Here is a 72,089-nt window from a genome sequence, read left to right on the forward strand (position 1 = left end):
TCAGTGAGATCTGAGCAGTTTCCCTTCCAACGGATAAACATTTTTTCAAGGGAATCATCTCTCTGAGGACATTCTTCCTTAAATTATTAAAATATCACCTAATTTTTTTGTACCTCAGACACATCACAGCATTTGCACAATAAGCCTTCTCTAATTTGAGTGTGTCACGTCCATGCAGGCACCAGCACAGTCATCCCGTCTGGACTGCTGCATAATGATCATCTGCTGGAGAACTCTCTTTAGTAAGTCCAGCATCCACGGCTGTGCTGAAGCATTGCCTGCAGAGAAGTATAAAATCTTGCTTTAAAGACTTTCATATAAATGATCTATCACAGTCCCTAGCAAGGAATTCCAGTAACTGAGCATTAAAAACATGTGCCCTATTTTTAAAAAATGCTTCTTATGTAATGTTTGGCTGCATTGGGTAGAGACTGTGATCAAGGCACAAACAAATGAGCTTTACACCACTACATGGTGTTCTGACTTTTCCCTACAGAAGTTTCCTCATACGAATATCAATTTTTCACTGAATCTCCTGTATCAGCATTCCTAGAATTGGCTTAGCTTTACATTTCTCTCCCAACCCCTTGCTATAAATAGCTAAGTCTCATATATCATTTAAAGAGAGTAAAACATTACTCCTTGCATTCATTTATTTGATTTTACAGCCTTGCTTGTATGTTAATCAAACGCATAAAGTGCTGAGGTGCATAGGTGCCAAGCAAAAGTCAATATTTTACCATGAACCTCATTTATCTACATTAGCCTGAAACAAGGCAGATCTGTAAATTTGGACGTTATTGAATTTAATGACAAAGATCAATTACAACATCTGTGACAGGACAGGGATTTGTCAGATGAGGTGGGGAAAGCATCACTTCTTCCTAAGGGAGCTTATAAATGCTGGCTAGGTGAGACTGTCCATCTCTTCCAGTGGACTGATGCATGTGAATGCTTAAATAACATTAGTCGTATTTGAAATACAGACCCACAGTTCAAAACAGAGCTAAGTTTAGTGATCTCTGAGGGACTGTTCAGCAGGATTGGCTGGAATACAAGAAAAAAGAACTAGAAAGTCATCCAAGTGCCTTCATGGCAGAGATGCACAATTTGGCTGCAAAACTGAAAGCAATTCAGAACTCAGGCTGCTTGTTTCTGTGTCCAGTACACAAATACAAACCAAGCTGTTTAATGAGCACTGTGGTATTGCGGATTGTTAATTACAAAACTCCCAGAAGCACAAGCACTGCTTTTCTGAAGGAAGCTTGGGAAAACATGAAGAATAACCTTCCCTGATGGAAACTACCACATTTCACTGAACTCAACAGCTACAGATGTGTAATACTTCCTACCCATCCTTCAGCCCTATGCCCTTTCTCCAGCATTGGGTAGGATGCATTAGTCTGTCCAAGTTGGTAATACACCATTCCCCTGGTACAATGACAGTGTTTACCAGCAGCCACATACAGTTTGGCTTGACTGGAACACAGATTAGACTTCAAGAAGGAAAAACTTTTTTACCTCAGCAATTTTCCAGACTTCCACACAAGGGTTGCTGGGTACCATCACAGCTTTTGAACTTACCAGGAACTGAAGAAGTTCAAGGCATCTCAAGATTGACCACGTATTTCAGTGTGTTTTTCCAAATCCTGGAAGCCAAGGCTCAACCGCAATCTTAATGCATGTTTTTAATTAGCAGATAGGCAGAGAAGAGTTACTATGGATCAAGTCTTTAAATACACAAATCCTGTAACCCTGATGGAACTTCATTAGACTGCTTTCACAAGGAAGATTATATTCCACATTTTCACTGGTAAATCTTAAGTAACCCACTCAAAAAAAAAAAAAAAATCAAGTTCTCTTCTTAAGAAAAAGTTCTTCCAGGTTGAACAAAACAATTTTTTGAAAGGTTCTAAAATGTGCCCCTACAACACAAATCACTTTGCCTTCCTTTATTTACATTTACCTCATTAAACAGCTCAAGCCACCCAACAACCAGCTCAGGTAGAGATGGCCTAGAGTAGCAAGCAGCTCAGATGTTGATTCTTCTACATGAAGAAATTCCAGTCAAAGTTTTTAAAAGAGTACTTACTGCTGCTTCTCACCAACTGCTCATACATGAGGGCCTTAGATTCAGCCCCTCACCCAACATTTCTGCTTGCAAAGATAGTGGTACATGTATTATTTAACACTGATTTATTGGCATGATAATAAGAGTGAGCGCTTCTTTTAGTTACACTTGTCCTTTTGGAGGTATTCAGTACACACAAACAGCAAGCTCAGATCCTGAATCCAAGCACACCTTGGCTTAAGCTCATACTGATCTTACCCCTATTGTATCTAGTGAGATGAAACTGAACAAAAAGTACTTGGCCAGCTTTGAAATGCAGTGGGACCTTCTGGACATCCAGGTTAGCCCCACCAAGAGAGCAGCCGTCTGCAGTCATGAGTGAAGACAAGAGAAACAGTAGTGGGAGGGATGTCAGCAAAGCCAAGGATTCAAAGCACAGCCAGATGACCATGCAGAGAGGTTCTCCATTCTGAACAGGGAAGCAAAAAAAGAGTCAGGTATGATTAAGAGTTACTACTGTTTCTAAGAGCAGGAATTAACAACCCATGTGGTTAACTACTAACAGCACACTGACAAAGCTTAGACCGTTCCATACACAGCGAGCCAGCAAATTGGTATGTATTAGCTGAGACGTATAGCTGTCATGGTCTACCTGATTGCATACTGTGAAGTTAAACACAAGGAGGTTACCTTCTCACCTGGGACAGAATGAGTTCAGAAACAGTCAGCTGTGATGTCTCAATGTCAAGTTATAACAGACCAAGACAGGCAAAGTCAACCACCTGCAAGTCCTGTGAACAAACTCTCAAGATCACTTCACACCTCACCTTCAAGTAGCTGTATATTCTTCTCACCTTATCCCAGCTCCAGCAGTGAACAGTCATCCTGGTGTAGAATTTCCTACTCATTCTTTTCATTGCAGACTTAAGGAAAAACAGGGCAATTATGCCCACAGAATATCAACACCAACAGTACATAAGGTAGAAAACCCCTGTTAGTTTTCTTCGCTATGAGCGAGCCATGCCTTGCCCATCTTTGATGTATCAGAGGATCTTAGGCATCTAAGATCTGCTGGCTCCTGTGAATACTTCTGTATGGGGAGTATCATGGACTGGCTGTAGATGGTAGGACAGTGCAAACAAGAACTAAGAGTGAGGAGCCTCCATATGCACTGTAGATCAAAAAATAAAAGGACACCACCACCAGAAGCTGCACTGTCGCATTGTTCTCTGTTCCTTTTACCCACTGATATGTTTCATTCACAATGTGCCCAGTTAGCAGATCTAATATGGAATCTGTTTAAACTAATTCAGGTTATTTTTCCCAAAAGAGTTTGGGGAACACTTAGCAGGCAACCTGAAGAAGTAAAATGCTTTAACAGGAGTGATGAACATGTACAGTTGAGCAGAAGACACAAACCCATGGAGCTAGCATAGCTGGACCTAGAAAACTATGCTTGGACAATGCCTGTTGTTAACATTCCTCAATAAAGTCCGGAGAATAAGTGCCTTGCTTATGCTATAAATCAATTGAAACTTTTTCCTTAAGCAGCTGCATGCTAGTTTCTTTTTATTCATGTATACAGGAAGAAGGCAGATCAGTTTTAGATGAAACAGAATTAAACTGATGTTAATAACTTTGAGGAAGCCAGACTTGGGCGTTTGAAGTGTTTAAGAAAAGCCATGCTTGGAGACATACTCAGACAGGGTAGATCTCTAATCTGGTTGTGCAACTTAAGAGGATTTTACATAATCAAATAGAAATGTCTTCCAAAAATACTTACATAGTGACCTACAAAATATAATTTTGCTGTGAAGTTGATTTTAAATTCTAAATGCAGATGGAAAGTTAAGCACTGGGATAGCACACAAAAAAAGGTTAGTTTGCTTGTATCCCAGACCTTGGAGTGGGGGAGAGTGGGGGGACAGACATGTATCTGTGTGTGTGTGGCATGTAGGAGACTGATGTTTCTTGGGATTATTTGTATAAAGGTTTCTAACATTCTGCATGGGTCTAGCGCTATGATTTATCTGTTTCATTACTGGGTTTGATCCTGCAAGCATAGTTCACTGCCTGCCAGTTAATTACATATCATTAATATATTCATTAACTGTTTCATTCCGATTAGGGTTGAAATTGAACGAAGCAGTTTTTTCAGCAGAGGTAAAACCAGAGCCAGTCTCAACTTACGACATGAACAGTTGTTTTTTTAATAAGCTAAACCCTGGTACTTTACCACCATCTGCTGGCCATAAAGTGTCATTCCCTTAAAAGGTGTAAATTCAGTCTCAACATGGAGAAAACAATCCTCTCCATAAAAATTCGGAGATCTTAAAGGCAGCAAGGATTAGTAAGACCTCCATGGAACTCAAGTTCCAAAAAGTCATCTGAGGTGCAGATAGAAATTACATGATCTCCTATATCATGTAATCCAATCATGATATCATGATCCCCTATATCATTACAAATAATCTGTTCTGTCATTGTTGAAGCTTGCACTGAATCATAGTCAGGTGCTGTCAGATAACACTGTCATGACAAAGGCTTCAGATTTGCTGGTTAGTGAAATAAAATTCACAGCGTAGACCCCAATTTCCTCTCTACCACTCCAAAGAAAAGATCATGCAAGGTCAATAAGACAGGCACTTTCTCACAACCAGACCAGTGGTCATCTCTTTCACTTGCCCAGAGGATCTTAAAACCATTTCCCAAATTTCAAAAAAACTTCACTACTAAAAAATTAAATTATATTCTCCCTTCTTCCTGTCCTCTGCTGTAACCTAATGCCCTTATTGCTTTCCCCATCCTCAATATTCCTCCTTTCCTCGCTTTTACCTTATATCACACCTAACCACCAGCACTGCGAGCTGGAGAAATGACTGGATCCTTCCCACCTAAATTAAATTAAACATGCACTGTCTAGAAAGAACAGAAGGAAACTCTGGTTTTAATTTAGGCACTTCCCTCAGGTTGTTAAGTTGGGTGAGAAGCGTTCAGTACTCTCTTCTTGCCTTGGTGCTCAACATAAAGGCAGCTACAGAGGAACTTCTGCAGCCCACAGTGAGACCTGTTCAGCACGGATGGAATCACTGCTGCTATACAGGTTTCTCCTGAGCACATACAGACTGGGATTCTCCAAACATTTCATACCTAGATACAGGTGAGCGCATTTTCATGGCATCATTTCTGGCTCAAAGCTACCTGCCAGCAAATTGCAAGTTTCTCCTTTTGCACTTTGAAGGAATTAGGGCTTCTGAAAGAACAGGTCATCCAAATTTTATTTTTTTAGCTTGAGCAAAACAATGTATTTTTTGCCCCGTGTCTTGGAAACAACTGAAACATTCTGGCTAAAACTTTTATATATAAGAAAAAATAAACTAATGGGAGCACTTAGTGAAAAGAACTTTAGTCCTAACAGTTAAAGTTTGGAAAAGTTGAGAAGCAGCCAAGGAAAGGGTATAATAATGGAAAATTATAATGCAAATTAAAATCTTTTAATATAAAACAGTGCCACCAATTGCACCTGTGTTCACTGTCCCCAGATTTTGATTGCTTTACACAGTTATTTGAACATACACAAAAGAGCATAGCTAGTCTGCAGCTAACTTGGGCACTATGGCTCTTTTTTCCAGTCTCCAAGTAAATATGCAAACTCTGCAAATTTGTCTGGTAATCTTTTCCTGGTCCCTATTTCTGTAAACAAAATGCTCACTGGCTTCAAAAGGGTGAACTTGGTCAACAGCACTGAGAAAAGCAGCAACACAACAAATACAGGCTACTGCCCAGCAGAAAGACAATTAAAACCTCTTTCTGAAATGACCTTAGATTCATTGACCCTGTACCACTCGACATCGCATTCCTGTACGCTCCATTTAGCCTTCTTCCTCCTCTATCTCACACGGTAGCTCCTTCAGCACCATTACATAACTGTATTCTGCCTATCACACATTTCCACTACCCCAAGTGTCCTCAGCCCTATTACCTAAGTTTTTCTTGAGTAGCCTCTTCCAAGCTCTCAAGAAGCAGAGCTCTGAGATTCTTCAGCTACACAGTGGAATCAATTCTTGAAGCATCCAAGGCCTGTTAGGGGTCAAGTCAGGGGAATAGGACAAGAGTCCATTCTTTGATGTGATCTGATCTCACATGGCCAGCAACAAGAGCTTTACCACCTTCCCAAAATGGGAGAGACACCCACCTCTGGGTAGATCTGTCTAATACTTTCCCGGCTGCTGACAGCTAGAACTGGCCTGCAGGGCTGACTGCTTCCCTGCAGTGAATCTGGGGGAAATGGACCAAGAAATTACAAGAATGATCAAAGAATATGGAATAACTTCTGCACAATACATGACTACATAGGCTAGAACTCCTCAAGTTGGAAAACATGCAAATGACACAGGTTCATGAAATCCTTAATGGCATGGAGACTAGGCAGACACCAGAAATATGCACAAAACAAGAGGAAAAGGTGTTCATAAAAAAAGGAAAGGAGAATTAAAAAAAAAAAAAAAAAAAAAAAGCCTACCACATTAATCTTTGACAAGCTATTGCTCCTTTTACAACTGTGACTAGTTTGAAAAAAGCCTGCCTCAAAGTACAAGAAAATTATTATTTATTCAGGAGAAAAGTTACTTTCCAGAGTTCTTTCTCATTCAGCATCCACACTTTGCTACACCTTGTTCAGACACATGTAGATGCTGCTGGGTTTCGCATTCACACAGGATCCCAGTACATATTTTGGCACCTCACCCACCAATGTATGAGTGAAGTTTTGTGTTGATGTGGACTCAACACGCCTGAAGTTTCTTCCTTTTACTCATACTCTTGCCTCACGCAGGAACAGAAACCTTCTTCTCAGTGGTTCTCTACACTTAATTGTTTTCTGTGTTGTGCCACTACCTGTTACTATTGAATGGGAAACACTTTCCCTTACTGCACACAGGGAACATGCCTGCTCTGTATGACCTTTTTTTACCTAAATGGCATTAAGCCACAGATCTTAGTAGGGGCTCAAGTGGAGATCAGTGTCACAAGCAACTTCTAGGGCAAGATCATAGACAGGCTGAGATTAGTTTTTGGCAGGGGGAGCAGTAAGGGCTCTGCTGCCATCATTGCACAGCAGGCTCAACAAGTTTTAGGTAAATACTAAATAATTAGGTTTAAATTTTAAAAAAAAAGAAATCACGCCTAAGCAAGAGGGCTTGAGAGCCCTGCTGAGATCAGGCCTGCAAGATGGGGTTGCCCTGAGCAGAGATCTTAGACATGGTGTAATCTCAGAAGTCTGTAGCAAGCTGGCAAGTGTGAGTTGAGCTCTTGCCTAATTAGCAGATTTCTCGTTGTGCCTCAGTGGTTGCACCGCAGAGCTTGGCCACTCTCCACTAATTTGCAACATCTCAAGCTTAAAAACACTTTCTTTCTTTCCAGTTCATCGGGGCCAGCTGGAAAAGCACCTGCCAAGAGGAGAACTCACTTGCAAAGGTTCACATCACCAATGAGGCCTGGGACTCAGCCGTTCTGCACTACTGCCTCAACACTTCTCACACCTGGGCTTCTTACTGGATTCAAGAGGTGAATCAGACAGAAATAAATATTCCATTACGCCTGTACAAATAACCGTGGGCTAGCATCAGGATTTTTAATAGGTCTTACTCTCATAATTCCCTCACATAAACACACTGCAAGGCACAGTTTGGTTACTCCATCTGGTAGCAGGCACTGGGGTCTTAATTTTGTATTTTCTAAGTTTTTAGCATTTGGAAAGCCAGAGCCACCCTTTGCTAAAACTTTTTACTACTGCAAAGTGGGCAACAAAAGCAACTCTGGGAGCTTCCCCAGTGATAAACCTCTGCCATAAGCCACAGGTGCAGTGCCCAGGGCCTGGGATGGCTGAGGACAGGAGAAGCTGTCCACCAAAGGTGAGCTTGGCTGCAGGAATGACCCTGACATTTCCTACAGAGATGGGTCTAATCACAGGTTTCAGAGCCCAGAGCAGCACACTGGCACAGCAAAAAGGGAGAGGTTTCATAGAGATTTGTAACAGAAATATTAAAACAGGTATGATTAAGATTGAAGAATTAATTAAAATACTTGTGTAAACACCAGAAGAGACAGTAGACCAAGATCTGAATGAACAGCTTCTGTAGAAGTGAAGAACATTCTTCCCAGTCAAACTGAGAAATTATTTATTTCCAACTCAGACAGCCTGTGCTCTTACACCCAGGAGACCACAAGCAATGAAACACAGGAGCTTCCCTCTGCCAAAAGAGCATGGGTGCAGTTCAAAAATTATTGCACTAACTTGCAAGAGAATTGCCCTGTAAACAGAGATTGAAACCCAGTCCGTGTGTCCTGAGATGTCATTTCTCATCCCTCCCAAGCTTATACTCTGCTTACTCAGTATTTTATTTCCTGTCAAGAGAAGATAGATAACAATTGAATATTTGAAATTTGTTTTTTATTTAAACATAATAATCACAGAAATTCTAGATAATATTTTCCTATACAAAAAGTTCATTGCCAGCCAGCAGTGACCAATAGCAACAAGGCATATTATTGATCATACTAGTACAGTATTGCAAATTCAAAGAATGAACTTTACAGAGGAAATCCATTACAGAGGAAAATATAAGAGATGACGTGCAGGATCCAGGGTTATATCTAGTATCTCATATCATATTCTTCTCTTCAGTCTTGTGCATATCTCATTTGTATAACCTGAAATACCTACAGCCTTTTGCACTTATGCTGTAGGTGTAGCCTCCCCAGAACACTAAGGAATTTAAAACAAAGATGTTAAGCTTTGGGGTGTAGGAGAAAGGTGGAGAAATACCACAGCAGTTCATGCTGATGAATTCGTCCATTCTTGGCTCTGCCTTGGATGAATTTTCAGTGGCCACTCGTGTCCAAGCCAACAGTAAGGTAACATTCGCAGCTAAATCACCTCAGAGCTAAATAAGGAGCTGAGACTGTTGCCTAAGCTGGTACTAAACCTGCTTTCCATGCTCAGAGACGAAAGACAACCTGTGCAATCTGAAAAGGCAGAATGCAACACCTGATACTGACAGAGAAGCCTGTAGCCATCAGCTGACTGTAATCATTTTATCTGTATTTGTCTGCTTGATTTCATGCCATATCTAGACTGCATTAACACAGATCTATCGTAATGAAACCTAGCTAAAATAGAAGAGGGAAAGACTCTTTGATACCTTTGTTGAGAACACTCCTATTTTTACCTGCCCAAAGCCCCTGGGGTGAGGAAACACAGACTCATTGTACTCACAAACTCACTGTACTCACAAACATAAGTTTGAAGTCAAGGAAAGTTGTGCTCTGAGCACCAAGTGCAGTCTGAAAGAAGGTACTCCAAAATCATTGAATCATAGAATTGTTTTGGTTGACTTTTAAAGATCATCTAGTCCAACCCCTCTGTCGTTAAGGGGTTCTACTAGAACCACCTTGCATTAAACCAGATTTCTCAAAGCCTCATCCAACCTGGCCTGGAGCACTTCCAGGGATGGGCCAGACACAGCCTCTCTGGACATAAAAGAAAAGATTTTCTTCCTAATATCTAATCTAAATCTGCTCTCTGTCAGTTTAAAGCCATTCTCCCTTGTCCTGTCACTACATGCCTTTGTCAAAACTCTCTCTCCAGCTCTCACGTAGCCTCTTTAGGTACTGCAAGGCTGCTAAAAGGTCTCCTCAGAGCCTTTTCTTGTCCAGACTGAAGAACCCCAGCCCTCTCAGCACAGAAATGGCTCTGAGGATCATGTTACACAGCAAATACACACGACGTGCGCATTTCTTCAGTGTAAGCCTCCAGAACGTGAACTGTATCTGTGATAGAATTTGAGCCTCTTGACAATACCGAGTCATACACAGTTACAGCAGTCATCTCTCAGTGTACCTAGTGTATGTCACCGTGCCTAATCACGTAGCTTTTCTGATTAACTTTTCCATTTTTTTTCCTCTCTATTTTAGAATGCAGATTTTACTTGTTCCTTGATTTTGTAATGAGTAGTAATGGTTTAATTTACTCATCAAATTAGTAACAATAGTTTACTCATTAAATTGTAGTGCATGTTATATTCTTATGTATATGTTATTATAATCACTGTTCTGTTACGGGTAAGAGACTGTAAGTTGTAGAATGGTTCATTAATCTGTCAGCATTGTAAGCTGATAAGCATGTAGTTTGCAGTTCTTAAGCTAGAAAGACAAACTATTGTGCCTTGTTAAGTAAATATTTTTGTATCTCATTTTTCTAAAAAGCTTATTGTCTCACAACAGGCATAAAGTAACAAAAGGAAGGACAAGGATCGAAGGGTCAGAAACCGAGACGATACAGAGTATCCAAGATGGACATCTGGAGATGCCTGCATACTGGGCCTCAAGGTCTAAGGACTGATTGGAACTATGGAGGAAAGCACCTGGCAACTAAGACGAGCAAGGCAGGAGAAGCCAACCAGAACCAAATCTGCAAGCTCGGATCCAATAAGGAGACAAGAAGTAACAATGGGAGGGAAACTAATAAGAGAATAAAAATTACTGGTTTTGCCTACTGCGCTTGCAGGCTGTGAGTGGAGCAGGGGTCTCCCCGGCCGCCCACCATGCTATTTTGCTTATTTGCATTTTATATAAATCTTTAATAAATTTTATTACTATATTTCAGCTCAGTTTCATTTTACTTATAACAACTGCTTTGGCCAGGTTTATCTGGATTTGAACACTGTGGATCCAGCCACATAGCAAGGCCGACTTTAATTGCCGAGTACCAAGCACCCTCTTTCCTCAGAGAAAACCCTGCCACGCTTTATCTAGCCCGGAGGCAGCGGAGGGGCCGGTGGCACCCGGAGCTGTGTGAAGTGATGTCGCCTTTTCCCGACCATCACGTTCATTACTGCCGTGACGCGAACTACATCTCCCGTCGCGCCCCGCTCCACCCCGCCCAGCACCGCCAGTGTGATGTCACGCGTTGCCCCGTGGGAGTTGTAGTCTGTGGCGGCGGCGCCGCGGAAGTGACTCGGCAGCGCCGGGCGAGCGGGGGCGTGTTGACTTCCCGGGTCCGACGTTCATGGACTCTCGGGAGCGGCGAGGAGGCATCTGAGGGGTTCCCCGGCCGCCGCCATGTTCGGCTGCCTGGTGGCGGGCAGGCTGGTGAGCGCTGCTCGGGCCCGGGCGGGGCCCTCAACCCGCTCGGGGCTGGGGTGGGGCTGCCGCAGGGCCCTTGCCGTGTGCCGGCCCCAGGCTCGGGGACCGCGCCGCCCTTGTGCCGCCCGCCCGGCGCCTCGGCCGGCCCCTGCCCCGCGTCCCCTGAGGCAGCTGCGGTGTAGAACCTCCTGGCCAGGAGGCGGTTGCCGTGCCCTCCGCTAATGTTGTCTCCTGAGAGACAAGCTGGGAGCTTAAAAGAAGAGTTTTAAGTCTAGATTGTGCCTTGGCTGCAAGGATGTGGCATCTCGGGTAAAGATGAGGGTATCTTTTGCTCTGGCATTCAGCCATCCTTCTACTGCCTTTCTCAAGGTCTATTGTATTTCCTATGTGAACAGGTTTCCATGATCCTGGGGTTGTGCCAGCCAGGTGGTCAACAGCCACTGCTTATTGACTTGGCAACCTCTTCTGCACCCTACTTTCCTCCTACGCACGTGGGGAGCGAAGGTATTCTGATCCTGTAGTCCCGGGTGGGATATGTGTTCAGTGCAGGTAGAACAAGACTGTTGTGTCTTTCTAGTAATATTTTTTGCAGTTGTTCTTCTGCTGTGTTTGACTTTTATCTGGCTCTTTTGCTCTTTAGGTTAGTACGTTCCTCACTTTTCTGTTTTGTGCCACTTTTAGGTGTATTTCTGTAAAAGGAAGTTCACAGTGACAGCCAAGGATGAAAAACACATGAATACTAATAAAGGTTTTGTTCTCTTTAGGTACAAGCAGCTCCCCAACAAGTGGCTGAAGACAAATTTGTGTTTGATTTACCGGACTATGAAAATATCAACCATGTAGTGGTCTTCATGCTGGGAACTATACCATTTCCAGAAGGAATGGGAGGATCTGTCTATTTTTGTTATCCAGACCAGAGTGGGATGGCAGTGTGGCAGCTGCTGGGGTTTGTCACTAATGAGAAGCCAAGTGCCATCTTCAAAATTTCTGGTCTGAAATCTGGTAAGACTGGTAGAACATAGCAGTTGGTGAAACAGATGTGTTCCTGCATGCATAAGGGGTAAATGTGTGAAGGTGGGTTTGAACAGAAAGCTACTTGAAAAGGCAGCCTGCTCTGTGTTTTCAGATAGTTCTGAGCAGATGTACTGGAAGCAACCTGTCAGCTTCATGAAAGTCTGTGTGTATGTTCCCAGTGAAATTTCTCACTTGTCTTCTGCTTTACGTGGTGTTGATCTGGAAATTCCTCTGAGCAGGTTTGACATGTGTTTTTGTGCTTCTGCATAAACAACCTGAGGAGAAATGATCCTGTAACTTCCCTAGCGTGTTTTTCAGGCATTTGTCTAGACATACCTGCAGCATTTTCTTTCAGCTTCCACTGCTAAGTGGTTGTGTTCTTTGTAGCTCAGACAGGTTTTGCAGGGAGTAGAGCCCGACAGTGATTTCAGACAGCTGGTGTTTCCCAATCAGGCGCAATTGCAGTATATAATTATCCAATAGAAGGTGTCATCATTGGAAAGCAGCTTTGCAAATGTTTCAGTATTTTTGGTACAGACTTGAGTCAGAGGGTGCTGGTACTACCTGAAGAAGGTGTGTGTATATTTTCCTGAATTTATGGTGGGTGGGGTTGCTATGTACATTATAAAAATGACATCATCTTCCAACGGCACATCTTTGTCATATTAAAGGGACAGATTGTCAGGCAGTTTAAAGTGATAAAGCAGTACACATCTTCTGTAGGCTTGAGTGTAGTCTACAGTTTTAACTTGAATCTCTGTTTAATGAAGTGTTGAGGTTCCTGTGATAAAATGTATTCGTTCATAAGGTAGTACACCTTCTTTTGAATCAGTCCTGGACGTGGCAGTGTGGTATCAGAGCAGGGCTCTCAAGCTGCAGAGCAAAATGAATTCTGATCATATACATTCCTCAGAAATCTGGGCTTTCTTCAGAAGAGAGAGCAGCCATAGGAAGGGTTTGGGGGGATGTGGTTTCCTATATTCCAAAGTCATGTAGTTAGTGAAACAGCATAGCATATCACTGGTGCTTTTGCCATATGTTTCTCACGCTTGAAAGACTGTCACTCTCAGACAGCTTTGGAGGAAGATGCATTTTAGATGCTTTTTGTATGATTAGCTTTCATTTCCAGGCAAGGGCTGCTCTCACAGAAGAACTCTGTGATGTAGTTGGATGAATTTGCAGGGCCTTAAGGCAGTGCTGTGCTTGATCTCTGAGAGAGCTCTGCCATTCCTGTTGTTGTCTACAGCTCATCTCTGTCTGTGGGGTCAGTATAAGCTACATGGCCTAAGTGTCCATGGCCATAAACAGTTTTGTGATGGAGAAGACTACAAGACTGTAGAAAGGGAGGGATATCCCAGAGAGGGATAAGAGAGAGCTGGAATCATTGAGAGATACTATTATCACTTGAAATCTGCATTTTGTTGAGAGTAACGAAGCTGCGTCCCTGTTTGCCAGCTCTCTCTGAAGCAGTGATTATAGCAGAGTTTCTTCTTGTGGGATGAGTTTTGTTTGTTTGCACATAAAGAAGGGGTTTAGCTCTTGATTAGCTTTTCTTTCTCCTGCTAGTAAGGGACCAGAGAGTGCTACTGGAACATCACCTGTGTTAAGAGGGTACTTGTCTGTTGTGTTTGCACAAACTCAGGTGGAGTATTACTGTCTGTTTACTTATAGCATTGTGGTCCTACAGACCTTTCTTCTGCATTTTCCTTTACAGGTGCTGACAGAGGAGTACATGATTCAAGTGACTTTAAGTGTCTGTCCTTGTTTGCAGATTTAAGTGACTCTTAAGTGTCTGTCCTTGCTTGCAGAGGCCTTGGCTGAAGCTGGGATTGAAAGTATGGGTTGAGAAAGGTCAGAAGTGAGGGAGGGCAGGGGTCTGGGATGATGCCTGTGTGAGTGGCAGGCACTTTGGGGGTGGTTTCCTGCCCGGTCCATTGTTTTCTTTGTGGCACTTGCAGAGTCAAAGGTCTTTCTGTTCCACAGCTGTTTCTTTGACCTTTGCTTTCTTGGTGATTTTGAGGAGCTCAGATGAGACCTGGGGCTGCCCAGCCTGCCCTGAGTCAGAGAGATCTTGAAGTAGTTTTCTCTACTTCTTCAGAGCACGAACAGGTTCACAAGACCCTGGGTTTGAATGAGTGAATCAAACAATTGTGCAGCAGTGATGCGTGTTTCCTGTTTATCTGCAATTGCTAAAATATGAATGAAAGGTTTGGTTCCTATAGAGAAAGGTTCTGCTGTCTTTCAGATCATATTTCCTCTTGAATCCATTTACTTCACAGGGAGCTTTCAAGTTATGTTTTTACAATTTTTAGAACTTTCCTTATGGTCTGTTGTGGTTTTTAAATGTATCAGTCACACTGTTCCATCTGTTGTGCTTGTGTGTGTACTTGTGCCTGTGCGGTATTCCTCTGTGTTTCTGAGGTAGGGAGATTTCTCTGACAGGAGCTGAGGAGTACCTTTTACAGGAGGAACACGGTGATTTAAGTTCTCAGTCTTTACATGTGTGCCAAATCTAACCTGTGCTGTCCGTGGTGCTTTCAGGGAAGGGAAGTCAACATCCCTTTGGTGCCATGAACCTCCCACAGACGCCAACAGTGGCCCAGATTGGAATCTCAGTGGAACTGCTGGAGAACCTGGCTCAGCAGACTCCTGTTGCAAATGCTGCTGTGTCATCAGTAGATTCATTCACAGAGGTAGCTTGAACATTCAGTTTTCAGAAATTCTTTGTACTAGGAAAGCCTTAAGAATTGAGACTAAAGTAGGGAGGAGAAGCTGCTGTGGGTGGCTGTAGGATTGAAACCAACCTAATCACTGTCAAATCATTTTTCTGGAAGCTTTGATATTTTCAAATTACTTTTTCTTACACTGAAAAACTGTCTCCTGTAAAGGATTGGGATTTGCATCCTCAGTGTCATCAGGACAATAGATTTATTTGTGTGTCACTCTGCTGTAAAATTATTTATGATACTTCCTAACAGGAGCAGCTGTGACTAAATACATGTAAGAGACAGTTGATTGTTGATCAGAATCAGAAAATATTGTGGTCCAGAAGGACCATCAAGTCCAGTTCTTCAGTGAATGGCTCATACAGGGGATTGAACTCACAACCTTGGTGTTATTACCACCAAGTCTTAACCAACTGAGCTAACTCAGGGTCATTTGTAGGTGCTGAAACTCCAGTGCATAGACTTGCAGGGGTGGTCAAAAATTTCTAAAAGTCAAGGCAGAGCTGGGCATAGACACAAATAGATATCCAAGTGTACCACTGACCCTTGAGAAATCCTTCTGATGTAGCTCTGCAGAACTACAGAATCACGCCCTCCCCCGCAGAAGGATTTTTCTTTTTTCCAGTTCTTTCCCTGTGGATCAGCCCTTGGGCTACATCATGTGCCATTTTTTTACCCAGCCTGTTAGTTTGAACCTCTGGAAATCCACAATCAGCTCTGGCAGTTGGTTGACTGTCTAACAGCAGTTCAAGGCAAGCTAGACCTGCATGGTGGGTCTTGATTTCCCTAACACTGAAATTCCCTATCAGCTCTGGCATTATCTTTTAACATATCAGCAGTTGGTGAGGCTTTTCTTCAGGTCTATTTTTTCTTTCTCACTTTCCTTCCAGGTTGCTGAGGTAGACTGGTAATTGAACAGTAATCCTGATACCGTAGCTGATGTTCTTCTGCAGTTTCTACACATTATAGCTCCAAATAGGTGATGTCTCTTGGAGAAAGTTACCATGACTAGGAGTTGACCAGCAGCTATTTTTGTATAGTACAGTTAATTGAGCTTTTCTGGAGTTGTTAGAGGCATATGGCACCTAAATATTTCTGATTCTCCAATTTGTATTAGAGCAGTAGTTAAGTTATGAAGTAATAATGTGGCCACTTCAGGTCATTTGCAAGGACCCTCATAGATTTTTCTGAAAACAGTATTTAAAGAAAGAAACCCTGTTGGATGAAATAGAGCAGGGAGACGGCACATGGAGATGCTGAAAATGATTTATGGATGCTGGATGTATCTGAGGGCAAGACTGAGAATTAAAATGTTTTGATCAATTCAAAATTAATGTCCTTGGATCTACTTTATCTACTCTCCCATTGTGTTTTAGATGACCATGCTAATTTTATTTCATATAGGAATTGTAGATGTTAAATATTTTCACAAAAGTTCAAAATGAAAAAAAGAACTTCCTTAAAATGTCTTTTTTTTTTTTTTTTTATTTCAGTTCACTCAGAAGATGTTGGATAACTTCTATAACTTTGCTTCCTCGTTTGCTGTTACTCAGGCACAGATGACCCCAAATCCTTCTGAAGCTTTCATTCCGGCAAATGTAGTTCTGAAATGGTAATGGCAATGATCTCTAGTAGGCATTATTAAAACATCTGATTTCTGAGTACTGAACTACTGTTCAATACTGTTGAACACTGTTCAATACTATTATTCAAACTATTGAACACTGCTCTTCAGTGAGATGAAGCAAAAATGTTTAAAAAGTGTTTGTTCTTGGTTATCTCTAGCCTTTATAAGAGGTCCTGTCCACTGTTTTTATATTTAATTGTCAGCTTTTTTATTAGAGAAGTGCTATGCAACCTACGAATTTTTTTTGCTTCTAGAAATGTTGCCCTGGATATACGTGGATTTGCACTCAGTTACTGATAATGCAAATGCTCTGGAGTTGTGGGAAGATGGAACACACTGATACTTGTCAATTTGTGCTTACTTGTTATATTTAGTCTCTTCCTAGACACAGTTCCAGCATAGTTGCATTATTTAAGAATATGTGAGAGATGGAGAAATCATGTTCCTTAGTTGACCTGGTTCTGTCACCAAGATCCTTGAGTGTAAATACAAGTCTGTCTGAGAGAGTTGTTTTCCGAGGACTGGTTTAAGAAATAACTGTCTGGGAATATCCTGTGTAGTCTAGGGATAAATAGTGAACTGCAGGCAGTCCTTTAAGATGTCTGAAAATTTCCTTCCTATCAGTTTGGCTCTGTTTATCCTCTACAGCATTTTAGGCTATATGAACACAGTTTTACCATAAGTACAGATCTCATAAATAAATTAATATAAGCCATATATTTTCTTTGGGAGTGTAACTTGATGCAGATCTCTTGTGTTTATAAAGTAACTACGCACTCCATGAGCATAGATGGATAAGGTCTCTGAGAGTAGTCAGTCTGGATCAGGCTGAAATGGTTTAAACCCTTTAGAGTCCCTTTTCTCGTTTGAGCTGGGCTAGGAACTATGAGGTGTAGGAAAAGTTTTGTTTTCTTTGTTTCATTGGCAGTACCTTTTGATTCCTTACATCTTGGGTTTGTGGGGATTAAAAGGGGTTTTTAAATTTTTGTGTGTCAGAGCCTATAGGCTTCTTAATTGTTTTTCTTTTAGGAAGGCACAGAAATTGTACACTTTGCCTCTTTCTTCACTGTGGGTCAGCAGTGAATTCTGATGTTTTTTTCTAGGTATGAGAACTTCCAGAGACGTCTGACACAGAATCCTCTCTTTTGGAAAACATAAGCGCAAATTCTGTCATTTGAAGTTCTTTCTGAACAGTATTACCTGAAAGATGCATCAAGTAACTTCACTGAAGATTTCTGGGGGGGGGGGGGGGAACCAAACAACAATTAGTCTGAAAAGACAAACCTGGAACTTTTATATTACTCTTGAACAGTATTTAAAATTAAAATCAATGAAAATTACTTGTCTACACATTGGTTTATTTAATTGAAGTACTTGGCTGCAACAAATCATTGTTCCATGTGCATGCATAGAAGTATTTTTTGAAACTGCATATGAAGTGCAAAAAAATTACAAGATAAAAAATGGCAGCACTGTGTCATACTTGTGTGGTATTTTGAGGTGTTGTAAACAAAACAAATGCAGTTTTTCCTTCTTTACCTCATTCGGAGGTAAAGGGTGATCAGGCAACTGAGAATATGCTGATGGTTTTCTGCTGGTACTTGCAACGTAAATTCTTTCACTTTGTGGACAGCCAATTTTCCTGTCCCCAGCTCATATCAATGGTACAACAGTATTTCCCTCTTTCTTGGCAGTAGGACACTATTGAGTTTGATCTCGGAGTACCTGTCTTTAACTTTTCCTGTATGGAAGTTTTAATGAAGAGGAATCTTCAGGAACCTTGACTGTTCTAGAAGAATTATTCCCAGTAATAAGACAGAGTAAAATCTTGTTTCTCTTTGAAACAGATGTGGGGTGTCTGATAATGCTGCTAGGAATGGTTATTGAACCCAAGGGCTATCACATTTGCTCATAAATTCACAGGATTTTGGGGTGGTTGGAGTAATTCTCAGGAGTGCAGTTTCTGCCACTGAGATGTCTACAGCCAGATGTGCCCAGGTATCTCACAGCTGAGCTCCAGCTTGCCCTTCGGCTCACTAGACCTAGATTAGCTTGATCAGAAATACTATTTTGAAGAATGTGTCCTGTTTTTGTAAGGTACTTACTGTAACTAAGGACTAAGGCCCATTCCCAGACCACTGGCTTGAAGGTAAAAGTTTATATTGGCTTCAGTGAGTGGGAACTGAAGCCTTTAAGAGTCCAGTCAGCCTTAGGTTGGCAATTGCCCAGAGAATGGAAATGTGCCCCTTTAATGCTTTTGAGGCTGCTCAAGGACACTTGCCGTGTTCACGCCTCAGCTTAAAATGGACTCTTCCCTTGCATAATAGCTGTGGAGCTCAGCCGGGGGACTCAAGGAAAGAAGGGCATGAGCTCAACCTGGGGGCCAGAAGAGGAGGAAAACAGAAGACTGATGAAACCCAGGAAAGATGTGTTAAGAACAACCTTTGGCAAGTAAAACTAATTCTATCCCAGGTAATTGACTGAACAAAGCTCAGGGTTGTTTCCCAAAAGCCATGTCACAGGCCCAAGCCCTGAAGAACTTGGTCTCCTGCTCAACTAAAGGCTTTCTTAAAGTCACATTTGTAGTCCATATGTCTGTGGAGCAGCAGCAATGAGGGAAGTTAGCAGAGGCCCAAGCTGAATTCCCTAATCGTAGTGGGTCATTAGGATCATTCTGTGTGACCTATCGAATTCTGCTGTAGGACACTCCTCACTGCAGTTTTCTACAGCCTTCATTACCTGACACAGGTTGGTGAAGAATGAGCCATTTAACCTACAGGTACATAGACCTAAGGGCCCTGTTTGGCTGCAGGCTGTCCCTCTGAGCTGTAGCAACAAGCTACTTCTGTTCTGACCAAAACTGCACTCTGGTAATGGCATGATGCCAATGGGATTGTTGTTTGGGCTTCATGAAGCCATGTGGGTGGGATGACTAAGTCCAGCATGACCTCTCTGACTGTTCTTGCCTCCGCTCCAGTCATCAAGACTGTGAAAGAAAGTACATAATTATATGGGGTTTGAATATTTCAGCAGTGTGTATCAAGAACTTCTCCCAGTACCCGCTGTAGCCACTGTGGTTTGGGCTATTCAGAAATTCATGAAGGGAAAGACTCCACCCCCCTTCCATATCAGAAAAGTGCCTTTCAAAACTGCATGCAGTTTATCTAAGGAAATTTAATGTAAGAAAACCCCAGGCTCTTGTAACAGCACATTTTTGTCATTCCTAGTTCTGCCTGATCAATTTGGCATTTGACTTCAGCCTGCTAAACATCTTTCTGTGTGGATTCAGCATCCTCATGAGGTAAGGTCAGAGACAAGCAGAGGAAAGGAGCAGCACCAGAAAGCCTGAAGAGGAATGGGCTCATGGACACTCCTGTGAGAACCCAGGGAAGGATCTGGGTAGAAAAAGAAGTTCATTTCTTGCCTTTTAGCCATGGAATTAGAGCTCCCCAATACAATCAGTGGTGAAACACAAGCATGAAACACACCAAACAAAACACACACTCCTACATATACTAAGAAGGACAAATTCGATTCATATTTGCCTGAAATTCTTTGGCTTAAAATTAAAAGCCTCAAGAAGAACACTATTTAAAATTACATTGTGGTAACGTTCTTTATTCGGTCACCACCAGATGGAGTAACACACCAGGAAACAGGACCTTAACCTCTTAGGCAGAGAGACTCAACCACTTAGTAACAATCAGGAACCTGTTTTCTACTTCCACCTGTGGTACAAACCTTCTTGCTGCCTCTGTGCAAAGACTGCCTAGAAGTCAGGACTGTAGCCCAAGCCTACTATTTATTCAATTTCTAAGTTTCTGAAAGTTGGTAGAATAAGATAAGTGTGCAATAACTGAAGGGATCAGCATCTTTCAAATTTTCTTGTGCTTTTCATGCAGAGTTCATAAAGAACAGATGACTGTAACACTTGCAGCCTCCTGAAACAGTTTCCTGACTGTATTGCACAGCCTGACTTTACCTCTCTCTCACCTGTCTTCAGATGGGAAACACAGTCTATTACAGAATTTGTCAAAGAACAGAACTACAGGTGGCTTGCAGACAACAGGGAAGAACACATATTCTTCTGGGCTATTTTTGGTAGGTTTCTCCAATATTAGGGTTAAACCACTCTTCTTTTGCTGAAGAATTTTGGCACTGGAGCGCTCTCAAGGTATGTTCCACAAAAGCATATATTAAAAAGTGAAAAGGTTTTGGAAAATATTAAACTCTTCTTTACATTCTTTTGCAATGATTTTAACTAATAGTTCTGTATCTTCCAGAAGACACAGAATAATTTTACTTTTTCTCCTTTTTTACAGTCTAGAACCTAGGCAACTCTAGAAAGAAAACAGCGCAGTGAAATAAATACACAACTTTTATGTTCACTTGAGCTTTATGGTCTGCATGTTGACAAAGGGGTTTTTTCCCCCTTGTTGTGTATTTTATCGATATTATTAATCCTAAAAGGAGATGAGGCTGACTGTTGTAAGGGATAATTTTTTTCTCACCACGGCCTGTTACAGCTCTACTTTTACAACTTACTTGATTAACACTTTTAATCTGATTTCAGCTCCATTCAGGTTTCTCAGGGCAAAGCTGCTGGAACATTAGTCTGCATTTTAAGAAAGCAGTCTTCAGCACATTCATAAGTTAATACAGAAGTTAGAGCTGACCCTAGCTGTGATAGGCCTCTCACCAGTCAAGCACCACCCTTCCTTTCCTTCCTCTCAAACAGAGCAGCTCATTGTCAGAATGTACCACTGACATACCGAAATAACAGCCATGGCTAAAAATCCCTACTGCCTCTGCATCCCATTTCACTCACAACCCCAGACATGGGATAAAACACAGAAGACTCAGTCTAATGGCACACTACCATAAAGCATTTGCAAAGGCTAAATGGTACCAGCCTTCAACCCAAGTGTTCTTAGTATAGCTTAGGTCACCTATCAAAGCTCTTTCCTTGAGGCTGCAGGAAGTCTGAACACTCCCACTGCTTCTCTGGAGTGCTCTCCCAACCCCAGCCCCACAATGTCTCAGACTCTGCCAACCCCATGTACTTTCCACAGAATGAACTATGAGGTACGTGGGCTTTTGCTGTTGCATGAACACCAGTTCATACTGTGCCAGCAGTTCTGGAGCTGCAGTAGAACATTTTCTCAAAGTTCCAGTCTCACCTGTACACCTCTTCAGCTAATCTGTGTTCCAACTCTGCAGGAATTTTGGTTTCCTGCCTTTAGCACTCAAGCTTCTACTTGGTTTTGCCCAACTCTGTGGTTTTACACTTGGCTTTCTGATCACGTTCCGTTAGGCCAGACAGTCATGGGCACAAGGAGGAGCACGCTGGACCCTTGGTTTGTGCAAGAAAAATAAGGTCCAGAACCTAGCTCAACTAAACACTAGTTTTGGACAGACCTGTGGTACTACTGCAAGTCCCCAGTAGTAAGGACAAGGATTTAAAAGAGGGGAAAGAAAAAAAAAAAAGGGAAAACAATTATATAATACAGACTAAAAACTTGTAAACTACTTGCCAGTTCTGGGCTTCGTTTTTTGCAGGTTCCCAAAGACACAAATCAAAACTGGTTCAGTCATATTACTTCAAAATGAACAGGTAGTTAATCTAGACAGAGCATTTACAAACTTCCCAAATTGTAACCAACAGGAAAAAACAATGTCCTGAAAGATAAAAGTCAGATATGCAGTTGACAAGTCAGCAGCAGACAGGACTACTTAACTTAATCTACTGATCAGAAAAGGACACAGTGATAGTGTACTTGTATTTACATAATAACTTCATACTTCTTCTCAAGTAACATGTTATGGTGAAGGATAAGAAGGGCACGGTAGGGAAAAAAGTATGTAAATAGTTCAGCCTCAGTAAATGTTATTAACCTTCTTCCTCATTCAGGCACACACGGCTACTGCGCAATGCCCTGGACCACTTCCAGAACACAAACATGAGCATTCCAACTATGTGCTGACAAGACACACACAAGTGTTTTGAACACAGATGATCACTGCTAATAATGTCTGCCATCTTACCCACTTTTCCCCTTACATTTTTATACATTGTACATAATTCAAGCCTACAAGAAACAGTATTGATTTTAGAATTCATTATTCCTAAGGCAAGTAAAGCATTGATGAGGTTATGTGGGAATAATGACAGAGGCATTTAAAATATATTTCTGAGAACTAACTTTCAGATAACTGCAGTAACTAGACTAGACAGACAGAATTCAAACAGCAGAGCAACGTGATCCACAAAAGAAAAAAAAAAAGTCAGTAAGGTCTTTTCCCCTAATCAGTAACAGAAATGGTGAAAAGCTTATCCTAATTTGAGATTATTAAAACGTAAATCAATTTCAATGTGCAACTAAGTTAAGGAATGAGTTCAAAATATTTTTAGAAATTATTTAACATTTATTTATACTATATTCTTAAGTGTAGCATTTCCTTTGTGAGGTCTCTGCATAATAGCTTCATTAGGTTTTCATTTTAAAAAGGCACAAATACAGCTGCAAGCATAAATATACAAAATTTTGAGCAAACTGTCATACATTTGTGTGATAGCTGTACACAAAGAAATTTCATAGGCCATAAGAGAAAACTCCTTGTGGGAAATAATTAAAATGGACAATTCAGAAAACTTTACAAAAATACTTCTTTTTATTAAAGGCAGCAATTTCAAGCAGAACAATACACAGAATGTAAACATCACTAAGTTCAGCTCCAGCCTGCTGAACCTTCGAGAAAGTCTACACTAAATGCATCTACTGTACTAGCAAGTTAACAGACTATATTATAATTTGAAAATATATTTTCTACTATGAATTAAGAAAAAGTAAGTTATCGTAACCTGTCCCAGCGCCAGATACTGGCATCATCACACACAGCTATAAGGATACTACTGTCCCTGCTAAAACTGGTCTGTCGAATGGCAGCACCACATTTGGGATGAGTAAGAGTCGTGCACCTATGAATAAAAGAAAATTATTTAGCTGCAATGTTAAATCTGCACTTGCTACAATATCATGGGGCACTATTTCACCAATCCCTTATTTATGTGACCTAGGAGGAATTGAAGGGCAGCACAGTTATGGCCTGCATGGTGTATTTTGTATTCCAGATGTGGACTTGGGAAAGTGGTATTTTAACTGTTCACCCACTGTTGTTATTTATCCACCCAATTTTCACTCAAGAAAAGATTGAAAGCTAATTGAATCACATTATTAGGACTTCATAATCAATGTTATTTCCCAGCAGTTGAAAGCTAATTGAATCACATTATTAGGACTTCATAATCAATGTTATTTCCCAGCAGTTAGGAATAAAATATTTTAATTGCGTGATTAAAGACTGCAGCATTTTCAGGAAATTCATACATTAATGTATACATGCACATATTTACATGAATTATATATAAATAGGTATGAACAATATATTATATAGGGTATATAAAAATATAGGGTTTTTTATATATAGCATATATACTTTTATACACAGTGGGGTTTGGGAGTGGGTTTGTTTTGGAGGTTTTTTTGTTTCTGGGTTGTTTTTTTTTTTTGCATTTGTATGTTTACACACATACGTATCTATCTATATGCATCTATCTACATGTATACGTACTTGTAGATATATTTAAAATACATGCTGTAAAATTGCCAGGCTACGCAGGTGAGGAACTGGAAAGCCACAGTTTGCTCCACACTGTACTCATTACTCTTTCTGTCCTGTCCACACTCTTGTTACTCTGGTCCTCTCAGCTATCTCAACCCTTGTGATGTGCTACACCCACCCAGCACATCTTCTCTTAATTGCTTTGCAAGATTTCCACCCAATTAGTTTGTAAGCCCTGTGAGAAATAAATTGCCTTTTACTGTATCTACACATGGTACCCAACACAGTCTGAATGGGGCCTCTCGGCACTTCTCTAATGTAAATTAGAAATCAGTGAAGTATGATAAAAGTTAACCTTCAGGGGCTCATGTTTATTTATCTACTAGATATAATGTAACATAACTAGTATTAAACTAGTATTGAAGAATTTCTATAGTTATCAGTAAAGGAAAAAGTAAAGTCATACAACTCCCCGTCTTAACAAAAATAAAGTACTCACTTGGCTTTATGAGGATCCTCTATTTCTAAATCCCAAACATAAAGTTTGCCAACCTGATTGCCCAGAGCAAGCATCTTTAAAAGAAAGCAGAGGATAAAGAAGTTTTAAAATACTCTCTCAAAGAACAAAGTCAGAATTTTATAAAGGCTCTACAGCTGATATTGTGCATGAATGTTTAAGCATGAATGACTTAATGAGTTTGCTGGAGGGGTTAGAAAGGCTATAAAATCTGCCTCCTTTCTTACATTTTATGAATCCCTGCAGATAGGGGAAGAACGTATCAGTAACCATACCTTTGGTGGAAAATAAGTATTTATTTGGTGGAATTTTCTTCTATCAGGCAGAACCCAGAATGAAAAAATCTGGGACTCCTCCACCTTCATAGAAAGGCCCTTATAGCAAACCATTCTGTTCCTTAACATCACATGAACCAAGACTTTTCCTATGCCCATAAACATGGAATCAATGAAAAACTACGCACCTTCAAACACAGAAAAGTCAAAGCTGACACATACCTTTTGCCAGAAATCCATTGAAAACCTCATGTACCATATGTCACACTGGCTGTAATCAAACCTTCCAAGAATGGTCACATTTGACTCACTGGGCTTGATTTTATCTATATCATCTTCCATCTTGCCAGGCTTCCAGCAAACAATGGCATTTTCACAAGACTGGAGTAAAACAAAAAAAAAAGTCACCTATATTTACAATTTATACTGTACAATCAGTCTAACCGCAACTCTAAGCAAACACTTCATCTCAGAGCTTCCCCAATGACCTTACAAAAAGTACAACCAAAAATCTCACTCTGTCCTTAGATCACAGCCACATCACTGTCCTTCACTAGAAACCTGATGCCCTCACAGCTTTGCCAGGTACCAGGACTGTTGGAGCCCTCCCTCACCCACTTCAGAGCAAGTCAACCAGATGTGCTTAAACACAATTTCATAGGCAGATTAAACTCTTCTTGATTTAAGGACTGTTTACTCAAACCCTTTGACTAACAGGACCGTGAACTCACCAACTGCTGGCATCAAGGCAGTTGGACTGCCTGGTTTAACATCTGCAAGCCAGTGTAAATAGTGGATGCAACACATTAGTCAAAGTTACTCCGTTATGGTAATCCTCATCTCACCCTTTACAGCAGGATCCCTAAAGAGCATCTGTAGATTTTTTTTCTATGTGTTCCATAGAGATTATGGTTAGCTAGTAAACCTGTACCTTTAGCAGAGGTACAACTGTAGTAATGATTTTACTTTTTAAGTGTAAGCTGCTTATCCACACATCCTGACAGTTGACAAAATTCACAATACACTCCACAAAATCATCTGACACAGGACAGTAATTTAACCTGACTCAAATGCTAGTAGAACGTCTATTGTTTAGGATCCTCAAAACAAGCAAATAAATGTAATGTAGCTGAAAAACCTGCAACATTACCTTGGAGAGAATTAGATCTCCCAGCCACCGTACACAGTCAACATAGTTTCTATGTATGTCTCTTGTAGAAAAGTCAGGAAAGTGAATTTTCTGGGAAATGAAAGGCCTATAGAGAAAATTGCCAAGTGAGGTTGAGAAAAACAAAAGCAAAAGTCTAAGTTTTAATAGCTGGTTTTAACATATCACGATGTTAAAAGAATAAGCCCATCTTTTCTAACAGTTTTCTAACAAAGCAGATTTCATATGCTGATTTTTTCTTTTTAATACGAGGAATAGTCCCTGTTCTCATCCTCATTGCTAATCAAATAACTAGTTTCCCATGTACAAGACTGTGCAGAGACAGTGCTGAGCAAAACCACTCCTTCAGATGCTGAATATATAGCTCCTGTCACCAAATACTTCAAGAATTAAGGCTCAGTTTTCTTGATGCTGCTTCTGCAACATCTAAATTGTTAAATAGAAATGCACACTATTAAAAAAAAAAAAATCATCATTTTAAAAAAAGCACGCTAAAAAAAGCATCATTTAACATTTGGTAACATTACCAAAAAAAGCGAGAGTATTTTCACAGCTAGTCTCATTGCTGAACATGTTCACTGTGTTTTAGACTCTTCAATTCTCTCAATGGTTTAACTGGAAGTTAAGATTAAAAAGTTGAGGAACTTCATAATGGAGGATTTATCTATCATGTATCTAATTGCTATGTTTATTTAATAATTTACTCATGTCTGAGGTCAAATCAGAGAATGATGAAAATTAAGGTTATTACTACGTAAAATTTTGTCCCCACCCCAAAGTCAAATAACATACAATAATTAACTACTGAATATAAAACTATTTGCCACATTTAATTACACAGATTTGATTCCCTTCTAGAAATTTTAAAATGAGATGATGAAAAAGGCACTGACAACTTGAAACACATGAATTACAAGCTTAAAGATAGTAATTCTAGACGTTTTCTAGTCAAGTAAATAAGAAATAATTAAAGTATTTTAAAATAAAAGTCTCAGAACTTTGAATCTGAATTTAATAAAATTCCACTGAAGCAAACATCAATAAGACACATACTCTAGAGAGATTCAGTACCCAGCACAATATCTAGGTCACACACTATTCCCAAGAACTCCCAATTTAGAAAGGAATTAACCACTGATAGGAGTATTTATGTTTTGCCAAGACAGTCAAGAAGATGAAGACTACGTACCTGTTGGTTTTATTAGGGTTGTACTCATAAGATTCTTTGATAGCATTAATCATTCTCTTGGAATTAATTCTCCAGAGTTTTAGAGAGTGATCCATCCCACAGGACATGATTTTTTCACCAAGAAGATCATAATCCTATGTATATAAAATAATTTTGAGCACCCCCAGCCTAGGCTGTATTATATAAAGTCAGATTTTATTCCATCATTTCCATCAAAACAGCATTTTCTGTGTAGAGAATGCAGTAAAACTCCATATCTCAAATAGAAAAATACTAAGAATGTAATCCAGCTCACTGCAAAGCAGTACAGCTTCTTAATATTTGTATTTATTCTCTCTCAAGAAAGAGAGGCATAATCAACAGCAGTGACAGACAATGAATCTACAGCTAGTTCTCATCTCTCAGGAAATTCCCTAGAAGCAACTCTGGCAGAATTCCAGGGCTACAACATAGGTGAATAATAAATACAGTGTAAGGTTTCCTAGAGATGCACTCCTCACCCTCAGGTCACACCACAGGAATGGAAACAGTTCTTAAGAGCAGTGTATTAAAGTTAACTAATCTAGCTGATATTTGCTAGGTATCAGATGGCTGTTCACAGCCACTGAAAAATAGTTCAACTCAAATAACTTCTTTCCTTCACAACCATGTCTTTCAAGGTTTATTTGCTTATGCTGCTTTGACTCGGTAAGACCTCAAGAACTTCAAAAGTGGGACCATCATGAAAAGTTTTTACTCTTTCTAGACCCACTGAGTTCTCTTTTTTTCACTTCAAGGCTGCACTGTGAGAAAACTAGCTACTTAAGCACATAGAAAGTGAACACCTGTCCTGTCTGCAAGAGGTGTCCAGATCAATCAAAATACTTTAGATTTACACTTGTCTATCTCCTTAAAAAAGTATCTATGCACTTCCAATGGGATTTTTTTAAGTAGTGAAAATATCAAAACAGTGCACAAGAGGATAAAAAGTTGCTTACTACCCTTTGTAAATCTAAATCACTGCCCCACAGTCCACTTACTGCACTTAACACCTCATCCCTGTGCCCTTCTACTCCTCCAAATATTGCAACCAGCGTGTCTGTCTGGATGTTCCACAGTCTCAATGCATGATCTATAAAGAACAAATAAAATTACATGCTGCTTTTTATATGTGCATTTGAATAATATATTTCAGCGTAACCACTTTCAATAACAGGTGTTCATGTAAACATCAGAAAAGCACTTAATTTCTCTTCACTTGTTAGAAGCAACAGAATTGTATAAACTAAAATTACCATTATAACTCAACTACTGTTATTGGTAATTTAGTAATTGAGAAAGTGTGCCAACCCCCTCCCCTAGGTACAGCTTCTAGCAAAAATACACTTGGACCTTTAGACCATCCAAAAAACAAAGGAATGTCTGATATTGAACAAATATGCTTTTATTCAGTCTTCACTTAAAAACAGTTTTGTGTACCAAGAAATGCCAGAATTCCTTTCAGCCATTTTAAGATCAACATTCAGAAAAGTTCTGATTTTCCATTTTTTTAACCTTTAAAGTGTTATTCTTTATCAACCACAGCCTGTAAGGATAGGAAAAACTGTTTATAGAGACAATATGTATTCCAAAGTCAATTAGACTAATCTACTTGTTTAAAGAGAGTTTTTACAATTTCTAATTAAGAACCTTTAGTGTATTTCACATTTGGAAATGGAAACCTCTAGTGTATATCCATTTTGGATTCCACAAGTATACTGCACTGAACCACAGCAACACCCACAGTCCCAGAAGGGACACAGAAGGCCACACAGTCCCAAATATTTTCCTCTTTTTCTATTAATCTCTCAACCAAGCAGTTTTAAGACTTCAAGTACTCTCCTACCTCCTCATGCCTTCTCCATGATAGTACCTGGTCCAGAGACTGCACATTAAAAGTTGTAGTACTATGACCAATGTCAAAATGTTACTAAAAGGAGACCCTAAAAATACACAGAACTCAAGAAACTGAATGTTTACAGACCCACAGCACCAACTTGACAGCTGCAAGCATCAGAGAAGTTCCCACCTCCTGTTCTCGTGTAGCTTCATCAATAACTCCAAATACGCTAAAGTCAAAGGTCCCCTTATGTGCTTCCAGCCTGAGCATTCCTGAAGGATAGCTCTTGGGGAGATCCTTCCCTTACTTAACAAAACTGTCAAGATTAGGAAGCTGTGACTGTTAAAACTTTCTTGACAAGCCCATAAGACACCATACCAAAAACTCCCTTCACTAATTAACTTTTTACACAAAGTCCAACTAAAGCTCCCAAGCAACAGAGAATCCAGGTTTTTCCCCATGCACACACCATGGTGTCTTGCTGTCTGCAACCTTAAGACTTCCCCACTAGATGGCAACGTGATTCAACAACTGGGAAAAATTTAACTCAACTTTTAGAAAAAGTAAAGAGGAAACCCAAAGCTCATGATTCTTCTTCCTAAAAAGCAGCATTGTTCACAATGCCGTTGCAACACAGTGAAGTTATGGTTATTGCAGGCCATGGATTTAATGATACCAAGATATACATCCATAAGAAAGCAGGATTTGCTCTCATCTTACAAGGTGAACTTGTTCAGTGACATTCATAAAAAAATTCATAGAGGCTTTGGCCTAGACCAAACTCCAATCCAAAGTATCCTGATTTATACAAAAACAAAAGAGGTTTTTTTTCCTCACCTTTGCTTACAGATAAAAGAAGATTTGGATCTCTTGGATGGAATTTCAGTTCATTGATTGCATTTCCATGGCCCACGTAGTGCTGGGATAGAATTTAGAGACCAAGTTACCATCTCCCCCATGTTTACATGTACTCAGAAGACACAAGTTTCCTGCCTTACTGAAACACAACCTGTGTGTATCTCAAAGTTGTAAATACTCACCTTTATGCACTGCATTGTAATGGGATTAATTATCCTAATAATACCCCTGGACCCTGCCACAGCCAGAAGAGGATGGCTTGTATTGCTGTCATATGTCCACGCACAGGTATAGAAATTTTCATCTGCCTACAACATCTTATGTTAAGGAATACAGAACAAACAGGAGATTTATTTTTTAAACAATGTGATTTTATTTTAAGTAAACCTGTTGCTATTTTGTCCAAGTGCCCAGGAGTCTCTGCTGGACCAATTAAGAAAAAGACACATTCAATTATACATCTGCAAATACCAGCAACATCACCTTTTCTACAGATGCCAATTCCTCACTTCTGTTCCATAACATACAAGGAACACCTTCTCTGTCATGGCATCACCTTTGAACCTCTTTCTCGAAAAACATCCAAAGATTGGGAATAATGAATCAAAACTGAGTTCACAAGTTACTGACTTGTGTACTGCAAAGGATCGACACATGTCATTAATGCTTCAGGGCATAAACCCTAATTCTTAGTCTTTAAACCCAGATCCAACTCATAGAGAAACTGAGACCACTGTAAAGCAGTGAAACATTATACAAATATTGGTGTTGGGAAGATTAAACTGACGGAGAATCAGTTTTCAAATATTTTTATACAGTATGGTCCATGAGTCTGCATTTTTGACATTTTTTCAATAGGAGGGATTGTAGGATGTGGGAAAGAGGCAAGACTTGGACCTAACATAAGGAATGCACCAAATGAGCAAAGTATTAAACCACAGACAAAACCTTTGTATGCTTTTTCCTAAAAGAAACTCCTTACTTTTCATAAAGAAGAAGGAAATACATGGGGTTTTAACTTAAAAGGATACATCAGCATCCACGTAGGACTGCAACAGACGGATTTCTCCCTGGGAATGACATTCATATAAAGTAACCTGGAGAAAAAAACAAAAACAAGAAAGTGTGACTGCTGCTTACCTGTGACATTTCAAAAGGAAATCACTTGCACCTGTGTATTGGCTGCCTGATGGGGAGAGGTAGTGTGCCTCTATGGTTTGGATCTCATCCATTATCCATTTGTTTCCAACAGGTGGAAATGTTTCAGTAAAGCACCACTCCAGGACTTGTCAGCTGTCCTTCCCAGATTTAAAAGTCTATTATTTGAATTGTCTTAAGATAGACTCTTGTTAGAAGCATTACTGCAGCCATCTCAAACGTGACCTGGTCTTTTAATGAGTCATTGATCCTTTGCTTAAACTTAGTTTAGCACTTTTGGTGACCTGCCAGGTGGAACAAACCTAGAAATAAAAGGCTTGTTTATTCTCAACACCCACAAAGAATGCACTTTAGGAGTTATTTTCAAGACTGAAATGACATAGATACTGGTTCAGAAAAAGCTTATAAACTCACTCCTCACAGGCCATTAATTTACCTACTGAGCTGTCTGGCATCATTGCAGACAGTCATGGCAGACAGTTCTCATCCTCTTTTGGAGTGTATGGCCTTTTCAAAACAGTAACATTTATGAAGAGTAATTTTATTGAGAAGATACATTCATGCACCTCGGTCCCTCATCCCACATGCATATTACAGACAGACGTTTTCCTTCACGACATGGGTTAATTCCCAAATAGCAAACACATGACTTCATAAAAGAAACCAAAGGATGCAACTGTCCCAGATAACAGATGCTACATATATTAGAAATGAAGCTGTTTATATTAAGTATTCTGTATCCACACTACACACAGGTAACAGGACTGGCTGGAAAAAGGAATGCATGGAGAACCACATGGAAGTGTGTATAGTGAAGAAGAGATTACTCACTCTGTTGCTGCCTACAGTGGCAAAAACAAGAGGATCACCTTCTTTACTGTGCCAGTTAAACTGGACTCCAAACAACGGCTGGCCATGGTCCTCCTAGAGATGGAAAGTAAAATTAGAGATAAAAAAACAACAGAACCCACAGGCATATAATTGCTGTGAAATTCAGCTGTGGTGGTAAACAGTTTAATTGAGAAGTTTCCCTCCTCAAACTACTGGGTTCATATTTAGTATAATTTCAGATAGTGAACAGTTTAAAAGGATAGTTTGGTAACATCACATTTTAACTTGGCTGTCTTAAGGAAAGTTAAAGGAATATTCTTACAAACATATGTCTCCCCTTTCTTTCCCCACTAAGCTCTTAGAGGGGAAGAACTGTTGTCTCAGTTATGGCCAGAAACTGGCAGAACTCCCAAACTTATATTTGCAGGTCTACTATTCTGTTTTGCAATTTTCAGCAAGGCAATCTCTGCATCTAAGGTCATATCTATACACATTTTATATCATTACAATTACTTCTACACGAGGATTTGTAACTTAACAGAGAAGAATTATACTGGTATAAGGATGGAGAAGGGTCACATTTAATTATTTCATTACAGTTAGGTCTTTTAACTTCCTCACAGACATTAGGAACTCTCTCCAGCACGTCACAATACTGCTGCAAAGTTCATGTCTACAAAGTGTGTTCCGATCACCTCCACAAACAGTTACCAGAGAAATGCCAAATATTATTTTTATACAGCTCACATCAGTTTAAATAAGAGAGGGAGGGGGGGAAAAAGTAGATATGTTTATGAATTGTGATGAATACGGTGGTGCTTGTTAATAATTGATAACAGTATTTTGGCCTGTCCTGACAGGATGTTTTCAGCAAGAATAATGTTCACTGAAGTGCCTCCCCACAGGGGACTGTCTGGGACAGTGCAGGCAGGAAGGAAGTGTCTCATGACGGCTGTTAAGCAGCCCTCAAATGGCAATGCTTCAGAGACAACACCAGAAGTACTGGCCCTGGCAGCTCTGGCCTATCCAAGAACCAAAGAATAAATTCAAGGAGGGGGTGTGGCTAGGGAGTCTAACACCACTCAGAAAAAGAAAAGGAAGTCTGGAAAAAATTTAAAATAGCATTATTTACTGAGAAAGGCAGTATCTGTTATTAACAGACGTATCTATAAGAGCTAGAAAGAGAAGGGAGAAAATCTTTCAGACATGAAGGCCTTCCTGCAATTCTTAAGAGAGGTAACAACTTTCAAAGCTGAATACAGATTAAAAAGAATCAAAGTTGAACTCAAAGTATTACCCATCAAAACGTTAAAGAACAAACAAATGGATTTATGTGACGAGGGATATGGGATACTAGGAAAGGGACAAGTAGCCAGGTTATTAGTGACCCCAGGACAGAAAGAAAAGGTAGGTATTCAGCATCTGTAAAGCATCATAGTCATATTAGAGCTGAAGAATGAGATAAACTGTAAGCCATAAAATTGCATACACAAGGCCATGGGTTTTTTGTGTGCCATAAATCTATGAATTTTACTTTGTAGCCTTTATTTTTGAGAGTATTTAAGTCTTCTTTGAAAAGAATGGTTGAGGGATCAAATTCAGAATGCCTAAGTTTTTCCATCAATAATTGTTTGGGTTTGAATTTCTGCTTGAAAGAGTTCATACTGGTGAATACTGAGGGCTTCTGACTCATCGCATGAAGGTAACACAGGTAAAATGCATGAGTTTTTACTCCTTTATTACAGACATATTAGTAGGGTTTGCACTTGTTTTTCTGGAACAACCTTGTTCTTTGTCATGTGCCCTGGTTCTGATAAATTGTATTAAATAGGAAAAGTAAGAGCAGTATGTTTTTTGCCCTCAAGACAGGATATTTTTCCAGCATAAGTTGCAAGAAGTTTCCGATTTTATATGTAGGACCCAGCCTAAGTAGACCCTGGATAAGTAGAGAGATAAAACAGAGGGCTATACAGTTTCTGTATTTTTATATTTATGTATATACCTGAAGTATTCAGTAAGCTTTTTCAAGGAAAACCTATTTCCCTGGAAAAATTACTCTGCAAGACAAATGTCTTTAATCTACTCACTTCACCCACACTACATTCCTCACACCAAGTGCTACAATCTCCAAGAACCTAAGTGTACACATTGCAGTTTTGCTGGTGTTTGATGGATGAAGAAGCCAGGCAGAGGCTCTTGCAGGAATATAGTAGGCTATCTGAAGAAGCTATGCTCTCATTTAAACTACCAATATCCTTACTGGTTGGAGACAGCACATAGCTATTTTGAAAATAGTTGTCTGCTCTAAATTTTGTCCCAAGTACTAAACAATGAAGCAGGTTTTTCAAAGTATTATATTTCTAGGTGCCATACATTATGGTTATGCTCAGATGCCAAGTATGTCACGCAAATCTGACACTGGTTTGTACACAGAAGAGTGACACAGATGCTGGTCCAAAAGTAAAACTGTGATATACCATGTTGTCCCTAATATGAATAAAGGGCACAAAACTTGAAGTACTCCAGTTCTTCATGCACCAGAGAAAGAAGGCAGGGGAGAAAACATACCTACGATTGCTATGAAGGTAAATAAATAATCCATCAATGGTTAGTTCTGCCCTTACTCACTCAACACAAACTCAGGTTCAGACCTGTTTTTAGACTGAAAGCAGTGAAGTATTTAAATACTAAGCCAACACAAAAAATAATCACCTGCATGAACACATTTTAATACACTGTCACCCACATGGCCAGCGGGGAACCAACTAACCACATGTGCATTTCCAGTTCCCAGAAGTGGAAACAAGCTATTAGGGGCAGTGGTTTTAGTTACCTTTCCTTAACACATCAACAAGCTAGACATGGCATTGGATACCGATTCCCAGGTCAGGGGACAGCGAGGAGGAGAGACAACAACAGGCTGCTTACAAACCTCTAAGCCACACCCTAAGCAAAAGCAAAGGGTAGGGCAAATAATTGCCTTGTTTTAAAGGAAGCACAACAAAGCAAAATACGGCTTTCAGGTGAAAAATCTGTCATCAAAACACAAATGGATGTATGAGGATGTGTAACTGTTAGCTGTATATGCTAATTTACAAGCTCTATTTCCATTCACCCCACAGAGAGCAAAGATTTTTCAGTACATCTTACAGTAACTTAGTACTGAAAAAAGAAAAAATAAAAGTCAGCTTTTTATTTCCTGTCATTTTCCAAGTTATATTTTTGTTTTCTTGATGCTTAAATTTCACCCGAAATAACTTCCAAAGTAGTGTTTAAAAAGCATATTTAGCAAGTGCTCAGTTTTTCAGGCTGAATCATAACCATTTAACATTCAAAGCAGACAGTAATAGCCATATTTCTTTGTTTCCCCGAGGAAAAAAAAGTAAAAAGCAAAATAAGAGGGGAAAACCAAGAGTATGAAAGTGGAAAAACACATAATTTATATAGCCCTAAAGAATATTAATTTCTATGTCTTTAAATCATGTTGACCCTTCATTAACTTCAATACAGGCATCTAACAGCATAGCTCAAAGACATATAAACTCAGGGATATATCATGTGATACTCAAAGAGTCACCAGTGTCTTCCTAAATCCACATACAGTATTCAGTCACTAGAGTTTATCTCCACAGTATCAGCAAAACTGGTATGGAAGAACAGGAAAAAGAAAAGAAGAAAGGCTTCCTCAATCACAAAGTAAAAAATCAAATTTGGCCGCTACCTAGTCTTTGTTGTAACATGCACATCTATTATTAATTTCAGTTCAAAGAGAAATAGGGAAAAAAGCTAATAAAAATACCCACTTAGTTGAAATGCTACATTTACTCCCTCACAGCTTGACTCCACTTGCACAGGAATCTGTTCCCAGGCCCTGATCCAAATTCAGAGAAGTCAGGGACTGCTTAACTTCATAGGGCAGTCTTTCAGGTCACCCTACAGTGGGGCCTGGGTTGACAGTGAGCTGAGGGAACGTTTTGTTTTCCCAGAAGACACTTGAAAAGTACTAATCCCTTCTGTCTGCAGACAGAAAACAAATATGAGTAACAAAACTCAGAACTTGCTAAAAGTTTGGGTGCCAAAGGCCCATGTCTGTGTCTGAAGTATGCCTTGAAACCGCAAATAGCCCCATCCGCGGGGGCGACTCATGCGAATCACAGGAACTGCTGCCTACCTTGGTGAAAATTAAACAACTTCCCTTCCTCCTACACCCTGAGAGGGATGGAGATAATTTTTATACTTCAAGAACACAATAAGATCAATTTGTTTCCCAGGTTCTTTTGTCAGTGTAACTTCATATCACAATTTCTCCCGTGGCAAAGCTCCTTTAGAACGTTTCCATCATCCAAACCTCTCATCCCCTCCCACTCAGATACACCAGCACTGCAGTGAGGCAGCCTGAAGACAAAGTTCTGAAACAGTATGTCAGCGCAGCTCAACAGTCAAGCGTGGGGGAATGACAAAAACCTCTTAAAGCAATTCTGCAGAAAAAAGATCTACTATGGAGCTGCACGCTAGCTAAATATAAAATTTAACAAAACTCCCATCTTGTTCCAGACATGATCTTTATTTAGAAATCTTATAAAAATCAAATCGCAAGGCATATTTACAGCTTTTGTCACATAAATATCCCACACAAGGCTGAGGAATGAGAAAAAAAGAACATCCTGGTAGTGTAAAATAATAATGAATGAGAAAACTCATTCAGTTCACCACAGTCTGTCATCACTGCAGAAGAAAACAGCAGTATCCTAAAACACCAGAACAGGGAGTAAAGGCCATGAATGCACACATCTCTTAAGACCATTACCTGCTGTGTGAGAAGATAAACACTACCTCGATCAGGTGCTAACACATAATCACAACACTCACAGTAAATTAACCAAATTGCACTATATAGCATTTACAGTAATTGCCAGAGGACAGAAAATACCAGTACCTGACCTGGTATGTGTGACGAGAAAGCTACTCCAAAACTGTAGGGTCGTTTTGTTTGGGTTTTTTTTAATATATTTCAACAGGTAGAAAAATCTGTACAGGTTCCGTGCTTTGCATGGAGTTGTCACAGGTTTTATTTGAATTTGTTTATCCGATTTCTTATATTTATCTCTAGCATTTATAGCTTCAATGAAATAGATAATTATAACATCACACATAACTTTGCAAACTTGTACAAAAATGGGGTTAATTACAGCACTACCTACTGTTTCCTATTTCTCAGTATCTTTTTTCTTCAAAACTTCAGCTACTCCAAATAAGAAAGGCACTTCCTTCAAATCAGCATGGAACACAACATAACACTTACATATATTTAAGAGTATCTATCTTGACACCGTCTCACAGTCACCATTAACATTACTGCCAGCAAGTGGTACCCAGCATTCCCATGCTGAAGCTCATACATACCTACCTTTAGGCTATTTACACATTTGAAGGAATATTTGCACTTCTTTGACTTCCATTTTCCTTTCCCCCAGCTTTTTCTTCCTGGTGCATTAGGAGTGTTTGTTGGTGTATCAGGGCGTTCAGTGTTAGTACCACTTTCAATACTAACGGCATCATCCTGAAAACATTCCAAATTATATAGAATGTCATAAAGAGATCATTAACTGCTGTATAAATTCAACTAATCTTGCAGCACTTGGCCTTTTTCCCTTTTTATTCTCCTACATAAAAACAGGAGACCTCCCAGGACTTGGTGTTATTTAGACTCAAGTATTTAAATCTATTGCTAATGTAACAGCATTCCTCCCTAGAAACAGAACATGAGTCACATGAGGATTAATCCAGGAGGGAGAGATATGAACTGTGATCTAGTGAAGTTTCTTCAGAATACTGGTAGCGGCTCTCAAGAAAATGTCTAAAGATAAAGCAGCTGCTTCCCGTAGAAAACATCTTTGATCCAGGTGAAATGAGTACTTCTGAAGTACTGAGGGAAGAGTTGTGTAAAAAACATGGTACTTGAGCACTCCAAGAACCGAGCCATTGTGAGGCTTCTGTACACCCTGACCAGCATCAGTCACAGCACAGTTCTGCAGCAAGCCAGCACTGCCACCAGGAGAGGAAGTCCCACCTCCCCCTCTTGGTCTTTCACAGATACTTGCTTCCACTGGAAGCTCTGATCAGCTAACTAATCCAACTGGCCCTCCAATCCTTAGCAGCCAGAGTTAAGATAAGAATGGAGAAAACTGAATAAAAAAAGGGATACACAAAACAACCCATCCAGCTGCTGAGCGATTTTAGCTCAGCTTTGGACAACTGACAGAAACCATAGTTTCATGTGCAGCCTCACTGCAGGACACAACTTAAAAGGACCTTTCCCTGCATTGCCCACAGCAGCACAGTTCACCTGCACCACAACTGCCAGCCCTGTGCTTCCACAGGAATGCATTCAACTTGTCAAAAATCAACTTTTCGGGGTTTTTTTCTGGCAAGGTAGTCCATCCACTTTCTGACAAGAGTAGTGGGGGGAAAACGATTCAGCCCGAGGCCATGTAATTTCTAGATCTGAACTAAGGGGAACAGAGGCAGACAACAGCCTGTCACTGGAAGAGATTAAGTGTAATATGAAGCTGCATTAGGAACTCCACTAGGAATACAGAATGAGGTCAACTATAAACATTAATACACCAATTCCCAACAAGAATTTATTCTTTGTCCCAGTTTCATGTCTGTATCACCAAAAACCTGTAGAGGTATACTGGTTTTTGTTTGCCCAACAACTCCGAAAATCAGGATATCGTGAGGAACAAAAGGAAGAATAATGCCACACAAGCCTGTCACTGTACTGCCCAAATCTGGAGTCATTCCCTTCACACTGCACCCCTAACAGAGCCAACTTTTCCCTAATATGTGCAACCAAGTTTAACAACTTATACGCTTTCCAGGTTCTTCTCCGTGACCCTTAAAATTTTCAGACTTTGCCAAATTGTCATCTCCCAAGCACACCTGCTAGCCAGAATTTTAATACTTGACAAGACTGAAGTTGCCTGTGGACTAGCCAGGTACTGTCAATTTAAGAACACCAGGTACCCAGTGTGGCACAACTACACCAGGTATCTGCAAGTACCACATAAAGGACAAACATGCACAGATACCTGTGGAACAAAACACACCTTTTCTTTACCTTTTCCAAATCAACACTTCATGCTGTTATTATGTCAAATTCTGTTGTGTTTGTAATTTGCTGTTGCATTGCTTATTATGTCAACTTTTAAACAGAATCCCTCATCTTTCAGGAGTAGTGGAGCTCTTGAAAAGGGAATCCCTTCACCATTGAGACAACCCACATCAGAGAACCATATAATCAAAGAATGGTTTGGGCTGGAAGGGACCTTAAAGATCATCTAGTTCCACTCCCCTGCTGTGGGCAGGGAGACCTCCCACTAGACCAGGTTCCTCAGAGCCCCATCCAACCTGGGCCTGAACACCTCCAGGGATGCGGCATCCGAAACGTCTTTGAGCAATGTGTTCTGTGGTCACAGATAGTCTAAAACTGACACCAAAGCACACCTGAACATCTGTCATCAAATTACACTTGGATTCACAAATGCTGCTGAGCAACAGAAAAACAAAACCAGCAGCAGCGGTATGGAGCATCTTGAACTTGCTTGTCACCTCACAAGCAGCATTTCCACAGGCTGTGGAGGATGTGGTCCAGATCCCTCACTTGCTGGAGAAGTGCTCTAACCAGAAGAAAAAACCCACACTGCATAAAACCAAGACAAATAACACCCTGCACACCAGTACCTACATAAAGTGACTGTTCACTATCTTAAACGAAGTTTACTTTTCAGGTATAAAGTTATTCTATATCAATCACATTACCTTTGCTCGGAACACTACAATTTTACCTAACTTATAGACTACAGTCCCCATCGCCTGCTGCCTTCTCCTGCTGACAGGAGTTTAGGAGCACCATCTCCTACTCCTCATTCGCCCGAGGGCTGCACAACATAAACTTGCGCCGCGTGTTACTTTACAACGTGACAGTGAAGACACGCGATGCAAAACTGCAGGGACGATGGAAAATTCTGCTGTTTTGCAGGAAGAATTTAAAAACAAAAATTAAAAAATAATTTTTAAGAAAAGAATGAAGTCTGATGTTTTGTAACAGAGTTCGCGGCAGAGCGTGCTCACAGTTCGGGCCTCAAATCCTCCCTCACCCACGTGAGGCACAGCGAGTGTTTCTCCCCCAAACTCTCCCCGCTCTCTTCCACCGGGGCCTCCCTCCGGCGGCCCCGCGGGGCGGCCCCCGAGCCGAGCCGGGGCGGGGCGGGCGGGAGATGCACTGACACCCCGCTCTGCCTGTGCCCCTCGCCCCCTTTCCCAGCCGGGAGCACACGGAGGGTCCCGCCGGGCCATGTCCCCTCAGGCGGGGCCGGGGAGCGGCCCCTCCCCTCAGCGCTCCCGCGCGCCTGCCCCCGCCGCGAGGCCCGCGCCCGCCGCGCGCGCTCCCGCCTCACCGCGCCCCCCCGCGCTCCATCTGTCTCCCCACCCCTCGCCCGGCCTCACGTTCTCGTCGCCGGACAGGTCCCCAGGGTTACTGTTCTCATCGCTGCTCAGCTTCTGCTTCTTGGCCGGCATCTCCCCCGCCGGTGCCGCCGCCGCCGGCGCTTCTCCCCGCTCAGACATCTTCCCCGCCCCCCTCCCGCCGCCGCGCAGCCGCAAAGCACGGACGGCCCGGCCGGAACGGCTGTGCCGTAAAGCGGCCGCGCTGCCCGGGGGCCGGCGGAGCGGTTACAGCGCTGGGATAGCGCCCTTTGCTTTCCTTTGCTTTCCCTTTCTTCCCACCCGGGCATCCCGCTCCGGCCGGCGCCTCACTCTGGGGTTAGCCCCGTCATAAACGCACGGCAGCGGAGCGGCACTTACCTGTCTCTGCCCGCAGCCCGAGCACGCGTGTGATGGAGAAACAGGCAGCCCCTGCCGCCACGGGTGTTACCGACCCCTCTGTCCATCTCCTGCCTAAGTTTTGGGGTTTTTTTGTGTGCTCTCTTGCTCCACAGAAGTCCTGCAGTCCGAAAAGAGTATTTCCGGATAAGAAATACAGACTCTGCTTTACTGCCTGCTTCTGTACTCCCTGGCAAGCTGCTTCTGCAGCTGTAAATGAAATAAGTGCACTTGCCAGGTTTTTATTTATTTATTTCAGAAACCACAGGTCCCAGAGTCATAATAATTATGAACAGTAAAAAACAAAACAAAACAAAAACCCCTCTGCTAACAAAGGGGAAAAGTAATCTCCCCTCAGGCACAGCATCTTATCTGCTTTTCTTGTAGGAACAGGAACAAGTCTTCCCTCCCTGAGGGAGACATTCCAGTCTCAAAAAACCTTTGAGGGCAGTGACAGAGGTAAGCCGTGCCCTGGATGCAAAATTTCATCTCGCATAAACTTCTGAGATAAAAGAGGAGAGATACACTTCAGATGGTGCATGTACTATAGTGTTTTTAGCAATAAACAGTCTCTCTTTTCTTATGCAGCACTGTAGGCTCCAGTGAAGCATTACACAGCACGAGGTGGTAGTTTACAATTAAAAGCTCTGCCCAGCTCTGTGCTGTGAGATCAAGGTTTTGATAAAAGTGTTTGTGGGAAAATAAACAGGCTTGTTTTTGAAATATGACAGGATGTTTTTTAAAAAAGGCTGGTATCTTATGATTAAGACTAAATCACGACTGCCGTGGATTTGTTGAAAGAAGGGCAGGCACAAAGTTTTCAGTGGTGAGGGTTTTCAACTTTTCCCTGTGGGTGCCCTTGAGCTACCAGAGAGAAGACAGCCCCCCTTCGCCGTGCAGTTGCCAGCTGACACGCTCCAGATGGCCGGCTGCACGTCCAGCTCCACTGCTCATCTACATCACAGGGCTCAGCTAAATCGTAAGGAAAGTGAAAGCCTCAGCTAGCCTGTGCTTCTTGGCTGGCGTGCAGAAAGGTTCCTCACCCAAAATCAACCAGTTCGGTCTCCTTCATCAGCTTGCTGCTTCCAGGCAGATCTGCGCCTCCTCTTATCTTCTGGATGCTAGAGGACTTCTTTTCACCACTGACGATCCTGCTGGCCTCACTGTACACTTCTTAGTCTAAACCATTTGCCTTTTTTGCTTTCTTGAAAGACATGAAATGCAGGCATACCAAGGAGCTGAGTTACCAAATGTCATAGTGCACTTCAGCAAGCATTTGTTTAAAGAATTAGTTGTGTGGTTGAGCACAAGCTTGGAAGTTCAGATAATTTGCTTAAAAATTTGTGCTCTGCTGAGATTCTCTTTGGAAAGCCTCTCTGCTTTTCTGTACCTCAGTTTCTCAGCAGTGTTATGGAAGAAGCATTTCTTACATCCTAGAGGGAAATTATGAAAAAATATTTTATTTATTGTAGTTCATTATTTGTTTAATTAGTATAATACTGTTGTATAAACACCATACATATATTAACTTAGAAACAATAGGGCCCTTGACATAGTGCATAGAGGAAAACAGGAGAACAATAAAATTACTTTTTTTTAATCTACAGTGAGTTTCAAGTAGTGATTTAGAGGTGTCTTAAAAGCACATGGTGGGTTCTTGAGAGGGCAGGATTAGATATATCTATATGTAAAGATTTTGCCAAATGTGAGTTCTCATAGGATTGCAATAATAAATGTCAAAAAAATTCTGGAATGCCTTGAAGACATGGGATCTTAAGAGATGGTCTGGTTTGGGTTTGTTGGGGTTTTCTTATGCATACCAGAATATTTCTGGATCATTCAGGGACATTGAAATACTTTTTATATATGTGGGTTGAAAGTAAATGCCTCACTCCTTTCACTCATTCTCTTCCAGGCACAGTTCTGCACATAATCATGGGATCATGTAGATTGGAAGGAACCTCTAAAGCTCACCATCTCTATCCCCTGCTCAAAGAAGGACCAGTTAAAGCTGATTCCTCGAGGCCTCATTGAATCCAGTTGAGTACCTTCAATGCAAGAGATTTTGAAGTCACTCTGGGTCCCTATTTTCAGTGTTTTACTAGCCTCATGGTAATCTCTTTTTAACTTGTAATTAGTCAGAAATTCACACACTTCAATTTGTCTCCTTTGCCCCTCATTCTTTCCTTGTGCATCTGTTTTGTTTTCATCCTTCCATTAGGCAGCTCCCTCCTTAGCTTTTTCTTAAGGCCAAGACTCAGTTCTTTCAGGTTGTCTTCATACATCATAAGCTCCAGTCCCCTGACCTTCATGGTGTCTCTCTACTGGGTTTAGTCCAGCATAACTTGTACTGGGGAGCTCAAAACTGGGCGCTTGTGGTCTCACAAGTGCCAAAGAGGGAGGAAGAACCACTTCACTTGCTGGCTAATAACTCTTGCTAGTAACAGCCTCACGTGTGGTTTACCTTCTTTGCCTCGAGGCCACTCTACTTACTGACTCAGGTTCCACTTGCTGCACACCAGGACCTCCAAGTCTTTTTACTGTGGGCTCCTTTGTTGACCCCTGACCTTTGCAGTTGCATAAAGCTGTTTTTCCCCTAGTGCAGGACTTTGCATCTGGCTTTGTTGAACTGCATGAAGTTCTTGTGAATCCATTCCTCCAACCTGCCTGTGACACTGCATAGAAGTCCTGAACTCCAGTGTATCAACCATTCACCCTCAGTTTAGGGTTGTCTGCAGATTTGCTGTGATTGCCCCCATTGCATCATCCAGGTCATCAGTAATAGACATTAAATCGTGCTGGCCCCAGTACCAATCCGTGAGGGATGCCACTGGTAACCTGCAGCCGATTGGACTTTATACCACTGATCACTCTTTTAAACAAGAACCAAGCCAACTTTCCACCTGCCTTATAGTCCACTTATCCAGCTGTATGACACCAATTTGAGTGTAGGAATATTACATAAAGACATATCAGAAGCTCTGCAAAACCTTTAGAGCATTCAGAGCTCCCCTTTTGTCCACACAGTCATCACATTGTAGAAAACAATCAATTTGACCTGGTAAATACGTGCTGGCAATTGCCTTATTGTCCTTCATGTGCTTGGACATGGCTTCCAGGAGGATTTGCTCCACCACCTTCGCAGGACTAAGGTTAGGTAAACTGGTCTGTCATTCCCTGCACCTTTCTTCTTGCCCCCCTGGAAGACAGGCGTAACCTTTACTCATCTCCAGTCACCAGAAACCTCCCCAAATCCCCGTAACTTTTCAAAGATGATGGAACCTCACAATGACATTGGCCATCTCCTCCAGCACACCATCTGGTCTTGCGAATTTGAGTATGGCCAGTTGGCTTCACTGCTGTTTTGGGCACTGCTTCACTCCTATGGACCCTACTTTTTTGCCTTAGGAAAACAGCAACATTAGAAACAAAAGAAGAAAACATCAGAAACAGAAACCCATAGCATCCCCTTTGTGTAAGAGGAATGCAACAGCCAGAAAAGGCTGCAGTCTTTTTCCTCTCCCACTCTTGAAAGATTAATGGGTCAAACCTTGAGCTGACTCATGCTCTGAAAGCAAGGAACAGCTCACACATTTAAATCTTCTTGCAGAAGTTCAAGATGATACGGATAAAAATTAGATATTTTATCCATCTGCTGGAGCTAACAACCTGCATAAAAATGGAAGATGTAAGATGAGACAGCTGAATTGATCTAACAGCTTAACGCTACTGAAGGAAGGATATCTCACCCACCCCCCCTTCCAAACCTTCTTCATGTTCCTAGTTCTGGTTTTCCACCACTGTACTTCCATGGGCTCTGCTTTTCAAAACGCTATCAATGAAACAGCTCAGCTCACTAACCCAGAATAAAATTGATCAAGCACAGAGTAACTTGGTCCTATCTTTTTAGTTAATGGGCAAAACCAGACTAATGCAAACTCTCCAATGACCACCAGAAAAGAAGCTTCAGCCAGGAGTGAAAGATGGCTGAGAAACAAGATCTCATCCTGATGGTAGAGGTGAGCTATAGGTCAGCAATCTCCTGAAATCTCCCTGTGTGACACTTAAGTTCATGGTTTGTCATCAAGAGTGAAAGAGTTTGACCCAAGGTGTAGTACTCTCTATAATACTCCAACAGCTCTGCTGCCATGATGACAGAGTGGCAGCAACGTGCAGTTAGTGTCAGTATCATCTCAGTCTGTGGCTTCATGGTCAGCAATAATGTGGCTCAGACAGTCCCATCCCGCCCCATCTACCTAATTTCTCCTGCTTCCACCTGCCATTTGTTCTCTGCCAAGCAGTGATTTACATAGCTGTGTAATGAATCATGCAAGCCAAGTGAACTGGCAGAAGAAAACAAACAGCACCTCTCCATTTTGCCTAGTTGTATTAGATCAGTTCCCTTATCAGTTCACAAAGTACACAAACAGTTCTGCTGGCACAGTGCAGGGAGTGGCCAAGAACAATTGGTGGGAAGAGAGAGAGGTGGCAGGAAAAAAGCCAGAATTACTACAGCCGGTATTGTCACCAAATAAATCCTCATGGACACATAGCTTATGTGAACAGAGCTTTTGGTCTAGTTTAAAGTTACCTTTCTTCCAGAATAGCTTGTTCTGTATGTGGAGGAGCTCTCACTGAATCAGACTGTCACATTCCAGTATCTGGAGCATATTTGCAAAGGAAATTTAGAGAAATAAATGGGGGGATCTGCAGCCCCACACTGCAGCCCCACATGATGAAGAAGTACAATAATGATTCTGTGATGCAGCCTCTGCCATCAACAGGAATTTGGCTGCTGGTGTGGCCTGTATCGGCAGCAGTTAAAAATGTCCTAAATGCTAAGGGCTGTTTTTCATAATTTGGCCATCCCAGAACTAACTCATAGAAGCATGGATATTAAAGTACTAAATCACCATAACATCAAAGAAGCTGAAAGGCCAGGATAATGTTCAGGTTAACTGTATTTCACTTGGCTTCTGTATAGTGAGCAGAAGTATGCGCAGCCACCTCCTTAGGATTTTCTCCACATCTTCCCAAAAACACTAAAAGGATGATCCCCACAAATATTTGCATTCAACTTGGGAAAGGTGCAACAGGACTGGAGCATCCAGGTAAGCCCCATGCTTTCACTACTGTTCGGCACCCCTTTGGCAGGGAGCTCTTGGCCTGGGTCTCTCCTTAGCACTGGGGAATCCTCCTGGATAAACCACCCTATTACACAGCCAGTCCATGGAGAAGATAGTACAGACTCAGGCCCTGTGCTACATTGTCTGTTCTGTGAAAGCATCACTCACCAAAGGAGCAGCTAATGCAAAAAGTACATGGATAATTGAATAACAAACATTTTGCAAAATGCAGCTTTTGCCTTTGCCTCTCTATGTAACTTTGGCTTTTTTTCCCATGCCTCACCCTAGTTTTTCTACAGAGTTTACCATGGCAATACACTTTCCCTTAAATATTTTTCTATTGAAATAGCCACGCACAAGGCTTAGCCCAAAATATTTTCCATTGAAACACACAGAGCCATGATGACTGTGTTGACATCATCTTCAGAAGCTGCTCATACTGCTAAAACATCAGGGCAATGATTAACTGCAACAAAATGTGATGATTTAGAAATGCCTTAGAGACATAGTTATGTGCTGTAATTCAGGTTTTCTTTAGCTGCATGGTGCAGGAATTGTTTGCTGGCGAAAATGGTCCAACACCTGAGGTTAATCTATATTTAAATAAATGGTTATTTTCTCAGCTCATATTTCAGTTTCATTTTTCAGTAGTTGTACTGGAAAAACTCCAGAGTAGCTGTGAAACCTCATAACAGGGTGTAGGCAGATTTGCCAGCGGTGCTAAGAGGGCGACAGTCCACACCAGCAGCTGCTGGAACAGCTCCTGTGTCCTATCACCTCATCACTTTGCTCTTGGTCTTTCTTTTCCCAAGAACCCTGCTCCCCAGGATCTGCTTGTCTCTGTGGTGACAGGCAGCTTTCAGTGCTGGAACCATTCCTCTGGCCACATCAGTTCATGTAAACTTGTTATCTCTCTACAAAGAGGAAAGTCTTGGGTATTCATGTTTTTTTCTTCCCACGTAGAGTATGATTTCACACTATTCCAATCCAGTGTAGCTGCCATTCCACTATCACTCTCCGTCCTGCCTCAGCCATGTATTCCCCCCTCCACTACACAAGATGCCAAACCCACCACTTAAACCCATTCATTTAAACTGCATGCAGCTGCACTCTTCCCTGCACGATGCTGCAGAACTAGTTTAGGACTGTGGTTTTGCTAAAGCAAGGATTTAGCAGGGGGATTCTTACCTTGCATGCCTTTCCCTTAACCAACACAGGGTGTGAGGACAAGTTCACATGGACAAAGATTTATTAGTGGGGCTCATAGGTGAGGCTGTACATTGAATCTAAGAGTAAGAATAAGCTAGAGGGAGAGATTGAGAGAGAGAAAAGAAAGTGAGAGCTCTTCTACATGGGCAGCTAAGAAAAAAGTGAGGAAGGGGTCCACAGAAATCATTCCCTCTCCTGGACTCCTCTCCAGGTGCCCCCCCTAGTGCTTTTACCATAGCAGTGATATAATGTTTGTTGGAACGCACACAAATGCTGTTGTTGTAACCACTTATGTTGTGGGTGTTGCACGCTGGGTGGTTGTTAATCTGTGTGCCCCCTGAAATGTAAACCAAAAGCGAAAGGATAGGAAAAGGGGGGGAGAAGGGATGATTCTCACATTGGAGGCAGTCACTTCCCACGAGAACTTGCTGAGAACACTATCAGGGGTTTGCAGGTGCAAGGTCGTGAGAATAACAGCATAAGAACAACAGCATGAGAAAAACTAGGGGAAAATACTGCTCCAGGAGCTCTGGGGAAAATTACTAAGGCAGCCAGGGAGAGAGGACACAGAGCTGGGGGGGCGGAAGGCAGGTTTGGAGTTGCAGATGAAAGGTCCTTAGTATAACAGAAAGCACCCTAGGTACTGATGCAACAGCCCCAGGACACACTGCTGGTACTTGTCATGTCCTTTTATCAGTCCCACAGCCTCACACTGAGCCATGGAAAGCACAGTAAAGGAAATGTTTCTGGGCCAAAACATTATTTTAACTCAATGAAAGCCAGTCATGAAACTACATTTTCAGGGAACTCTCTCCTATGCCCAATGCCTGTTTTGTGGTCAGACAAATCAGGGATCCAACCAGAGTGAAAATTAGCCAAGCTAAAAAGAACAGCACAGTTTTAAGTACTACAACCAGCATCAGAGAGAAAACACAAGAGCAGAGAGGTGCATGGGCAATTCCTCCAAGCAGTGACAAAAGCTGAGTTTTTCTTAAACTTTTTGTGAGCATATGCTTCCAGCCACTCTTAGGAAAGTGTCCCCTTCCTTGTGTGGGCACAATCTCTGCAGTGGCCTGGTTCAGGGAAGGCATCTATCTGTGAGCTATGCTTCTTCTCTTTGTGCTGTTTTAGTTTTCCCCCAACCTGATTTGCCACTTGGCCACATGAATAGGTGTGTTGGCCTTACAGCAGAGGCTGTGCAGGGGTACAGGTGCCAAAGGGAATGTAGGGAACAGAAGATATAAATTGATGCTGCTTTGAAAAATAACAGGTTAAACTATGGCCCAGGGTGGCTTTGCACCACTTTTCCACTTGAAGACCTTAAAATGTTTGAAAAGAAAAACTTGGTCTGTCTCTGTGTTGGGTATTACCAGCATAGCACAGTGCTGCCACAATTGCATTGCACTGTCCCTTGCTGCCATCCTTTATTAGTGTAGCAGCATTACCAAGTGGAACTCTCCCTCGTTAAGTCTTTTTCAATCTATTAAATAATAGTTTAGCTCTGGAATGGAAAATGGGCACATTCCACATGGAAGTGACAAAGAGATGGGAGAGGACTGAAAATACACTGTGGTATAGGATTAGAATTCCAAAAGCTCTTGACATATTTTTTAAAGAGTCTGAAAATAGCTTTTAAATGGAGGTAAATTCAAGGTACTGCCCTTAGGCAGAAACGTTCAAGTGCACAAGCATGGAACAGAGAACATAGAAGCAAAGACCAGGCCTCAGGAAGGAGGCTGAAGGGATTATAACAGATATAAACTTGAATAATGTCAACTTCTGCAGCTAATGTCTTATTTTTATATCCAGTTCAAGGCACTACACTTCAAGAATAATTTGTCTCTGTTAGAAAGGGTCCAGAGAAGAAAAAGCAGGAATGATGAGGGATTTGAAACTATACCTGCAATGGAAAAATGAGACAAACTGGAACTTTTTACCCTAAACAACAGAAGACGGAGAAGAGAGATGATAACAAACATTAAAAAAAATGAAAGGTCATTGAAGAAATAAATTCTTTGTTATGGAAGAAGCAATGGGCTTTAATGACACTAATGAAGATTCAGTGTATGCATAGAAAAAATATACAGATAGATAATTAATAGGGATAGATTCATAGAATCATAGAATCAGATGTGTTGGAAAGGACCTCTGAGATCATCAAGTCCAACCCTTGATCCACTACCACCACAGTTACCACACTGCGGCACTAAGTGCCGTATCTAGTCTCTTCTTAAATACCTCCAGGGACAGAGAATCCACCACCTCCTGGGCAGATTGTTGTGGAGAATGGTATATGGAGGCTTTAAGGTTAGAGAAATGTCAGTCAGGAATATTTTAGGCATAACTGATCCTATATAAGGCCAATGAGGCCAATGGCTTCATGAGTTCCTTCTATATGGACATGTTCCAGATGCAGAGAAGACAAGAAGGAAGAACAGAATAAACAGTAGAGAACAAAATAGTCCAACAGATTGCATAGCAGCAAAATCAGGGGCAAGTCTTTTTGGCCCATTTCCTTTAGTCTTAGTGCCAAGGTAAGATTTGAGCTCAGAGTAGCTACGTATTTCTGATAACCCTCGAGAAGCTAAAGAGTTAATGTTTTCACACAGTGTGTATGTTGGCTTATTGCTGGGAAGTGTTTTATAGAGTTGGCTGGTAGGAAAAAAATGACTTGGAAAACTGTGGAGCCTTCAAGATCCTTTCTGTGTCCCATGGTCTATGCTTGGCTATGTGCTGTAAGTCTTTCATGGATGAAAAAAGTATTGTAATGTAAAACAATGATAGAAATTTTAGTTTGTCTTCAGACTGAAGGCTTGCTTTTAAAATGTGTACCCAAGTGCACGGACACTCCGAGTGCATACATTCTGACTGTTCCTAATCATGGTTTCATGTAAATATGCAGGTGGCACACAGGCATCGGTTTTGTGCATGCAGAGCAGCGGTAGAGCCGCATGCTGAATTTCAGGCAGAGCACTAGGCACTTTGCATCTACTCCTCTCCCACCTCATCTCTTTCATTTGTTACTGGGATGCACATTACCCACACTGCTGGCCAAGGGTTGACTCTTAATATCTTAACTACAACTAAAGATGTAGTTAAATGGATGGAAATCATCTGGAAATGTTTACAGCTTTTAACTGTGTGTTGTCTGTTGCTCAACTGTATTTGGTGGAAATCATCAGATCCAGCTATGAGCAAGAGCATCCCTTAGCCCACTGTTTTGGTGAATATTATCCAAAGACAGCTACAGAAAATCCTTTTAGGAAAATAAATTTGGTTTCTTGAAATAAAATAAAGATATGTGTGTACTTGTAATCTTGTCATACACTTGTCTGAGATATAGACAATAGGATCATCCTCACTAGTTTCTGACTAGCTATGGACAACTCACTTGTTTTTGACCTCCATCTATAAATCTGAAGCAAATGCTAATGACTGTTTCCTCACTAATAGACTTTGGACCCTGTTGAGGAAAAGTGCTCTTTTAAGGGTTGCTTTATTATTTTCAGGAGAAAAAAAACCAAACCAAACCAAACAGATTTTTAAGGGCTCAGAGAGCTTTCGAGATGAGTTGCTGAGAAAATTGCAGATTTAAGACTGCATGGAAAGCTTGTTACTCAGCCTTCATTCATATGTAGCATCTGTTGTATCTAACTAAAATTGCTTCGTTCTGTTTACCTTTCACATGGCACTAAAGCATACTTATTTTTCCCATAATTTGTAGTTCTGCTTTTATATAACACTATGTGAATTAGACACAAAGAACATTGAATTGGAGATAATCATAGCTAAAGGGCTTCAGACAGAGACAGGCTGACCTCAGAGGAGGGTTAAGCAGGAGTAAGATGCTGTCCTGGACACCAAGAGCTGCAATATTCCAGCCAAAACATTGCCACTGACAAGGAAAGCATAGGAATGTGTTTGCTGAACAGTTCCATAGTGGAGTTCAATAGCTGTTTCATTTACACTTCATTGATTTTTAAGAGTAGAAAGGGTATTATATCATCCAGCTTGACCTCCTGTTTAATAAGCACAACTGAATTTTACTGAATTAGTTAGTGTTGAGCCCAAAATCTCATGTTTATTAAAAGTATTTTCCACAAAGACATCCAGTCCTAAGCTGAAGACCTGAAGAAATGGAAAAACTACTGCTTCCTATGGTAGTCTGTTCCACTGGTTAATCACTCTCACAGTTGAACAATTGTGCCTTATTTCTGTTGTGAAATTTGCCTGGCTCCAGTTCTTACCATCATTTATTAGTGTGTCTCTCTTCACTAAATTAGAGAAACCTGGTATTTCTTCCCTGTAAGAATAAATGTTATCAAGCTACCTACAGGTTTGTCTCTGGTTTGTTGCCTTTTTTTGGGGGCTGGGGGTGGGTGTTGGCTTTTTTGTGTGTGTGTGTGCTTTGTTTTGTTGTGGGGTTTTGTAGTTTGTTTTTCAAATACGAAACTTGCCAGCTCTTTAAGGGTAGAAACCAGCATGATTAGTGTAAACAGCTATGACCACAGGCAGGAGTGCTTTCTGCCAGTATCCTGTGTGCCCAGCCCATCAAATCTCTTGCCATATCCTTCCTCTGGAGGTGACTGTCCCCTGTTTGCTGGCAGACCTGTCTCCCAGCCCATTTCAGTCCCAAATAGTTTGGTTTGCCTAATTCCTTTAATGGGAGGTGTCCTGGCTCACTGTGACCCAACAGGGCAGCTTTATGAGCAGATGTTGGGCACCAACACCATTTGATGGGAGGAGGAGACTGGAGATTAGAACTAACAGTGCTGAGCACAGCAAAGAATCTCCATCCAGAGCTATGGGATTCTGACACACAGTGGCTGTCCAACTCTGGTCACAATTTGGTAACAGTTAAGGCAGCTTGATTAATCCCTGGCTGTATCATCCCATCTTATTCCTTGTGCCAACTCTCATGCTCCTGTGAGCCTTGAGGACCCTCTCCAAGGCAATAAATCTGCAGAAAACTTTCACTTATTTCCCCCAAAGCAGTTTCCTACTGCTTTGGTGCCCAGAACCAGCTCATCAAGGGTCTGGACAAATTCCAGTGTCAGCACAATGGAAGACATTGAAATCTGTGTTCATATCGTAGGTGTCAGCCCCTACAGCTGTTTTTAATCTCCCTGTGACTGTGAGTCATAACCTGAAGTTTCTCTGACCTCGTAGCAAAACACCACAGTTCAATGCCATCCTCACAATTCATCTGTAGACCTAAAGCTACCTCAAAGCTGACAATCTTATATATAAAGTCAAGTTTATTATAAAGTCCAAACAATACAGACACATGGAAGACGTAATATTAGGAGTGCATTTTCAAACTCATTGGATGAGCCCTGCCTGTGTCTTGGACCAGATCAGCGTATTTTTGGGGTCCCTGAACAGACCAACTGGAATGCAGCCACTGTGTTAAATACTGAACAGAAGGCCAGAGGTTAAGGGAGCAGGTCCCAGTTAGCAACCTTGATTAAATCTTCAGCTGCTGCATATCAGGATAATGTATAGGCTTCTTTGGAACAGTGTTATTTTACTCTTGGCTCGACAATGAGATGTTTAAATACTGGAAAAGGAAAGAGTTCTTTGTTTTGGTTTGAGGCTTGTTACAGTGGTGATCAGCTAATCCAGCTTTTGTTTTGTTTTACCCAGGGAATGTCATTTCACAGTTAAAGAAAATGTAATATCTTAATGATACTCATGCTCATACACAGATTCCCACAGCAGCTAAACAGGCACTGGCCCGTCAAGCTGCTGGTGATGATCATCTGTCTTCCCCTTTTGCATGTTCATTTCATATTCACTGTAGTTCTGATTCACAGCAATTTGTAAAGTGATAAATTCCTTACCAAAACCTGGTGACATATCCTCCAGAAGGAGAAATCTCAAAAGCTGTTGAGTAAAGAAAATAATTCACATATCTGTGTTTTCTAATATAATACCAGGAATTATTCTAGCTCATATTGGCATGGCTTTCTTTTTAAATAGATGTTGCAATACAGCCAGCTGCCACAAACAATCAAAACAGAGTTATTTACCTTGTTTCTGAGTTGATGAAGTGTGTCCAGTGCTAATGCCAGATTGTACTTGGGTTTACAATTTCACAGAAATTGCAGATATGTCTAACTTTAAATGCATATCCACACACAGTTATTATACACACAGGATTTCGGCACCTTCTTGGCTGAAATCACATACCATAGTTTTATTAAAGAATCTAACATCGTGCTGAGTTTGCAAAGACAAAGACGAAAAGAAGAAAATCAAAAACTCTCAGCAAATTCTGCCTTCAGTAGAAGCCTCTTTTCATATTGAGAGCGTATTGTTTTGAAGACATCTGAGGACAAGGACTTTATTACATGCATTTTCCCATGTAATCCGTATAGCACAAGGCACTTCATCTGTCCCTGGAGTAAGAGGGAGGATCTGAAGGTCTTTTACAAAAAACATTACAAACACTGTATTGAGATTAAGTAGATCATGCTGTTGGCACTCAAAGGTAAATAAAGTATAAGTGTCTAAAGTTTTCTGACATCATCTTTAATCATGATGCCCACCAAAGTGTTGGTTCACACTTACAAATTATCATATTGAATTGGAACTGTGATCTATTTAGCCAAACATCCTATCCATGACAACTGCCAGATTCTATAAAACCAGGTACTTGAATACTTATGGTTGGTTGTTTCTCCCCAGTAGTATCACTTAGAGTTTGGCTACATTCGTGCAATAGAATTTTAGGGTGTTTGTCTCTTCCATACCACAGTTTCATCTCTCTTCCTTTAAATGAGGTTGTTTCCATTTTTCATGAGAATACACAGAAAATACTCTTGAAAAAATCAGAAAATACTTTCTTCAGCCCAGCTAATCTCTCACCTTGTAAGTCAATGGGGGTTGTACAGTGTTTGAAATAACATTTCCCTCCTTCCTTTCATGCTCACTGCTATTCTGTTTCAGTGAATGGCTTCTTGTGAAAAGCACATGAATGGAAGAATCCCAATGTGCCTCTTTTAAGTGTTCATTTCATGCAATTTATCATGGTCTCCCCTTGCTGTCCTGCTTCTAAAATTAAGTTTCAGCATTTTTTCTTTAATACCCATGGTTTTCCATTCTTATGTGAGTTTTACTTCCCATCTCTCAACCTTTTTTTTTCAGCTATATCCTTTATTAGACACAGTGGCCAAGCTGAGCACATTATTCCAGAATATTCCTTCAGAAACTCTGCTCTGTCTCCAGGTCTCTCCTTTCTTAAATAATACTGGCTAGTCTCTGCAGGTTTTGCCTCCCTACTTCTCACCTCTTTCCAGCTCAGAAAGGAACATTCGTAAATATATCCACTTCAAACAAGGAATATAATATGAGTAGCCCCCAGATGGCAATTTTTCAGATAATAATACAAGTTGTCTTTCTTGTTATGTAAGCAAGAGTTTAGTTTGTGTAGAAAATGTTTTGTTGGAGTGTGTGTTTTATGATGGTCTTCCTTTGGAAGAATCATGGCAAATAGAAAGGGTATTTGTTCTCTCATTTAATCCTTCTCCTCAGAACAGATCTGGGGACAGAATCGCTTCTGACATTTGTGACTGAATAGGTGACACTGTCCCCACCATCACTGCCAGGTCTGTATAACACATTATTATAGGAAAAGTGCTGTAGCAGGACTGGGATATTGCCTGCCTTTTGGCAGCACAGAAAGGCCTTGCTGAGTATTGCAACTTCTACTCCAAACTTTTGGCTACTCATTGTTAACTCTTGGCTGTGATGAAAATGGGTGGAGTAATTACTGATTTCTCTCATCTGGCCTGTGATGGTATTTTACTTCTTTTGGATAGCTTAGCTATTCCTTATTCAAAGGCTCATTCAAGTCCAACTTTCTGTCTCCTGATACTTCATGATTCATTTTATTGATGGATTCATTCAGACTACTATAATGTGAGACATACATTTCCTTTTCAAAAGATGTGTCTCTCATATTTTTAACTTCTTTCTAGTGTGTCATTCCATTTTGAATTGTAGCTTAATCAGTATCCCAGACACCAAAGCATGGTTTCACTAACAGCTGTGTATGTCAGTTCTTTCTGGGTAGCCCACAGTTTCAGTCTGCGAGCCGATACCTTCCTCTAGATTCAGCTGTGACACTGGAAAAAATATCAGTCCCAAATTTTCTTTGCTACCTCTCTTCCAAATATTCCCAAACCCTCATATCTATCATTTGAGTTGTTCATGTAAGCACTTCCAAACCCATCTCTGGCAAAAGTGATCTAGATTATGGAAATGAATTATCTAAACTTTTTAAACCAAGTTGTCTCTTTTTCACTCAAATGAGTTAGGAAGCATTCTCACTGCTTCACCAGAAGAAACCCATGGAGTTGGTATTTTAAAACAGAAGAAAGAATAGCCACCTGGATGGGGAGACGTGATGACACAGGCAGCAGTGGCCACTTTTTCCACCAGCTGCTGGCTCTGGCAGAGAACATCTGTCTATAGACTATCCGGCAGATGGGCTGCTGGCCTGTGCAGCCTAAGACAGTAAGGTTTATGTCTGGGACTGAGAGAAAAGACCCCAGGGCAGGGGGAATTAAAAGTGGACCTACAGGACTCAAGGGCAGTGGGCCATATGTACCCGCCATATACTTACCCTGGAACATATACCAGGAGTGAGCTGCCAGGTAAAGGAGGCAATGTTATATGATTAGCACTTGGAGGGCTCCACAGTAGAAAAGTTCCAGAGACTTTTAGCCCTTTGAAGAGCTTTTCCTTTTGTTCTTACATAGAAAGAATCCAGAAATGACACTGAATTCATGCTGCCGTACTGACTAGCACAGAGACTCTCAGTTCTCACCTGGGGTGATGAGAAGTAGGGCACACTCACAACTAGGCAAAATAAGTACTTTCTAACCTTCCATATTTCTGAGTAGAACACTAACAGTCACAATGTATCACTTTGACCAATGCTTAAAGATGTTTCTATGAAAAATTAGACATGTATGTACATTACAAGGCTATCCAGACTTACCACTGACAAGGCCAACATAGGTTTTTGCAAAGAACATAAAGCATCACTCTTTGAATTTAAACTTAGTTTCTCTTCTACCAATATGACTTTCATATAGAATGCATTTTTCTACTTCTGCTTTCTGCATGCAGGGCATCTGGTCCAGAAAAATTACAGTGGGTAAGACCAGGAACAGCCCTACTATGTGGATTTGCAAGTATGAATCAGCACATGCTAGAGAATGTTCTACATGGTGCTCATCTGCATGGTATAGACATTCAGGAGGAAAGTGTGTGAGAGAGAAGCTCTGTCTATGTCCAGCCAGGAGCTGGTACCAGAGCAACCACAGGGCTGACGGTGCCTATTCTACACCTAAGAAAGCAGCAAAAGGTTAAATGAAACAGAGACTGCTGATGCTCCTTTTCGGAGACCAGTATTAAAGTTTGCAGACATAAACTTTAATTTCCCTGTCCTCTCAACACTAAAACACTGGATGAGCATTCACAAGTGTGCTATATAGTTTTATTGGTATCTCATTGAATCTTAAACTCTTTCAAAGCTCTTTAGTGAGTATACAGTTTTTGAGTCATGTTACCATTTATTCTACGTTCTTGTTACTTCCTTCCTTATTCTTTGCACTCTCTTCTCATATTTTACCACTCCACTAATTTCCTAAATGCACCATGAACAGGATTCTCAGGCAACTTACCATCATATTTCCTATATATCCTGTGCAAAACATCATGTATATAGGTTGGAAAGCTAAGTGTATGCCAGATGGAACATTGCCCTAATTCCTTCCTCCTGTGAAATCATCATGTACCTGTTCTGTGAGACAAAATAGTATGTAGTGATGTAAATAAAGATGTGATCCGAACATATATGCTCTAGTTGAACAAGGTTCTAGTATTCCTTAGCTTTTTAGGGATAAAGAAAGAAACAAATACGGCCCACGTAGAACCGTCTTGAATCTTGACCTATCTGCTTGACTGCTCAGGCTGGTTGAGCTACAGAGATAAACTATATTCATTGGCAGAACAAAGAGGCATTTGTCCTATGACAACTGTCATCATAGGTACTCTGTGCTGGAACACAGTTGCTTGAGTACTTTGAGGTATTTTCAGGCAATTTAGATGGGCTTCATTGCCCCCAGTGCCTCATGTCCATAGCAGAGGTCTCAGCTAATCCCCTCAGAGTCCACATGCAATCAGTGGAGGAGGCAGCAGTAGTCATCCACTGACATGGATGTCCATTTACTTTAGGATGTTCTGATTTTGGTCCTATGTGCATTGCTATGAGTGTAGTAAAGGGATGCAATGCAATACAAGGCTATTAATCTTAAAATTGTAAAAGAAAAAGGAAAAGGTTAACTCAGGGCTTAATATTACAGTCTTTATTCTCTCTCAGACCACATTCATATCTAATGTGAATAGGCCCCTGTGGAGTGGATCCTATTAAACGAAGCCTGAAATTTTCAAGTATAAATTGAAAAAGATTTGCTTTTTGGAACACCACTGTGTTGCATAAAGGTGACAGATTTCACAGTGCTACACAGACACTGCATCAAATCAAGACGTTGGTGGAGAGAAGGAAAGTGACAGTAGTGGAGCTGTAATAGAGAAAGTTGTGCACAGATGTTGCCAAAATGTCAGGATCAACAGATTTGAAGCAGCAGCAATCGCTGCTATCAAATGACTAACATCAGATAAGTTCACCGTCTCTTGTAAAAGTTACTCATGTGGATGTTAAATCACCAAGATGAAGGTTAGGTCCTTCTCACAGACAAAATAGTGGGTAAAGCTGGTGCCTTGTCTGTGAGAAAAGAAGGATTATTCCCATTCCACCAGATATTCTCCTCCCTTTTTCTTGAGAATTGCTATTCTTGCATCTGCAGCCCTTTCTTTATCAGAATAAAACATTCCTGCCCAACTGCAAAAGCTTTCAGGCACCATGCCAGATCAACAGCATTTCTCAACACATAAGGCATGTTTAGCACAGAGCAGAAAACAGTTATCCAGAGGAACAGGACACACAAGATAAGGCAAAGCTGTTGAGGTGCCTCAGAAATCTTGGCAGAGTTCAGAAGGAATGCTGACTGATTTCACTGAGACGTAGCTTTGTCTTTTCTGATGGAGCTTTTGGATTTCTATCCTGATGAAGCACCTATAGCCATCTTTGTGCATTTCTGAGCAACTCCATTCAGCCACAGTCTGTGTTGCCAAATGCTTTAACAAGGCATAGGTAGATGTTTAATAGTGACAGGCACCTGAGGTGGTTCTCCAGTTTTGCCTCCTGACAGTGCTCAACCTTCATACCTTTGGGAAAAACAAGTTCAATGAATACCTAATTATAGAATCATAGAAGACTACAATCACAGCTGTAATTGTTCTGTGTGGGTTCCAGGCTAGGATAGCACTTGTCAGCTACTCCGTAGAATCAGTGGATGTTTTCTTTCTGTTCTGAAGTAATTCCTTAGAGGTGTTTAAATACCTATTTACAAAAACTCCATCTAGTTAAGTAGAATGGTATCCTTTGGAAAAAATAATCCATATGTTATTGATATAGCCTTGATTGTGCTCTTTCTAGACCAAATGAGGTGGTATCTCAGGGCTTGGCTGTATATTTACAGCTTTCCTGCTGTGTTTTAACTGTTTCTTGTTTCTGTAGTGTGAGATATGTTAGACATTTTATATACATTAAGTTTTGGGCATATTTGGGACATAAAAAGGGGTGTATTTTGGAAATTGTCTAATTTTCAAGCTATACCAGCTGATCCAACAAAACTACCAATAAATCTTGTCTCACCGATGTCCACTTGAAGTGTAACCCTTTATGTTTGAGGAGAATGGTAGAAACCTGCTACAGTCTGGAAGTTTTCTGCCTTAATTGAGCAAAAAAGGTGGTAATATTTTAATCTAAAAACATGGTGTTTTACAGACACAAACAAAATGCAAGAATTTTACTAACAAAATGCCTGTTTGCAACAGTGTGTTGGCTTCAGAACCTAGCTGAAGCTTTTCAAACTTAGAAGCATGAAAGAATCAAAACCAGAAGAACGAAGAATTTCTAACAAAGGAAGCACAGTGTTAGTGTTTATGAAAGACAACAGTGGAAATCTCCACCGGAAAGCTTTTGTGAAATGTTATTTACCCTGAATATTACAAAATTTGTCTCTCTGATTATTATTATTTACTTGCTGTACTATAGTAGTTCAGCAGAAGTTGAGCTAAGAACTGTATACACATTGGCAAATACCTTTAAAATCTAAATCCAAGACAAAATCGAATAGACTATATGGAAAGGGAGGAAACAATGCAACTGCATTAGTCAGTCAGATAGCCTGTATTGCCAAGTATTTTCTAGGCATTAGGGCCAAGGAGAGCTACAAGAAGGAATCTGAATTAGAACAATGAACAGGACTGATAGATAATTAACAGGAATATATTTAAAAAAAATGTCAAAAATGATGCAGAAGCAGGAGTCACTCTCTCAATACAGATGATAGGAAGAGGTAGGACAGAAAAGCTGTAGACCTCAGTGAAGATGAAGGGATACAGCTGAAGTTTGATGAACATTGAAGGGGAAGTTGTGTAATAGTGTAGATGTGGCTATGCATGTAGTATGTGGATTGTACATAGTTAGAGTTATCCATATTCTAAGTAAAGTTATCAGTGAGTTTCATACTCTTAAGTAGTTTGATTTTAGACAATTTCTGCAGCTTGCTCATGAAAAAGACCTAAAGCTTGCACATAATGTTTGCCAGTGAGATGCATAGGAAAGGCTTTATCCTAGAGAAACCTAAACAGTTGAGACAGTGTGTATTTAAATGAAATCAAAAGTAGTCAAAGAAGTCAAAACTGATACCCAGTGTATGGGTCTGACTGACAAGCAAGACCATGTACAGTACACAGTGCTGAAATGAGTGATAAACAGGTTTTGGTAGTGAAGGCTGAAATGTCTCTCTTAGTTAGATGGAATACAAACACGCTACACATCCACAGGAGATGTCAAATCAGGGTGAATCAGTATACATCTGAGCCAGTTACCCAAGCTTCTTTTATAGACAGTAGAGATCTATTAAGTGGATTTTAGGATGAACTGCAATGCATGCAGGCAGGTTAAATCTCTAACACAGGCCAGTTCTGAATAAAAAGGTCCCTAACCTTGATCCCTGCAAATGGCTGTTTCTATCCAGTGACTATGAAAGGCAATTTAGATGCCTAGTTTAACTGTAGACATCTATGCTACAAATGCCTAATATTTGTGAGATGACTCAACCCTTGAGGCGGATCTGGAGCAGAACTGTAAGTTTCCAGAATAGACCTGGCAGATTAATAGACATGTGAGTGTGAGGCTTCCCAGAGATAAACTGCAAAGAGAACCAAAGTCTGTGTGGTTTTGTGTGTATGTACTGCTCATCAATCTATCACGTATGAAATTGTTGCTTTCAGAAAGAATGGAAAGGTTCCTGCTCTGCATGGAGGCTCGCACTGCATTGCACATTTGCTATCCTAGCATAAGGAAAGCAACAAAGTGATTTCCCTGATGATTGCAGTTAAGTCTAGTTCCAAGAATACTGTCTGTGTATCCAGAAACTCTCTTGGACATGTACATTTCCTTTGGCTCTAAAGTACTAGGGCTACAAAATACCATATAAGTGCATGAAATGTCCAGATTTTTTTCCTTGGAAAGAAAACTTTCGGCATTGCAAAGCTGAGTGCAGACATTACTATACATCTCTTACTGCTGGCAAGGACAGATGGCTGTTCTGTGTACATGGCACATCTGCAAATAAAGCAGATCTGGCACGCAATTCTGAGTTGTCTCTTATTTCCCGCCCAGATATCTTGCAGCTGCAAATGAAGGGTCTTTGGAGATAAGCATGTTTGGAAAATAGTAACTTTGATAAAGAAAGCCAAAGCTCAACATTTGAATTAGAATCTCACCATTGCAGTAAACTGAATTGTGCCAGGATGATCCTTTGAATGGATGAATAAGAATTCTGTGGATAAAAAAATGCTGCCGGGGTAATAAATCTGAAATCTCTGTTCTCCTAGTAAATCACTGTATTGGGCCTATATGCAGGGAAATGATGAAAACACTTTGTAACTTTTGGCCTCTACAAATAAATATTCGTAAGTTACAAGCAAATTGAAGAAATAAGAAAGAAAAAAAGAAAGAATTTGTGACTACACTAATTCCTGTGGGTAGAAAGTATTTGGCTAATGATGAGATATCAATAATAACCAGGAAGCAGAACAACAAACAACATAAAATAGCAAAGTCAAAGGCAGTCAGCCCAGAGTTTTCCATCAAAGTCAGCTCAAAAGTAAAATTAAAAAAAAAGAGACAGATTTAAATAACTGTTGTGGATGAACTCAGCACTGTGTTTCTACAGGCTGATGACATGATGACTGCTTTGATTTCAATGTGATGTAAAGCCAGACCAGCACACTGTTGACATAGACCCATTGTTTCACACCGGCAAAAACGCTGTTGAGTTAACAGGATATGTCCTGACTGATTCAGACCAGAATCTGAGGTTGGAATAAGCCAGCTGAAGCAGATTATTTGATCCTAGTGGAGAACTTTTAGTCGTCTCACTTTCCCAGGCAATAGATAAATGAAGTGCCAGGTAGCTGATATACACTGAGTGACCAGAGAAACATGTGGCACACATGTAATGAAATCACTGAAGTCCACAGCATTTTTCCTTGTGTAGAGACAATACACAAGGACCTTGTGTAGGACCAATGTATGTAAGTCCTGTGGGATCTATCTTGTAAGGTTATAAGCTTAAATTTATGCTGATGACAGTACAGGGCCAGGGTGAAGCAGTATGCTGTAGCAATTGAATATGCAGATCACGTAGCTGCAGCAGGGATGGCCACACATGATAATGCAGAAAGAGACAATGGATGTATCTGGGCAAGGGATCCCCTGTGCCAAGACTCATGTCAACGATGTCACACTCTTGGCAGAGTTATGTAGGATCTCTCAAATGTCTGTTTGGGGATGCAGACCACAGCTTTGGCCTGAGTCACCTTCTGTTCCACAGGATCATGAAAATGCCTTCAGAGGAAAGAGGTGTTTAATTCCAGCACATAGGCTTCCCATCTCCACCCAAGAGGGTGACGTATACCAATAAACCTGCTTGTGTCACATCCCTTTATCAGCTTCTTGAAACAGAAAAGCCCCACATACTTACAAATTTTTTTATTTTTTCTGTTAGAATAGCAGATCCCCTTGCTGCTTATGTTTAAGTACCCACCTATGAATCTGGAAAAATCATAGCAATTTGACTATACATGAAAACCTACCAAACATGGTTTTCTTGACACATTACTGCCAGTCACCTCTGCCCCTAGTCTGAAGCTTGAAGACATTGGATTCAATACATCATTATTATTTAATTATATATTCTCCTGTATCAAGGCCATTAAGTTATATAAGTATCTAAATGAATCTCATGAGCAGTTTTAACATATTATTGAATTAACATTAAGTTAAATATATGTTAAATTGTGTTTTACTGCAGAAGCACAGCATCATAAACAGGATGGCTCTCCCTGTGCATACTAAGAAAGTGCTAAGTCCCTTTCAGAAAGGAAATCTAAATTCATCCTAAGCATCATTTGGATGTCTGAGAAATGGTTTAGTAACATGTCTAGCCAAGCCGCAGAACGTTTTCACATCTGGATGTGTCCCATTTGCTAAACTGCCTCAGTCTGTGAACAATTCCAAAATACACTCAGCTTTATTATTATAAAAGAATGTAATGTTATATAACCAAACGTGAAAGCACATATTGTGGAATATTCAGAAAGAACAACATGTTAAAACTTCACTTTTAAAACAAGGTTTGAATTAAACAGAAAAAATGGCCTCAACTGGTCTGCATATGTCAATAGTTTACTTTACGTAATCGGCTGAGGGCAGAGAAGCCTGCCAGGAGAGCTGCTTTTAAAAATAAAATCACACTGGTGAGAGGGGATGGCTTTCCAACCTTCAGAGCAGAGATGGGTCTCAGCTGCAAATGTCAGATCTGGGCTGTGTCTCTCTTTGTACTATGCAAAGAAATCCTGAAAGGTAGCAGAAGTAAGATCTTGGGATGAGGAGGATTTCCTATGGAACATTAGCAATATTAAGACTGACTCCTGCTGTTATCAAGTGGCTTCTTAGGCTCAGAAAAGCATCCTGAGTTCTTCTTCTTTCTTTACTTAGTTGTGGGCTGCCAAAATATCCACCAAGCTCATTCCAGGTGCAGAAATGTAACCATATTAAGAGGAAGATTGTGGTGCAGTGGAACAATGCCAGTCCAGACCTTTCAGAGACCTTCAAGAAAGGCCTATCTCAGATTCCTGCCTATAAAAAAAAAGAAGCAGTCTTTCACTTTAGAACAGTGCTGTGGGAATATGTAAGAAATATGTCTGCTTCCAAAAGGCACCACTTGCTGACAAGACACCATAGCAGAGAAGATTTTCTGACTCATGCATAAGCAAAAGGTTTAATGTGAAGGAGAGAAAGGGACACCAGAGTGGACTCCTTTTTCACTCTTCAGGGTTGGTTTTACGTATTAGAGGGTTGGACCATCTTACAGGTTGTTTGTTCCTCTGGAGATTTTGTCTTTTATTATGATGCAGAATTGCCAATTTTGCTCAGTTAATCATGGTCCTCTGTCATTTTTGAGGCTTGACAAAAAGAACCCATGTTTTCTGGGTAAAATGAGCAATCCCCAGGATAACACCACTCCCATTTCTACACTGTTGTAATCTAAGGAGGATGACAGTGTGTTTAATAAACTGGGGGTAAATTCTGCCTTGTGGATATGCAGCTTCTCTTAAATGCACCAAAGAGTACAGATGACATTCTCTTTGTGCAGATATCCCTTGCTAGTTGCATTTCAGCAGAAGGTGATCCCTGTGGTGGGAAACAGAGCAGCCTTACCCATTCTGTACCACCAGGATTACACAAAGGAAGGGAAGTGAGGAATACGTCATCCAGCTGAAACTACAGAGAAAATTCAGGGAGAAAAAAAAACATCTGAGCTGGAACATAGCCACGTCTCAGAGGTTAACACCCTACTTCTGTGGAAAGTGCCGTAGTCGTAACGATAAAAAAGTGGTCCAGGCCTCATGTTTCATACAAAGGAAGGTTTTTCAATTCAACTTCCATTTAAAAAAAAAAAAAAAGTCTAAATTCAGAGCAGTGCTGTTCCTTGTAGTCATTCTAAAATTCTGGGTAAAATCTGCAACAAACAGGATACCTTTTTTGGTTAAGAAATATTAAAAAATGTGGTGTGTGTCAGAATCCAGTGAGCAAATCAGTTAATAACTCTCAGCCAATGGCTTATTTGTGAATCATTTCTTTGCGTACTTTGCTGTCCATTACTCATGTTGTGTGGTCAATTGCTTAAGTCTTTGTCTTCACTACAAAAGGGATCTACTCTTCTCTTGGATGTACCTGGGCCAGATCAGCTTTATTATCTGCAGCTGCATTTTTCCTTGAGTCTAGAGAGATTGAAACTGCTGAGCCTTGCTTCCATTAGGATTTATACTGGGGTAGCCAGCTGGAGAAAGACAGCTATTTAATGGAAAAAAACCACTGGGCTTGTGTTTGTTTTTTGTTTGCTTCGCAGCAAACATGTCACTTTTGTCCAAGACATTGTTTCGGATCCCTAATTGAATGACGGAAATTTTTTAAGCAGAACAATGAAATGGCATTCTTGTTAAAAAACTATCTGGTTGTCATCCAACTATTTGCAAATAATTCTGATTGCACAAGTCAGAATAAAGCAAGCTGATTAAATTATTTGTGAATACATTTGGTATTTTGTATTTTTTCAAGAGATTCTGCTTACTACCACACTTGGGCATTGCTCTCTGTGCAGAGAAGGGAATCTTATTTCCCAATCAGCGTCACCATCTTCTCACCCATTTGGTCCTACTCAGTAAATACAGTCATGTACCACAGCAGCTTAGCTTTCCTTCATGTTATGCTCCATGAAGCTTTAAGTCATTCTGATAAGAAACAAGATATCTAAGTAAGCAGGAAGGTCCAGCTAAAAATATAACTGAATTAAAAGCTCACTTTTGAATGCCTTTTTTGTTACTTAAGGTCTGCTTGTCAAGTGAGGTGACATTCAGCATTGAACTGGACCTCAGAATCTCAGCCTTAGTCATTTCTGCTTAATGCAATAACCTCTTGAATGAAATAGTTTATTTCCTGGCAAAGGGCTTAACAGAGAAATTAGACTGTGTTCTGGCATGGCACTTAAATTGGCTTCCAGAAAACTTGTGATTATCTTCTGAAGACAGCTGAGCCAAAAGTCTGTTCTTCGTCAGGGCTTCTTGGTCTGTTCTGTTCTTTTCATTCGAGGTGCAGCCTCACCAGTGCTGAGTACAGGGGTAAAATCACTGCCCTGGTCCTGATGGTCACACTATTGCTGATACAGGCCAGGATGCCATTGGCCTTCTTGGCCACCTGGGCACACTGCTGGCTCATGTTCAGCTGGCTGTTGACCAGCATCCCCAGGTCCTTTTCCTCAAGGCATCTTTCCAGCCACTCCCATCCTGTAGCACTGCCTGGGGTTGTTGTGACCAAAGTGCAGAACCCAGCACGTGGCCTTGTTGAACCTCTTACATTTGGCCTCAGCCCACTGACCCAGCCTGTCCAGATCCCTCTGAAGAGCCCTCGTACGCTCCACCAGATCAACACTCCTGCCCAACTTGGTGTCATCTACAAACATCCAGATGATTGATAAAGATGTTAAACACAACTTGCCCCAACACTGAGCCCTGGAAACACCACTTCGTGACTGGCCAGCAGCTGGATGGAACTCCATCCACCACTACTCTCTGAGCCTGGCCATCCAGAAAACTTTTTGCCAACAGTCCACCCATCCAATCCATGAGCAGCCAGTTTCTCAAGGAAAATGCTGTGTTGAAGGCTTTACTAAAGTCTAAACATGTGATGAAAGAGATGTAAAAGCTTCCACTGCTGCTGGTTATGCAGTTTTTGTTTCTAATAATGTCTAAAAAGACACGTTATTCCATAAACATGAGATTACAAGGTGGACAGCCTGACTGTGTAAAAGAGAAAACAACATTCATTATCAAGATAATTAATCAGTCACAAAGACCTATAGAATTACTTTCTTCTGTCCTTGAGATAGATACTTTATACCTAAAGCAGTAGGTCATCTCCCTAACCTTCATCTTTCAGTCTATTAGGTTGGAAACATTCACGAATTTATAGAAAACACCAGGCATTTTGAGGTTTATAACAGACATTCCCACGTAGGGAAACGGGACTGCAAGTGTGAAACATTGGCCAGTTTTGAAGTCATTGCAACTTGCAGCCTAGAAGTGAGTCACTAGGAGATGAAAAACTTCAAATCCCTTTTTACTAATCACTTAAGCTAATCACGCCCTTTCCTCTCTTGGGCATGAACGAAAAAATTAATTTTCCGGAATGTTTTTAGCAACATATCCATCTAAGTATTTCTGCATATGTGGGCAAAACATGCAAAACAATTAAAGCAACTACAAAAGAAAGTCCAGCGGAATGTGAGCTACTTTAAACAACCAAATGTCACAAACTTAGGCAGTTTACTAGAGAATCAGACCCTTACTATGTTGTTGGGGTTTTTTTTCATCCTTCTGGAGAATTCTACAACAAGAATACAAACCTGTTTCATTCTGGAGGGTGATCCATATAGGAAAAAGTTTACAGAAATAACTTTTGCTCTATTGGTTAGAATCATAGAATGGTTTGGGCTGGAAAGGACCTCTAAGATTGTAGAGTCCAATTATTAACCCAGTGACACTAAACCATGTCCCCAGACTGCCACATCCACACACCTTTTGAATACTTCCATGGATGGATATTCCACCACTTTCCTGGGCAGCCTGTTTCAATGCCTGAAACAGGATTAACAGGATATTGAGTTAAGGGAAGAAAATAGCAAGAATCACTGCTTGCATGGTGCCATAAGAAAGGTGATTCAACCCTGATCTGAGTTGCTGAGATCTCCCAACAAGTTCAGGTGTAACTGGTCAGCACCAGGTTCCAAAGCTGAAGGCTACAGAGAAGTTACTGGCAGTATGCCAGGAACTTTCTCTCCTTTCCCTTGCTTTAAAGGAGAACCTAAAAATACAACAAATGCTTCCTGATAAATATTTTTCCACATGCACCATTTCTATACTTGTCGTGGGGCTGTTATGAGAGCGAAATGTTGTACCAGCCTCCCTCTCTGCTAAAGATGCCTAGGACATAATGATTGTTTGAGAGCCTGGGATTTGAATGTCAGTACATCCAAAGCAGAGGAAACCCATAGAACTTCATAGCTCTAACTGGGATGTGGAAAAGCTTCCTGGTTTAAAAAAGTAATAATAATAAAAAAGCCTGTGAAAACGGGTAATTCCACATTTATGCCTGGTGTTATGTGATCCTTCCTCCCTTTGAGGTACAGAGGATACCTTGTTCCACCTTCAGAAAACATCCGGCTCAGTGGAAAGAGGATGTTTGTTCTGTTCTTCTGAAGAAGTTTGAAGCAGAGCCCAGTCTGGGGGCCCCGATGAAAGGCTTCGTGATGCCACACTCCCTTGCAGAGATTTTGAAGGAACCTAATTTGCTGTGAGATACAAATGAAACTGTTTACTTGAACAGGTTTTTCCCTTTCGTGCGTAATGTAATCCTGCTTTTAAGCTGGTGGATTCCTGTCACCCAGTTTTGCTGAGGCACACACTGACTTGCTGAGCATATCCACCTACAGTGTCAAAAATACTGAGTGCCCTGACTAGCATGGCTGGGTTATTTGTAAATACAAATCACCACAATTTACAAATTTGCTGGGCAAATTTTTGGTCTTAACAACATCCTTCTCAGCTGACAATTTAGGTGGATATTTTTAAGGCTGATGTCATTCTTTCAATTTTTTTGATGACTGCAGAAGGTTTTAAGAGGAGCTTATGTCTGTCTGTAAAATGTGGTTTACTTTTATCCTGGAAAAGAGATTGCAGAACTTGCAAAAGTCTTACATAAGGTGAATAGAAGATGAGTCTTAGCAGGACAAAGACTTTTGTCCATTGTTTAAGGTAGAATTTTATTTTATTTCTGTTGTTGCTACCCATTAACTCAACTTCTGACACATATCCCAAAGAAAACAGGCTGTTCAAGATTCCATGCCTTATATTGTTTTTGCTGAAAATGATGAAAAATTTTTTAAAAGATAAAAACAATCAAACAAATTGCCATACAAATAGATTGCGATGCCTCTAAAAGTACCCAAGTTAAAACCATCTCTGTCTCAGATGCCTGGTTCCTATACTGTTAAAACCAGGACAGCTTATCTTTTTACACTCTATCACTGTGAGAAGATCAGTGGTGCTGTGTGTGTCAAATTTGCCCAGAGCTGCACTCTTACCTCCTTTATCTAATAACTGCCCAACTGAGGCCATGCTTGGTTGCTGTTAACACCAGTGATTCTGCTGAAGGGACTAAATAAACAAGTAAATGCACAAAAGTGCTCACCCATGGCGAGACATCCCAACAGTCAGAATTGTTCCAGCTTTACTGTAGTAGAAATGGGGTCAGAGACTTGTCCCATATCATTCTCATCCTGCTAATGACAAGTTCACTGAAGACAGCAGCTTCTGCCTCTAAATGCATGATGGAAATAAAGCAGAAATCTAGACTCTGTGGTGTTTTTCAGACCATGTATTTGGCTCATAATGGTGAGCCTCATGTCTGTACTCCACTCTGGTGAGACCCTACCTGAAGTACTGTATCCAGCCCTGGAGTCCTCAGTGGAGGAAAAACAGGGACCTGTTGGAGTGGGACCAGAGGAGGGCCACAAAAGTTATCAGAGAGCTGGAGCACCTCTCCTGTAAGGAAAAGCTGAGAGAAGGGGTTGTTATGCCTTCAAAGAAACTTTATTGCAGCCTTCCAGTAAAAGGAGGCTTAGGAGAAAGATGGAGAGAGACATGACAGGGAGATGGAGAGAGGGTATGTAGCTCAGAACTAGAAGAAATGGCATTAAACTGAAAGAGGGAGGGTTTAGATTAGATATTAGGAAGAAATTCTTTACTGTGAGAGTGATGAGGCACTGGCACAGACTGCTCAGAGAGGTGGTAGATTCCCCATTCCTGGAAACATTCAAGGTCAGGTTGGATGGGGCTGTGAGCAATATGACCTAGTGGAAGATGTCCCTGCTCATGGCAGGGGAGTTGGAACTCAATGATCTTTAAAGATCCCTTCCCACACAAACCATTCTATGACTCTATGATTGTACAACCTGTTCAGCAGATGCCAAACCCACTCCTTAGAAAAAAGTCAAACTTTTGCCATGCTCCGCCAGTACAGCCTACTCCTGTAAAGCCACTTTGGAGTGATCTTGTAACTACCACAAAGCTAGAAAGGCTTAAGAGCATTTTTATCAGTCAAACTCTTGTTTGTTAAGTAGCAAATTAAGTGGATCAGATTGTTTCAGTTCCAGCTCCAGCGAGTACAGCTGCTATTTGATCTTGGCATTTTATTTTCAAGCCTTGTTGTATCCAAGTGATGACTTTTGTTTATCTGCAAAGAGTCCTTGTGAACACATCCAGTGCTCCATTTGTGGGTAATTTCATGATGTTCAAATACCTTAGCTTTTAATCCTTCTCTCACTGCAGCATGGGAAACTACAGAAAGCTAGTTTCACTTCTGACATACTGAGCAGGCACAGTCCACATCTGGGTTTGACTTCTTTTGATGACATTCAAGAAATTCCACTGCTAGACGAGTTCTGCAGGGAAATGGAGAAAAAAAATCAACATTATATAATGCATTGGACTGGATGTCTCAGACCAGGGGAGCTAGTCAGAAATACTGTCTCTATTATACACAACATACTCAGACCCCTTGAGCTCCACTGATTTTTGGACCTACAGGGGAGACACAGGTGCTTCTCCGCTAAACAGCTCAAGCCCAAGAGCAGCTACAGCCAGTTTGGCCTCTAGCATAAATTAAAGCAAACTCAGAGAGACATCAGCTTTGCTGCTCATTACTAGAGCAATACAACCTTACAAGTGAATTTCAAATTTGCCTTTAAAAGAGTATTTATGAGGAGCATAATCTTATTCAAGTGGTATAAGAACATCTTGATAATAGCCTCTATACATTCTGTAGGATGGAAACAACTGATTAGATATCTTACACAAACATGCTCTTAGTTTTGTGGTTTATCCATTGCAGAGCTAAAAAAATACTATGCAAAAATTCACTTTATATATTTCATTAACCTTCTTAACTCTGACCCACATGATGATACATGCCAAGTAACTAACAATGTATTTACATAGCAAGTACATGTTCCTGTCCCAGTAATTTCTGAGCAGAGAATAAATAAATGTGGATTTTCCAGCTGTACCAGCTGAGGAAATTACAGACCCTCCTCAGTAAACCACTTAGCATCTTGTTAATTTGAATAGCTCCCAGGAAAAGCTTTAAGCAAAATAAATGACCCTTTCCCTTAATGAGAAGTTAGGGGCAGCAAATGAGCAAATTTGCATATGGGAAATACTTATTATTCACTAGCACTAAATGTTTCCTGTTCAAATTGGCAACAGAGAAGAATCTAATTCTCTATAATGTTTTATTGAGGAGCTAGAAAGTTAATGGGGGAGGGAAGATCCTACTCATGTCTACCTCAGGAAATAAGCTAAAGTCAGCATTGATAATTCTGCTGAAGTGCTCCCAATTTCCATAATAAATGCATTCCTATTTGCTTGCTTAAATCCACATCTAAATAAGACAGGTCTGAGGAGTGCTCAGGATTATTGTGAGTAGATTCTAATAATACAAACAAGATTGCAGGTTCTTTTAAAATATACATAATAACTATAAGGTCAAAGAATAACTTTGCCAAGATTTTCAAAAGAGTCTATGGTTTTTGTTATGTCCCATTTACACTGGGAGAACTGAAAAAGACTCAATTTTACAGATGAGAAGCACAGTTTTTCCAAAAACAGACTTTCTGAGATATTTTGTAGAGGCCACTCAAATATTAAAGATTTTAGTGCACTCAGATTATCCATATCTTTGGAAAATCTTAGCCACAAGGGAAATGGCTCCTCAACAGTGTTGTAAGCTGTATGAGATAACCAGTCTGGCTTTAGTTTTCTGGCTAGGTCATAACACAGCCCCTTCTGAAAAAAAAGCAGTGAAAACAAAGTTTGCTTGAAAGTATTACACAAGACTGTACCACTAGGGAGGCAGAAAAATCTTATATTCCTCTCACTGTGGACAAAATCCAACTGATAATGCCCAGATGTCCTCTTAAAGTGAGGAGAAGCTTCTTTAAGAGAAGCTACCTCACCATTTTGGCAGCCATCCACAGTGCATATTTTGTGTCCAAAGTTAGGGGGGAAAAGGCTGTAGAGGCAAATGATTTTGCAGGGAGATTGACACGTGAAAAAAAGTGGTCAGAGTGTTTTTAACAGAAGCAAATATTTTGCACGGTTTTACCTTCAAAGTCCTGGCTGAGGCTTTTGTTTAGTTTCTTTTGTACTTTGGCTAGATCCCAGCGTATGATTTGCAGAACATGATCTGCCTTTCCTGTACCTGTGGGTTTTTTGGTAGCTCAGGATTAGCATCTGTTGAGAAACACATTTTGGAGATCTCAAGGCAGCATATTCAACTGCAGTCACCAAAATCTTATGTTAACAAGATCAGTAGCAGTGTGTGAGTTATATGACCCAGGGAATAGCTCATCTTGGGCACCTCATCAATCATTAGCAGTGACTGGAAAAGCAATAGGGTTCCAACAGTGGCTGAAGGTAGA

The 72,089-nt window shown here is 40.8% G+C and overlaps 2 protein-coding genes across 5 annotated transcripts; one reads left to right on the forward strand and one right to left on the reverse strand.

Moving 5' to 3' along the window:
* Window positions 1–11,099: 11,099 nt before the first annotated feature.
* Window positions 11,100–18,051, forward strand: HIKESHI (heat shock protein nuclear import factor hikeshi). 4 transcript variants are annotated; one of them, XM_050333383.1, is made up of 6 exons: window positions 11,110–11,221; window positions 11,611–11,719; window positions 11,980–12,217; window positions 14,771–14,922; window positions 16,449–16,567; window positions 17,686–18,051. In XM_050333383.1, the coding sequence occupies exons 3-6, from the start codon at window positions 12,067–12,069 to the stop codon at window positions 17,738–17,740; spliced, it is 477 nt and encodes a 158-aa protein (XP_050189340.1). In that variant the 5' UTR covers window positions 11,110–11,221; window positions 11,611–11,719; window positions 11,980–12,066; the 3' UTR covers window positions 17,741–18,051. The 4 variants fall into 4 exon arrangements, with proteins under 4 accessions (XP_050189338.1, XP_050189340.1, XP_050189342.1 ...); XM_050333385.1 differs by having other exon boundaries at window positions 11,112–11,221; window positions 11,611–11,721; window positions 12,037–12,217; XM_050333381.1 differs by lacking the exon at window positions 11,611–11,719 and having other exon boundaries at window positions 11,100–11,221.
* A 5,181-nt stretch (window positions 18,052–23,232) lies between these two features.
* On the reverse strand, window positions 23,233–40,708 carry EED (embryonic ectoderm development). Its single transcript, XM_050333152.1, has 12 exons — window positions 40,571–40,708; window positions 37,467–37,619; window positions 32,060–32,152; window positions 31,102–31,167; window positions 30,253–30,378; window positions 30,050–30,131; window positions 28,374–28,465; window positions 27,355–27,488; window positions 26,148–26,253; window positions 25,220–25,378; window positions 24,705–24,778; window positions 23,233–23,561 (listed from the first exon to the last, which is right to left on the reverse strand). Exons 1-12 carry the CDS (start codon window positions 40,688–40,690, stop codon window positions 23,435–23,437), a joined length of 1,332 nt encoding a protein of 443 aa, XP_050189109.1. The 5' UTR covers window positions 40,691–40,708; the 3' UTR covers window positions 23,233–23,434.
* Window positions 40,709–72,089: the final 31,381 nt, after the last annotated feature.

This window comes from Myiozetetes cayanensis, unplaced genomic scaffold (assembly GCF_022539395.1).
Source record: "Myiozetetes cayanensis isolate MyiCay16 unplaced genomic scaffold, myiCay2020 scf5-8, whole genome shotgun sequence".
Classification (NCBI taxonomy): Eukaryota; Metazoa; Chordata; class Aves; order Passeriformes; family Tyrannidae; genus Myiozetetes; species Myiozetetes cayanensis.

Coding starts and splice junctions, on each gene's coding strand:
- HIKESHI (XM_050333385.1), top strand. CDS start 11,192: ATGTTCGGCTGCCTGGTGGCGGGCAGGCTG. Junction 12,218..14,770: donor AATTTCTGGTCTGAAATCTG/GTAAGACTGGTA, acceptor TGGTGCTTTCAG/GGAAGGGAAGTCAACATCCC. Junction 14,923..16,448: donor CAGTAGATTCATTCACAGAG/GTAGCTTGAACA, acceptor TTTTTATTTCAG/TTCACTCAGAAGATGTTGGA.
- EED (XM_050333152.1), bottom strand. CDS start 40,690: ATGTCTGAGCGGGGAGAAGCGCCGGCGGCGGCGGCACCGGCGGGGGAG. Junction 27,489..28,373: donor GGGATGAGGTGTTAAGTGCA/GTAAGTGGACTG, acceptor TTATATACATAG/GATTATGATCTTCTTGGTGA. Junction 25,379..26,147: donor GAGATCTAATTCTCTCCAAG/GTAATGTTGCAG, acceptor GTTTTACTCCAG/TCTTGTGAAAATGCCATTGT.